Below are 72,089 nucleotides of genomic sequence, written 5' to 3'. Positions count from 1 at the left end.
ATGACATGGGGCTAGGGAAGGAGGACTGTTCTGCAGGAAAAAATGATAGAAGTTGCTGATAAAGTTAGAAGCAGAAGGCTAAGTTACCTGAGACAAAATTCATCGGAAGGACTAGCTTTTAAAAATGCAATTTCAGGAGCGTTTAAGTTCAAAATAATTCTGTGGGGCTAGATAGTAGCGATGAGATTTTAGTGTGTTCTGGAGAATTATAAAAGGCATCAGCCATTGTAAATGGCATCAGCTTGGGCAACCTCCATAGGCTTTCATTGAATTTTTCACTTGTCTTTGCCAACCTATTATTTCAAATCCAATCGACTAATGGTTGTCCCTTAAAACTTTCGTCTGTGGTCAGGAGGAGCAGAGTCTGCTAATGCCCGTGTCTGCAGCGACTACTTTGTCAGAGGTATGTTAGCTAGCTAACTTGGTTTTGTGGCTGTGTTTATATAGCATTAGGTTGTCGTTAAATGCTCATTTACTTAGTAATGATTATTAAGTTACCAGTACTCTTATATGGACTTCATTGGGACTTTTTAGGCTGCCCTAGCGCTTTGGGTAACGTTGAGTCAGTAGACTGGGCTCCAATGGTCAACCTCAGTAACTAAAAAACTAAGTCCAAATTAGAGTTATCTCTTCAACGAGAGCAAAGGATGAAGCTCATGGAAGACTAACAAAGACGGTTGCAGAGGGTATTTTGGATCTCCAACAGATATCTGAGAGCTCGAGTATGAGCCCAGATCTGAAGCAGACAGCCGACAGTTCAGAACCGAAGCAGCCAGCTGACAACCCACAATCAGAGGGCGTCAGTGGGAATGGAACATTAAATGATCAAGGTAAATTATTGTACTAAGATGTGTAACCAGCATTATTATTAAATATTACAAATGTGATTGTCAGAAAATCACCTCTGACAACCTCTAATTAGGTTTTCAAAATAGACTCTAATAGCCTTCCTCCCCCATAGGTCCATCCGGAACAGATAGGCCACATGTTAACGCTAAAGGGTTAGTATGTGGCCTATCTGTCAGGGATGCACCTATGGGTTAGATAACGTTTGTGTATAAAAATAAGAACCTCTAATACAGGGTGTCCATAAAGTCTGCAAATGAATTGACACATCTGAGCAAATTATTACAAAATGAGGAGTAGATATTGAAGTTTTTTGTCTCATTTAATACCCCTCTATGTATCATTTGGCTCGAGTTGCACTTTGTAAGTGTATCTCAACTGCTTGTAATACATTTTTTAAATTGTAAAGAGACTTTCAGAGAACTTCACAACAATTCAAATAATTCATATTCATAAATGAACTAATTATACTCCCCACTGCTATATTTCAGGCTATGTAGATTTCGGATGCCAGACTGAGCTAACGATGGATGACATCAAGAAGATGGGGAATGTTCTGAGACAGAACACAACAGAGTTGAGAGATCTTTGGACCAAGAGACTGGACAAACAGTTCAACCAGGAATCCTTTGACAAAAACGAAGACAAGACAAAGTTCTACACGGGGCTCCCCAATTTCTTCATTTTATTTCAGATTTTTGAGCTGTGCGAGCCCTACATCACTTGTGGCCCTATGTCTATGTTGTCTGAATTTGAACAGTTCATTTTAGAACTGAAAAGATTTAGCTTTCAGGTTCTCTCTGTCCACTGCATCTAGAGTTTGGCATAAAGTAATTGACATACTTCATGAAAGGTTAGAATTTTGAATTGAGTGGGCAGAGTGACATGTACTTCAAGCTACAATGCCAATGGGATTCAGAAAGGCATTTGGATGTAGAGTTGCTGTGATAGTTGGCTGTTTTGAAGTTTTTATTGAGAGGCCCTCTAATTTACTAGCCCAAGCACAAACATGGTCCAACTGTAAGGATCACCATTCTGTAAAATTTCTGATTGGTGTTGCACCCCAAGGATATTGGGGAGGGAGAGTCAGTGATAAACAGATCACAATAGAGAGTGGCCTCCTAAAAAAACTGTTACCTGGAGATATTGTCCTAGCAGACTGTGGGTTCAATATTGGCGATAGTGTGGGATTTTACTGTGCTTCACTACAGATACCTGCATTCACCAAGGGGAGAAAACAGCTGTCAGCATATGAGGTGGCAGAAACTAGAAGAATAGCTAATTTGGGTATTCATGCTGAGAGAGTCATAGGTTTAGTCAGAAGTAAATATCAGATTCTGCAAAGCAGGGATATGCCCATAGAGCATGTGGCAACAAAGCCAGGTGAAGCACTAGCATTGATTGACAAGATTGGGGTTATTTGCTGTGTCTTGTCTAATTTTTCAGAATCTGTTGTCCCATTGGAGTAAGGAGGAGGGGAAGAGGGGGAGGAGAAGAGAGGAGGGAGGTGGGTAGGGATAATCAATCAGTCACACATGTTGGTCTGCAGCACCTGCTTGGCTCACAGTAGGCGGAGTAGTGTAAAGTATCTGATCTCTGTTGCTTGGCTCTGATGATGATAAGTAGGAGGACAGGTTGTAGTAGTAGTAGTACCTAAGCCCTGACATACATCAGTCTGTAAATATGTTTTCAAATGTAATATTTTTCTCCACTAGTCCAATTGTAGTGTATATATATATATATATATGGCTAAAGAAGTTAACTGCACTCCATGAGCGCCTGGCAGCACAGATGAACCAGCTGCTAATGGATGGGACCCACCCGGAATGGCTGACCAAAGGTAGGACAGTCCTGATACCGAAGGACCCCCAGAAGGGACCGGTCCCATCCAACTACCGGCCAATAACCTGCCTCTGCACAACATGGAAGCTCCTATCAGGCATCATAGCGGCTAAGATGAATAGGCACATGGATCAATACATGAGCGGGACCCAGAAAGGAATTGGTAGAGATACCAGAGGAGCAAAACACCAGCTACTGGTAGATAGAGCAGTCACTCAAGACTGTAAGACCAGACATACCAACCTGAGCACCGCCTGGATTGATTACAAGAAAGCCTATGACTCAATGCCTCACACATGGATCCTAGAATGCTTGGAACTGTACAAGATCAACAGGACTCTAAGAGCCTTCATCAGGAATTCAATGGGGCTGTGGAAAACAACTCTAGAGGCCAACTTCAAGCCAATAGCACATGTTACCATTAAGTGCGGGATTTACCAAGGAGATGCCCTGTCCCCGCTGCTGTTCTGCATAGGCCTTAACCCTCTCAGCCAGATCATCAACAAGACTGGCTACGGATACCGACTACGGAATGGGGCGAACATCAGCCACCTCCTCTACATGGATGACATCAAGCTGTATGCCAAGAGTGAACGAGACATCGATTCACTGATCCACACCACCAGGATCTACAGCAATGACATCGGAATGTCATTCGGGCTGGATAAGTGTAGTCGAATGGTAACAAAGAGGGGGAAAGTAGTCAGAACCGAAGGGATCGTACTGCCAGAGGGCAACATAGCAGACATTGAGGATAGCTACAAGTACCTTGGAATCCCGCAGGCAAACGGGAACCATGAAGAGGCCACAAGGAAAGCAGCAACAACCAAATACCTGCAACGAGTAAGGCAAGTCCTGAGAAGTCAGCTGAATGGGAGGAACAAGATCCGGGCAATCAATACCTACGCCCTACCAGTCATCAGATACCCCGCTGGCGTTATAAGCTGGCCAAAGGAGGAGATGGAAGCCACTGACATCAAGACAAGGAAGCTCCTCACAATGCATGGCGGGTTTCACCCCAAATCCAGCACACTGAGACTGTACACTAAGCGGAAAGAAGGAGGCAGAGGACTAGTGAGCGTCAAAGCCACTATCCAGGATGAAACATCGAAGATCCATGATTACATCAGGAAGATGGCCCCGACTGATGACGTGCTCAGTGAATACCTCAGGCAACAGAAACCCAAGAAGGAAGAGGAGCAAGAACAGGAACCATCATGGAAAGATAAACCCCTGCACGGCATGTACCACCGGCAGATAGAGGAAGTGGCTGACATTGAAAAATCCTACCAGTGGCTGGACAAAGCTGGACTGAAAGACAGCACAGAGGCATTAATCATGGCAGCACAGGAACAAGCTCTAAGTACAAGATCAATAGAGGCTGGGGTCTACCACACCAGGCAGGACCCCAGGTGCAGGCTGTGCAAAGATGCCCCCGAGACGATCCAGCACATAACAGCAGGGTGCAAGATGCTAGCAGGCAAGGCGTACATGGAACGCCATAACCAAGTGGCTGGCATAGTGTACAGGAACATCTGCGGGGAGTATGGGCTGGAAGTCCCAGGGTCAAGATGGGAGACACCTCCAAAGGTGGCTGAGAATGATAAGGCTAAGATCCTGTGGGACTTCCAGATACAGACTGACAAACTGGTAATGGCTAACCAACCGGACATAGTAGTGGTGGACAAGCAGAGGAAGAAGGCCGTAGTGATAGACGTAGCAATCCCAAGCGATGGTAACATCAGGAAGAAGGAACATGAGAAGCTCGAGAAATACCAAGGACTGAGAGAAGAGCTAGAAAAGATGTGGAAGGTGAAGGTAACAGTGGTCCCAGTGGTAATTGGAACACTCGGGGCAGTAACGCCCAAACTGGGAGAGTGGCTCCAACAGATTCCAGGAATGACATCTGAGATCTCTGTCCAGAAGAGCGCAATCCTAGGAACAGCTAAGATACTGCGCAGGACCCTCAAGCTCCCAGGCCTCTGGTAGAGGACCCGAGCTTGAAGGACAAAGACCGCCCACAGGAGGGCGAGTGGGGAATTTTATATATATATACACACATATATATATACACACACATATATATATATACACATATATATATATACACACACATATATATATATATATATACACACACATATATATATATATACACACACATATATATATATATATATATACACACATATATACACACACATATATATACACATATATATATACACACATATATATATACACTCATATATATATACACATATACACATACACATATACACATACACACATATATATATACACACATATATATATATATATACATTATGAAATGGATTCCAATTTATTATTGCACACTCTATTCTTCTGCTTAAAACAATTGTTGAAAAATCTAATCTTGTAAATAAATGTGGTGGAACCAAACCACCAGAGACTCTGCCGTTGCTTCCAATCAAAGAATAATTTGCACAGTTGACACCGAAGAGAGTTGTTGACAAAAGGCTTCTTTATTCACAAATGCCAGCAAGTTAAATGCATAGACAAAGTGTAGAGCAAAAACAATTATTACTATTCAGTTGAGAGTCGCTGCGCGTTTGAGTTCTGAGCTGAAATGTCCTTGCATGTAATAATAATGTCAATTATTATACTATGCAATAATAGTATGTCAAGGCAAATTATACAACAGCCAGAACTCACAAAGACCACTCTCAGTGTCAGGGACTCGGTTGTTTGGGGCATGAGGACGAGGCATGGTGTGGGCACAAAAGGTGGACAACCCGCTTGCAGCTCACAATCCAAAAACAGGTTTTATAAAATTAGCTAAAAACACAAGAAAACACTAACAAAACAAAAGGATCACGTGGGGTCAAAAGTAAACAGGAATAAACAAAGACAACAAGGGGCGGGCAGGCAGGTAACAAAGAATACAGCATAAGACATCAAACAAACATCAATGACTCCAGGAAGAACAGAACAAGATCAGGAACTTAAATACAAAACTAAACCGGGTAACGACGCAACAGGAGTGAGAGACAATTAACCAATCCGGGAGGGATTTGGTTTTAGAAATCATGCTAGATTTGGGGATGACTTCTTTCTGGTTAGGCTCTCTAGCCATCAGTGCTGCACTCCTTGGATAGTTTTTGCTTAAGGACTCAAAAAACCTACAATATGTTTCTGACCATCTCTTCACTCTTGGAGAATTTACTCACAGCAGGTGTAAATTGCATCACACTGAGATGTCTACAGAATCAGTGGCATGTTTATACAAAAATAAAATGGTGTTCAGTCTTTTCTATTTTCTAAATCAGCCGTATCTGTTTGTCAAATATCTGTATGCCACACAAACTTGAGTCCGAGTTGAGTCACGAGTCCCAAAAATCTAATACTAGTTAGTGTTGCAGTAATCGAGTCCAGGACTCGGACTTGACTCAGATTTGAACACTAGGAACTTGAGACTCGACTTGGACCTGAGATTTAGGGACTTGAGTACAACAGAGACTGTAATATTACCTTAATCTCACAGATGCCAGTTCTGTGACAGTCACAAATGACTATCCCGTCAAGAGAGGACCCCATGTATGGCCACTTGGGCTTCATCCAGAGACCACTGTCCATACATGAGAAGCCTGCCTGCTCCCGACCCATCAGCTTCTCAAACGCTCCTCTGGCTTGTGCTTCATTTTTGCATCCATACTGTAACTGGTTCAGTGATTTATTGTATAATTTGCCATTACCCTAACCACTATACTTAGTCCTACTCCTGTATAACCCTAGCCTTTATAACTAATGTTCACCCTTCAGGGCTGTCCATACTATGAATTAACAATGAAAACAGTAAAAATCTGTTCTAACTGAAGAAGGCCTACAGTAGATGGCAGAGTATGGACTACAACTACTATAGTTGTGGTATGGACTCTCCTCCCACATCATAGAACAATTTTTTTTGTTACAGTTCTTAATGTGGACAGCCTCAATCCCTCAATACCTTGTAGTGGCTGTAGTGAGCCTATATGCTATATGGCCTTGATCAAGCTCGTGGATGGTTGCTGGGGGTTGGTCTTAAGAACTTGTTTCAGTTTAGAGGCAGTTATTCGTCCAGCTCTTTGCCTAAATCAAATCCTGCTTGCATTCTGACTTTGAGTTGCCCTCTCGACAGCCTGGACCTACGATAGGGTGCGGTCTTCAAGCTGTAAATCCTGGCATAGCTCTCCAAACTCTTTGGGGGGTAGTTGCAGAGTTTCAGGTGTGTTGTACTCAACAACGGTTTTAGAAATCATGCTAGATTTGGGGATGACTTCTTTCTGGTTAGGCTCTCTAGCCATCAGTGCTGCACTCCTTGGATAGTTTTTGCTTAAGGACTCAAAAAACCTACAATATGTTTCTGACCATCTCTTCACTCTTGGGTATGGAAGTGATTCCACTACCTTGTTTTCAGTTGTCCTACCATAAATGGAACGGTCAAGCTTTAGTTTTTTTAATTTTGCCGAGGAGAAATCGATCAGGGGGCGGCATGGTGGTGCAGTGGTTAGCACTGTTGCCTCACACCTCTGGGACCCGGGTTCGAATCTCCGCCTGGGTCACATGTGTGTGGAGTTTGCATGTTCTCCCCATGTCGTCGTGGGGTTTCCTCCGGGTACTCCGGTTTCCCCCCACAGTCTAAAAACATGCTGAGTCTAATTGGACTTGCTAAATTGCCCGTCGGAATGCATGTGAGAGTGCATGGTGTGTGAGTGTGCCCTGCGATGGGCTGGCCCCCCATCCTGGGTTGTTCCCAGCCTCGTGCCCATTGCTTCCGGGATAGGCTCCGGACCTCCCGCGACCCAGTAGGATAAGCGGTTTGGAAAATGGATGGATGGATGAAATCGATCAGAGCTACTGGAGCAGCAGGAATCTGAAAATAAGTTAACCCAAAGAAGTCCACAGTTCTGTGATCCATAACATATTTAGATACAGTATAAATCTGGTGTTTATCCGATGGCTGCGAGGAAAACAGGATTGAGATGCCAAACTGTGTTTATGTGGGTCTTTGTTATCTTAGCTCCTCTATGCCCAACAAGGAAATTGTGACTTACTGCAATGTTACAAGCTACACATATTTAGGCAGAATATAGAATAGAATAGAAATACTTCAATAATTTCAGAGAGGACATTAGGTATGATGGAATATGATGAAAATCCCCTCTAAGAAGATGAAATGTAGACGAACACAAGTAATCTATCTGTCTACTGAATATTGTGTCCTGATAAATTAACCAATGCAAAGACATAACCAAAGGGGCACAATATAAACATTCATTTATTAACATCATAATTTAGCCTACTGTTACATCGTGTTCCAAAAATAACATTCTCTGTCCCACTTTTGTTTGCTGAGAACGTGTCACCCTACCTTTTTACATGTGATGGCATCGGCCACTTGCACTGCTCTGATGTGCAGGAAGCTGTATCTCGCATCTTTATCCCTTAATGAAGAACTGCCCCTACATGAGAACATAATTCTGTGAATAAAATTCAATATGACTTTTTTTTCTAAACCTCAAATGCAGTCTACACCAGGTGCAACGTACAATATATATCAGCACATTTTGATGATGTGCAATACAGCCTACTTATACTAATATGTAGCACTTTATATTTAGTAACATGTTTATAACTTAAAACTCACTCCCGCTGATTCTGAAGTACACTGGTAGTATGCTAGCAGTACCCTACGTGTGCGTGTGTGTGTGCATGTGTGTATGATCTCATGATAAACATTCTAGCTTACATAAATTACTTACCCTGCCAAGCAATTGCAATCAGCCGCAATGATTTTTCCATCCTCCTTCGCAATAATCCAGGTCTTCAGAGGTGTTTCACTTGATCTCTAAGAGTGGTTTACCTTGAAACATAAACGACTCTCAGGCTAATGACGTCATTAAGATGTTGCATGTTTGTTGACATTATAGCCGCTACTGCTAGCTGCTAGCATCTTTACTCATAAAACAATATAAGAACAAACGAAGACCAAATGATAATCATCGCAGAGCCGTATGGTACCTAGGTTGTGGACGCACCTGCTGACAAAAAAGTTATAAAAAAGCCTCCAGACTTTTATAGGCTTTCATCTGCTGTTTGGTGTAGTAGGATGTCTGAAGGACCATATAGTTTGTTATATCAACAGCCTCGATTATCGGCAAGTCTTTGGGTTCTGTCGAAAACGCACTCATCTTCATAAGATATGGGTCACGTGCAACATATTTTTTAATTTATTGCCTGTATCGCTGTCTAGACACTGGGTCTAAATCCGCACTATACAGACTCTCTTCAATGTTTTCCTCCATAGATGTATATTCCATTTTTACTTCCTGCCCTCCATTAGAAATCACACCACCTTCGCACGTCATCATAATCATGTGACTGAAACCCAGCTATTTACAAAGACGCTGGAACGTCTCGCGGAAAACGAATGCCCATGTCCTGGGGAAGATACATTCTCTGGTAAACGGAGTTTCTACGCAGTGTCAAGCATGGTGTCAATTTTGCTGCGATTTGGGGTTGTAGGTACATTAATTATATCGGGCGATTCGCAAAATATTTCACCAGAACATATATTAATATGGGGGTGGCATGGTGGTGCAGTGGTTAGCACTGTTGCCTCACACCTCCGGGACCCTACGCCTGGGTCACATGTGTGTGGAGTTTGCATGTTCTCCCCATGTCATCGTGGGGTTTCCTCCAGGTACTCCGGTTTTCCCCCACAGTCCAAAGACATGCAGAGGCTAATTGGAATTACTAAATTGCCCTTAGGAGTGCATGTGTGAGTGACTGATGTGTGAGTGTGCCCTGCGATGGGCTGGTCCCCCATCCTGTGTTGTTCCCTGCCTCGTGCCCATAGCTTCTGGGATAGGCTCCGGACCCCCCGTGACCCAGAAGGATAAGGAGTTTGGAAAATGGATGGATGGATGGTTGGATATATAAATATTATCAGGCATAGGTGCATTCTGACACCATTAGAAAATTGGGTCATATGGAAAGATGTTACATTAATAATGATTTAGACACTATTTTATAGTTTTTTTCCAAAGATGCTAAAGAAAGGTGAAATTGCATCCCTTACAAATACTGCCCAAAATAATAAACTTCAGTCGTAGCCTTACAGCTAAGAAACATGAATTAGTTCAAGAACAATTGTGGCTTTCATATTTTTAGTGGCTGGTCCATTTCCATGTTAAAAATCTAAAAATAATACACAAAAATGTCAAATTACCTTTATTTATACGTTTGAATCACTTTTTTAAATCACTGTTATAGAGTTCTATGATGGCTTCCATTGAAAAGCCGAATTTGTGCAGATATGTATGGGCCGGCTCCACCCAAAGAGGCTTCAGCTCCAGCTCCAGTCCCCCCAGCACCCAGCTCCAGTCCCTGAGGAGGTCCCGGACTATCAGATCATCGCTCCTCCTCCCTTGATGGAGGGAGACAATGAGCTTGAGTGGGACACCGTGGGGACCTCCCTAATGGCCCCAATGGACCCCTCTGTTGAGTCACCCCAAACGCCACTCTAGCGTGGTCGACCCTGGCCAGGTCCCTACATGTGGGTGTCCCGGAAGGGGAGAGGACACCTGCGCAGGGGTCATGTCCTGCCCACCCTGCGGTTCCCCGGGCTCCTGCTCGGCTGTCACCTGCAGACCCCTCACCGTCGCCTTGTTGCCCGCCTGCGGTCCCACCTCTGACTCCTCGTTGGCTACCTGTGGCTTCCCCTCTCTCCTTGCCTTCGCCGTGGTCCCCTTCTGCTCCCTCCTCACCTCTGCTTGTGCCCCCTTCGTCTTCCTCCTCGGGCTCCCCTTTGTCCGCCAGCCTTTGTTCTTCCGCCCTCTTCCTTCGTCCCTCCTATGTCTGCTCCTCATTCCTCCTCATGTGTCTCCTGTGTTTGTTCCTCATCCCTCGTGTCTCCTTTGTTCGCTCCTGGTCCCTTTGTCCCTCCTGTTGGTGATCCCCCAGTGTCTCCTATGCTGGTCTGCCTGTCTGCGTTCCCTGTGCTCTGGTGTGTTTTGTCGTGATTTTTGCCCTTGTGCCTGTTTTGTGTTTCGGTCCTGTTCCCTGTGCCCGAGTGCTGCTTTTGTCTTGTTTTTGAGCTCTTGTTTTCCCGGTTTCGTCCTGTCCGTCGCTCCCCTTGAGGCATACCCAGAGTGCCCATCTTGGGGGGGGGGGGGGGGGGGGGGTTCTGTTACATCCCTCTGTCCAGCCCTCTCGTGGACCACGCCTACTTCGTTAACCCCATGAGGAATCCTTCTGTTTGCCGGTTGTTCTACGTTTCCTGCCATTTAGTCTTGTATATTTCAGTCCATGTTCAAGTCTGTTTCCCCAGGTCTGTCATTAACATTGCATGTCTGCCTGTTCTCCCGGAATAAACCCTGTTTTCCCATATTCACAGCTCCTTTCGTCTGCTTCCCCGTCCCGACATAACAAACACCAGATGGTTTTTGTAAATATTGTGACACCGAGGCGGCTGAGGCATCGTAATGGTAGCGAATAAGCACAAGGAAACGTGAACTGACATGAAGTTGGTCCATTTATGAACAGTTCGTAAAAGGACTGTGCAGAGAGCAACAATACACAAATGCACAGAATGAAACATGGGGAAGCTACGCTAAGGACAGAGCGCACGCACACCATGGCTAATTACACATTGGCTAAGATGCCATGATTACACATACAACACAGGTATATGGGTACACACGACAGTCGGGAGCACAAGTGTTTACGCTAATAAATACGTACAAGGGGTCTTTACGGGACAGACATAGGGCTATATGGTAAATGGACTGCATTTATATAGCGCTATTCTACTCCTACGAGTACTCAAAGCGCTTTTACATTTCATGCCTCACATTCACCCATCCACACACTCATTCACACACCGGTGGCGGAGGCTGCCATCCAAGGTGCCAACCAGCTCACCGGGAGCAATTTGGGGTTCAGTGTCTTGCTCAAGGACACTTTGATGGGGTCAGGAGGAACCAGGGCTCGAACCTGCAACCCTCCAGTTGCTGAACGAGAGCACTACCTCCTGCGCCACCATCTTCCCACCATCTTATATACAAGGCTCGTGAGTATGCAGGGATATTCCAATCGTGCCATGTTATATTTTGTGTGATATGCTTGAAAATATGTAACATGAACAAAAAAACATGCCTGTTCTTGCTTTATATTTGTTTCAATAAATTTTTACTAATTGCCTGGTCACCTGATGCCGTGCGGATGTCAGCTACTGCCCTAATGGACTGGTCGCACTCCTCTGCCCAGCAACAGTGACAACAGCTCTTTGTGGTGCAGGGCTGGTGCGAAGGGGTGTCAGCATTTTCCTAGGGGGGTGTTAGATCTCGAAATTATACTGTGGCAGCATCTCCAATCAGCAAGCCGACTGTCCCTCCGGGTTGTGGAAATTTAGAAGCCATGCCAGTGGCGTAAGGTCCATCCACAACCAGAACTGCCAGCCACAGAGGTAGGAACAGAAGCGCTTACACACCTGCACCACGGCCAGCAGGTCAGGCAATAGTGTCCAGCTGAAATACGTAACTATGCGCTCCCCTTCAGGTCCTGCCTACGACAGCACAGCACCCAGCCCCATGTTACTAGAGTCCATGTCCAGGATAAAAGGGAGACAAGGATCCGGATCTGCTAGCACGGGTCATCGACAAGTGCCGCACAGAGCACAGGTATCCATCCACGCCAAACCGCTTCCCTTCTCTGTTACACAGTGCAGCAGTTTGCTGTTGATGAAGTCTTTAACAAAGCATCTTTACGTTTCCTCTTTCAGTCCAGGCTCCAGATTGCCCCAGTGAAGTCAGCGGCGTGGACCACGAGATCTTGAAGGTAGATGATACACTCAGTTTGGGGGATGTGGGACAGGACATATTCCATCCTTTTTGGAAACAAAGACTGCTGGAGCCACCCATGTACTGTTGGACAAGAGACTCCCCCACCATGGTGTTACTGTGTTCAACGATCGGGGCAGGACTTGGGGCTGTGTCGGTGATGCCCTTTCCCTGGGTGCTGCGGGCTGCTCCCTCCCCACAGCAAGTGGTGTTCCTCAATCTCTGCTGCTGACAGCCGCTGTTGTGCTGGAGGGGCACTATGTCTGTGCCGAGGTAGAGGGCTGCCCCCGTCATGTCGATGGTTGCCCATAGTCCAGCCAGTTGAACGCTCAGCTGCCTCTTCCCCCTCATGGCTGTCCGCATGCAAGTCACCAATGTTAACTGCATGTTGGTTGTTTGCCAGTCAGTTGGATCCCGATAATGGTGGATCCTGTAACCACCAAGACTCGACAGGGTGCTTACACTACCAGGCTGTTGATGTTCAGACTCTCGCCAAGTTGACCAACTCTAGGTGCAGCTGTTGGAGTTAGACTGGTGTACGTTATGGGTGGGGCCTCCCCTACAGTGCCACCTGCTGGCATTTCCCAGTCACTGTTTGGGGTGAAAGCGTGGTGCCAGGGCAGGGCAGTCACAAGCAAAGTGCTCAAGCTCTTCGCAGCAGTAGCAGGGAGTAGCTGCTGGCAGGTGACGTCTCTGCCATGGCTCTGTGTGGGTCATATGCACATGCTGTCCCTCCTCACGATCGGGGCCTTCTGATGCACAGGAGCAGCTTCGGCACAGTGGGGCTGGTGACCAGCTTGATGCTGCCGGCAGGGACAGGATTTCCGCGGTTTTCTCTGACTGATCATCACTGAGACGTTGGAAATTGAAATTGGATGTGCTGGTGCAGCCGCTTTGATGTTAGTGCCTGTATGAAGTGTTGCCATGCCAGCTCTTTCTGCGCAGCACTGGGGAAGTCCAGGTAGCCCCTCCTTGTGAGGATGTGGAGGTCCACCGCAAATGCCACCAGGGTCTCTCCATCCCACCTTCACCGGTTTGCCAGCTCAGTTCTCTCTGCCTCCATGGACCGTCACCAGTTGAACCACTGTTCCAGCACCTCCTCCAGGGCAGCGAGACTTTAATGCTCACCGGGGCCAGGCTGAAGAGAGCCTGGAGCGTATCCCCCACCAGTGCCAATGCTAGGTGCACCACTGTTTCCTCTTTTCTCCAGCCATTGCTTCTGGGATAGGCTCCGGACCCCCCGTGACCCAGTAGGATAAGCGGTTTGGGAAATGGATGGATGGATGAATGTACTTTTAATATTTTATTATATTTTTTAAAACCTCTGGTAGAACATCCATGGATATTTTTTGGAATATTGTTATTTTACCTTGTTTTAATGACAACATCCCCTGGGGTGGCATGGTGGTGTAGTGGTTAGCCCTGTTGCCTCACACTTTTGGGACCCGGGTTCGAGTCTCCGCCTGGGTCACATGTGTGCGGAGTTTGGATGTTCTCCCCATTGTCGTTGTGGGGTTTTCTCCGGGTACTCCAGTTTCCCCCCGCAGTTCAAAAACATGCTGAGGCTAATTAGAGTTGCTAAAATTGTCCATAGGTCTACTTTTAGCACGTACGCACATTTTACAGATTTTTTGGACCCCCCCCCCCCCCCCCGTATGCAATCATACGCTGGGTAGTTGACCCCCCCCTCTGCATACGTATGCATAGGCGATCGTCAGTAGACTTATGCACTGCTTTTTGAAGCTACAAACGTTCCTGTTAACTTTAGGGATAACAAAAGAATGATGTCATGAGATTTACTGTAATAAAATCACTTTCAAATAAAACTAAATGCAACAAATAAGACTTCTTTAATTCTTATACATCTAGTATTTCAGTCAGAAATGTCAGAAATCAGTCAAAATCAAATAAAAACGTTAATTTAAAAATATATATTATTTCAGAGTTTCAAGTAATTGAGGAAGGCTGTTAGCCAGCAATTTTTTAAAATGTGAAACCGTATTGGCTTTCTTAATGGTCTTGACGTTTTCAGCCTGTTACAGTAATGAGATTTTTAAGGACTTGTTTTGGAAAATATGTTAAAAAGTGTTACATTATCCATCCATCCATCCATTTTCCAAACCGCTTATCCTACTGGGTCGCGGGGGGTCCGGAGCCTATCCCGGAAGCAATGGGCACGAGGCAGGGAACAACCCAGGATGGGGGGCCAGCCCATCGCAGGGCACACTGACACACCATTCACTCACACATGCACACCTATGGGCAATTTAGCGACTCCAGTGGTTTAAAATATGGTCTGAAATTCAACCCTCAACATCCGGGACCAGCAGGATGACTAATAGACTGCCGATAGACTTCGCCTTGGGAACGGCTGCCAAAATGGAGCAAGCAGGAAGTACAAGTACTGATTGACTTGGCAGCAGATTTTTGTTGATTGTGTTATTTATGTTTCTTGTTTACTGGTCAATACGATAACTTATTGCGCCCCCAAATAATAGGTTTTTATGTAAGTAATTCGCTAGCTGCATTAATTATCACCAAACTTATCTTGCTAACGTAAGATGCCTGCGGGCGCCTACAGGGTCCGCTAGCTTGCAAGCTGGCCAGCTAGGTAGTTTGGATGGGATAGTAGTCGACTTGGAGACTGACAGGTTCGCGAGGTCGGCGATGACACCAGAAGGGACCATAAGAGCACTTTTTTAAAGTATGATATGCCTAATTAATTAAGGAAAAGACGGTGAAGATGAAACGGCATCCGACAGGGCAGGGCTGTGAAATATCGCGTCTTGTTTATGAACATTCATATCGCCATCAGTGTATAATATCATGCTAAACATTTGTTTCCTTATGTAATTAATAGTTATAATGCACTATTTATACAAATTCGATCAAGGTATGAGTCAGTTACTGGTGCCCTTATCATTAAACTAGTCACACGCATCAGAAGCTACAAAAGTTGGGGTGTGAGGGGTGGTCATCTAAGCTCAGCAACCACTGGAGGGGCCCTGGGGAGGTCCAGGAGCGGATCGCTGAGGTGATGTACCGGGTGCAGATGTCTGAAGACTGTTGTGCTGCACCGGGACCGCTTGGGGTCGTACTGGCCCCTGGCTCACTTGGAGTACCCCAGCAACAGGACTGGGGGACCCATGATCACAGGGGACTCACTGCTGAAAGGAGCACTTCCAAGACTTTATGGGGATTCTAGATGGATGACCCCCCCCCCCCTGGGGGTCATCAAATTCTCCACCAGGAGTCGGGAAAATACTGCGTTTTAATTAAAAGTAAGGCAAGCGAACAATGACCGGACTGGGGAAACAAACTTAAACGCGGACATAAATACATTGAACTAATGACAGCAACAGGAAACAGCTGGTAAACAGGGGGAATCCGCACGAGGTTAATGAGGGGGCGTGGCAGACAAAAAGCAGACAATCGAGACAGTACAGGTAAAACCCATAAACATCTCTGCTTGTTCATTGCAAACAAAATGGCTTGGCGACCCACTTTTACAATATTATTCTAAAATCTAAAATTGGCTACATCAAAAGCAAGAAGCCTTGTGTCAGATGTGCCTAAATCACAGCCTTTGCCATTTGTTAATCTCGTTGTTTTGATTTATTTGAAATCGATAAATTGTTCAGCCATAACTGATATGCTTTTTGAAGAAGTAGCCAATCATAATTGATATGCGTTTTAGGGAAGCTTAGAAAAGGTATATACACTTGCCTTGGTATGGGGAACCTCTGCTTATTTTGCTCTTTTCTGCTTATAAAGAAACTTAACCTTACAAAGTATCAATTTGAATAGTTTCCAACAATATCAGCAATTATTCCAGTAAGGGAGATGGGTCTTTCGAGTAGTAGTTTTATCTTCCACAAAAGCCATCCAATTTTAGACTGAAACGCCCCAAAACACCTCTTCATAAAAATGTGAAATCTGCTAAATCAATGCATGAATTACGCCATTAACAAATCAGATGCTGAACTATCACCTAATGAAATTTTGATGTTCTGAAGTACCTGTGGTCTAGCTTGTTGTAAAACACCACAGTCGTCGACGTTGTCTTCTTGCTCCTCAAATATTTAAATAAAACAGAAGGAATTAATGTCAGAATGCATTAAAACTGAAGCAAAGGACAGGATGGCTAACTAAATCTACAGTGCATGACGTTTTGAACAGTGCGTATAACTCTATAGATACCTAGTTAGAAAGAAAATGAAAGTAAGGCAACCACATTAAAAGCCAATCCTAACAGTTTCTTGCATCACTTGCCTATTGTACAAGAAGAGGACGAAGGCCCTGAAATTTCAGTCGTTTAGGCGTATCGGTATTGTAATTCGACTCCCCATCTCATCCTTTAGCGTAATACAATAATTGACTACATTTCCCAAGGTTCTTTGGGGGGGAACTCGCTCTCGAAAAGGACAAACGGAAGGTCACCGGAATGTTTGTTTCGCCACGTGTTTCACGTGAGCGAATTCTCCGGATCAGTCTTTTCTGTATGTATGCGGGTACACGCGTTGGCTGGCTCGCCATCCAATGGTTTATTTCTACAGACGTCGCTGCGATGTGCTTATGTTTACGTAAAGTATCTATATGCTGACATTAATTGCTAGACGACTTGTGGCTCAGTATTACATCGAAACTGTTCCGAACTGATTATCTACAACTTACTGATTTGCCAGGTAATATACTACTACTACTACTACTACTACTACTACTAATAATAATAATACTAATAATAATAAATCTGTATTCGAGGGACTCGTGTTCGCATACTTGCCCTGTGGATGCATATCCGTGTTCAAGTACGTTTTTGTTAATACTAAGAACCGTTTCCTAACACTTGCCAAGCTTCCTGAATGGGCAGTGCAAGACTCCTTTAGGCACTCGGGCGCAGTTAGTGGTTGCTTTTGCTTATTTCTTGTTTTGTTAATTTGCTGTCGGTGGGAGCTTGGTAAGAGGGACACAATTGAGCTTTTGAAGCAATCGTGCCTTTAGAAAAAGTAAAAACTTCACAAACCTACTTAAGTTGAACCAGATAGCAGAAAGCTATGATGCATTTACTTCACGAGGATCCAAAAGATAAACAAGTAAATAGAGTGGGGATCAGTGGTGGCCTTCCACTGCTAAAATTCCAGAGGCACTTTGGCACGTTCTGGGTATGTGGTGTCTGGCCAAAGAAATCAGTGACAATGAGCATCAATATTTAAAGTTTGCATGCCTGTGCAGAAGTCGTCAGCCGGTCGATCGCGATCGACAGGTCAATGTTTAAGACATTCTTAGTGGATTGTGACACTCTCACGCCTCGGAAGCTGGTTTGTTCTTGAGAATGCGCAACAATTAGTTTTTTTTAATGTTCCTAAAAAACCTTTCTATCTTGTTGTACTGTCTGTTCTAATATATTCTGTTCTGTGTTGTGTGTTCACGATTTAAAATAATGAATTGATAGCGATTCTTGCACACCCCTTGGTCTTACAGATTAATTTATGTGCGAGTTTTAATTAACATTTGAATATTGGCGCGTGCACTAAACATTCAATACCATATAAACCACACTTTAATGCATATCAAATTAACAAGGCTATCAGTCTTACGTATTGGCCGTGAGACGCGCATTTCAACCAGTTCACACGCCACACCTTGTATTTCTCACGCTGAGAAGTTAGGGATAACGCCCTCTACGGTATCCCGTTATATAGAGTTATTGAACGAGGCGCGGGTATACGGAGTGGAGTTTTCCACCGAGTTCATAGCTGGCCTGAGTTATACAGAGTTAATAGCCACCTACCAGCCATTCAGAAAATAACATTTGTTGTTTCCTGGTAAATTCCAAAATAAATTACATGTGATCCCACTGCAAGCACGTTATTAAATGAATGCGAGCATAGATGGGGTGCAGAAAAGATGGAAGTTAGGGAGCTAAAGAGCCGATGAATGCGGTAGGCAGGGCACTCAAGTCTCACACATTGAGCATGAGAGGCACGTTTCGCCCGTAGTGTAATCTCACTCCAGACATTTGGTGAAACTTGAGAGCCTTACATTAAGTTTCATAGTTGTTAGTACATTTATTCACGTTGAATAGTATAATTATAAATGAGCATGGATATCGCTCTTCTAAAATATGATTATACCTTTGTCGTCTTCCCCAGACACGTGCACGCTGTGTATGATGGATAAAGGAATATTGAATGTATTTTGAAGGGTGACAAATGTATTCAATATTGAAGAATAAAAAGGGATTATGAATATGACTAAAAATACTAAGAATCACAACCCACAAAGAACATTTGGAGAAGTATTGACATTTTCTTATCGACAATCAAATTGTCTGAATTTATGCTGTCTGTGGTCTGCTGCAACCATGCCTTTCTAGCTTTGGCGCCAACCACGGTGTTACTGGTCACCATTATTGTAGTTTTGAATTCTTCATATTTTGCCAGACTAATTCTCTGTCCCGCTGCATTAAAAAACATGTTCCTTGCTTGTCTCCACCTGGAACTTTTGTAGCTTCTGGCAAATAAGCATAGAAGACGCAAAAGGTCGTATGTTAAACTTAACACATAATTCTATACAAAGAGGATAAACAAGTCATTTTGTAAGATATTTGTTAGTTATTGAGGGGGTCGATCGCGATCACAATGGGACATAGACTTTTATGTATACAACCTGCGACATGTTTGTAAGTTACTAATGTATCTGGACAGCAGATTGATCTTTTGTTTTCCCCAGAATGAAGAACTATGTAACGTTATTCCGCTAATAAGCATTGACAAGTTTTACCGCTGGCACCGGGGAAGTGGGATCAGTTGAGGGGATGCAGGGCAGACTTCAGTACCCAACTCCACATATACAGTACAGTTAACTCTTATTAGCATTTGAAAGGCCGAGCCATCAGCTAACGACTGCGGTCACGCACGTTCCCGAGAACCTCCATCTAACAGTTGTATTTTGACAACTGTGGGTGTTTGCAGGTCGGGATAGCAAAGATCTATCCAGTCCCCAACACCAAACAGCAGGTTTCATGGATGTTTTAGTTCGCCCAGATACTCCTGTATAGCTCACACTGCTGTAAAAAAGGTTGGAGACCACTGCTGTACATTTTTCCTGTAAAGCAAAATGCATATTGGGCTAAAATGAATTTTAAACGCTTGAATTTACATGGCATAGCAGATGTTCATTTTAGAGAGGTTTTAGGAGAGGTTAGCTGAGCCTCGCGCAAAGTAGATTAAGGGGGGACATGATTCAGGTATATAAGATTCTAACAGGTCTGGATGCTGTTCAACCAAATGGCTCCTTATTATACAATATTAGTTTAAATACTAGAACTCGTGGCCATAGGTAGAAATTAGCTGGAGAACATTTTAAGCTGAATTTCAGAAAACACTACTTTACACAGCGTGCAGTTAGACTATGGAATTGTCTTCCTGTTCATGTAGTGCAAGCTAAAACCCTGGGTTCATTTAAGTCAGCGCTAGATAAGATTCTAACAACTCTGAGGTATTAGTTAAGTTCTCCCCAAACAAGGTTGTCTGGCTGAATGACCTCCTTTCAATTGTAAATTTATGTTCTTATGACAGCCTTTATGAGGGGTGATGTATTACTTTGTATGTTTTCTTGTGTCTTTCACAGGAGGAGATCTGCACCAGCTTGTGTAAAAGTGCATGAGGCAGTGTGAGAGTAAGCGTGCTACAATGGCTTCCTGTTACACTCCCCTTTTGTTTTGATACCACTCCTAGTTTAACAGAAGCAAAATACCACCATCAGTTTAATAAGTTATAACAATGATCCGTAAGCAAAGGAGCCAAGGGAAGCAAGCCTGTTGGTGAAGCTCTCACAAATAATTGCTAGCTCTCATCTGGAAACCTAGGCAGACAAAGCACGGAACACCCCCCACTGAGAGACCCCATTGAAAGGCCGGTGCAGCGAGCATCATGGTGGAGCTGGTATCTGGCCAAGAGGGCAGCCTACTCCCCAAAACCCCAGAGTCACAGCGATGGAGGTGGCCAGTGGCTCTGCTCTGCTTCTACGGCTTCCTGGTGCAACTGAAGCCTGGGGAGCCCTTCATTACGCCCTACCTGCTCAGCCCTGAAAAGAACTTCACCCAAGAGCAGGTTATTGTTGTACATGGTCCGTCAATTTGGGGAGGTGGATTGATCCCTCAGGGAAAGACAGGAACATCCCCAAGCAGGATACAGAATATGAGGTTTAGGGGGTGTCATAAAGAAACCTAAGTCATCTGATCTGGGGTGATGTAGTACAATCTTCATGGGACACTTGCATTACACGATTTAACTGTCATTAGCACAATAAGTAAAAGTTTGTCTTGCCCATACTATGTGATTGTGTGTTTGCCATGCGATAGACCAGCATCTCGTCCAGGGTGGACCCCAGCCTCGTGCCTGGGACAGGCTCCAAGCCCTGACCAGGATAAGAAATTGGAAAATGGGTGGATAAAATAAGTATCAGCTGGTCCAAGTTTACAAGGGAATTTTTAAGAACCAGATAATTTATTATAGCAGTGTTTTCTCCCCCCTGGCTTCCATCCGAAGGGCCTGCTTTATTGGGGCACAGTTGACATTATCTCCCCTAGGAGACTAGTGATGATATTAAAGCCGGACAGAGTTGATCATGCTAGAAAAAAAGCATGTGACAGAACCAGTGAAATAGCAGTATATCTCTGCTGTACTGCAATATGCTCATAATAAAATGGAGGCCATTTTTAAAACATCCATCCATCCATCCATTTTCCAAGCTGGTTATCCTACTGGGTCGCGGGGGGTCCGGAGCCTATCCTAGAAGCACGAGGTAGGGAACAACCCAGGATGGGGGGCCAGCCCATCGCAGGGCTCACACACACCATTCACTCACATAGGCACACCTATAGGCAATTTAGCAACTCCAATTAGCCTCAGCATGTTTTTGGACCATGGGGGGAAACCGGAGTACCCGGAGGAAACCCCACAACGACACGGGGAGAACATGCAAACTCCACACACATGTGACCCAGGCGGAAACTCGAACCCGGGTAACCACTGCGCCACCATGCCGCCCCCCATTTTTAAAACATTAAAATATAATTTATACTACTTTGGCTAACATGCATCATGCCACTCATAACTAAATTATTTCCAAAGTAGAAAGCCTTCATGCCAAAACCAAACAAATCTAACCCAGAAACTGAGTTGTACCTTGAAATGGGGCCTGGGAGGTTCTTTTCAAATAGAAATGAGTAACATTGAGGCCACTTAAGAGGTACTTTTCCCACCTGCAGGTGACCAATGAGATCAACCCAGTGCTGTCGTACTCCTATATGGCAGTTCTGGTTCCAGTCTTCCTGTTGACAGACTTCCTGCGCTACAAGCCAGTTCTGGTTCTGCAGAGTCTGAGTCACATTTCCATCTGGCTGCTGCTGGTTCTGGGCACCACCCTGCTGCAGATGCAGTTGATGGAGTTCTTCTACGGCATCACCATGGCGGCGCGTGTAGCCTACTCCTCTTACATCTTCTCACTGGTGCCTTCTGAGTTGTACCAGCGCGTGGCGGGGTACTCGCGCTCTGCGGTCCTGCTTGGTGTCTTCTCCAGCTCAGTGCTGGGCCAGCTATGTGTATCCCTGGCCGGCCTGTCCTTCCAGAAACTGAGTTCCATTTCCCTGGCCTTTGTCAGCATCAGCCTGCTTCTGGCTGTCTCCCTCCCTTGGCCTCGTCGCAGCATGTACTTCAACTTGGCAAAGCATGAAGCCAGGTCAAAGCTGGCCCCTGTGAAACCTGGCAGCTCTCCTCCTGCCTCCTCCTGCTGCCCGCTGTCACGCTTCAGGAGCTCCATGCTCTTCCAGATGTTGAAGGAGCTCCGTAACGTGGTCAAGGTGCCAGGCCTGCGACTCTGGTGCCTCTGGTGGATCTTCAATTCCACTGGGTATTACCTGGTGCTTTTTTATGCGCACGTCCTGTGGAACAAGGTGTACCCAGCTACTGAGAACAAGAAAGTCTACAACGGTGCGGTGGAGGCAGCCTCTACCCTGCTTGGTGGGTACTGTGTACTGCTGGGCAACGATCTGAGTGGATTCTGAAAAAGCCATTAGCTAGTATTTTTATTCAAAGGTAGTCCAAAGAGTGACTGATTTACATAGGACCATTGATCAGGGATAGCTGTCTCTAGCACGACAGCCATACTGAGAAATGCCAGATGAAATGCACAGCCTGCAGGGAACATTCTGGTGTGTGCCAGTCTTCACCTCTCCTGTAATGGTTTGGGTCTGTAGTATTAAGGATGACAATAGCAGTAATTAACCACTGGGGGTAAATATATTTTAAAAGAAACTGGGGAATTGCATTTAATAGCCTGATCTCATCGATAGAGCAGTCTGTTCATCTCTTTTCAAACAGTTTGCTTATGTTTTTGTTAACTGTACAAAGAAGCTAAAATGCAAACTTGCTGGCCTCGCCCTGTCACCTAGGGGCCATGACATCCTTTGTGGCCAGCTTTGTGAAGATCCGATGGAGCCTGTGGTCGGAGCTGTTGATTGGCATCATCACGGCCCTACAGGCCAGCCTGCTGCTCCTTATGGGTACTACAGACAGTATTTGGGCCTGCTACATTGCATACACTCTCTTCAGGGGCCTCTACCAGTTCCTGGTGCCCATTGCTATGTGAGTGGGGGTCACGCAGGGCTCTGGTAATTGGGCTTAGTGAGCATGGGAGCCGACCTGTGACCCGGAGGCTGCTGGTTCAGACCTATTGTTTTCCCACTCATAATGATACTGTTTTTTGTCATTCATAAACATAGATGGACATGGGAAAGCTTTGGATTTTACATATCCCAGAATGCTCTCCTGTGAGACACATATACATATGGATGAGCTTGGGGTCAGAGCGCAGGGTCAGCCAATTTTATGGCACCCTGGAACAGTTTTTTTGGAAGCTTGCTCAAGGGCCCATAGTGAAATAATTACAAGCCATAGGATATGAACCAGCAACCTTCTGGCTACAGGCACAGTGGCCTACCCCATGAGCCATATGGCTCCCAGGCTTGTAAGCCTCTCACTGTCTCTGCAGCTTCCAAATCGCCTCGGCTCTCTCCAAGGAGCTGTGTGCTCTAGTGTTTGGAGTGAACACCTTTCTGGGAACCATCTTGAAGACCATCATCACCATCATCGTGGTGGACAAGCGGGGGCTTGGACTGGCTGTTCACCCCCAGGTATGGCCTCTACCCCCTCTCTCGGTAACAGTGATGAGATGCTTGTTAACTTGCTCAAAAGTGGAGAATTTAGCTGTTACGTCTTTGTTCTCCATACAGAAAGTCATGATTAATACATGAATGATACGTGCTATCTTTGATGAAAATGATCATTTTTGTCCCCCTGATATTTTGAGATTCTAATGGTCTTCTTGTTTGCAGTTCATGGTTTATTTTTTTTACTTCGCCCTGCTCACCTTGGTCTACTTGACTTGTGCTGCCTGGGTCATTGCCAAACACAAATGTGAGTGGAGAGATGGCAGGGCCACTGCTGAAGCCATGCCCACTGAGCTCACCCCCATGGAGACCACTGCCACAGACCAAGATCCACTGCCCAGTGTGCCGAGGAACCGAGACACCTGGGGATCCAGTGGATAGTGACCTCAAATGCCTTAAGAGTATTATTGCCTACAGAATATCGCTGATAGGTTTTTAAGGTTAATCTTTGAATAACCTGTAAAAAGCGCTGCTCTAGTCAACAGAAACATAATCTAAGAGTAGTACAAAGTGTTTAGCTGACAGGTTGAAATAACTATATAGTATTAAAGTGTTAAGGAGTGTGTCCCCTCCTGTTACTCAGTTATAAAAATTAAATCAGTATAGGTTTATAATGCAACATTTATGCTTTTGATGTGTGGGGACCAAAATCAGTAATGAAAGTGATATTTTGAATGAACTTTCTCAGTTTTATGGTTATAGAATGTTTCTGCACTCATATATAATGAACCACTTTGTGGTATTCTGCTGTTTTTTTAGTTATTTGGTGTGAGATGTAAAATATATTTTTTCAAGTAAATCATAACTTCAGGAGTCTGTTTCAGATTGCCAAACAACACAGAAATGTGAACAGAGAGCCTCTGCTCTTGGATTTATCGAGTGTCACTGCCATGAGATACAGTTTGTGACATGGCTGCAACATGTGAATGCTGCTTCATCCACGCACACCTCCACCTTAACTGTGAATCTGTACTTAACATGGTGGCAGTAAAAGTGCCTGATTTCTATACAGCTATGGTCGTTCTTTATTGAAAGAGGGAGAAATGCACAAGCAGTAAAGTCATCTGCTACACCTCTTTAAAATCACAACTCCAGTAACTTTAATAACAAATTTATTCAGTGCCTTGGAAACTCAGTACATGTAAAAGTATTAGCGATCCACAGGTTCTTGTCGGATCAGTAACATGTGAGTAACCCTGAATTAATCAGAATTTTAGTCAAGGAGGCCCCCACAGTCACGAACTCATTGAGTAAAACGCATTGTAAATCCAGCCAAGGCTTGATCCGCGGCCCATCCTGGTGTTAAGCTGCCATTAGCACCATGCTCAGTTAGTGATGGGTGGGCTCATACCCATTTAGTGCCGATCTCCAGATGCCATTAAACCAGTGCCCCCCCAACAGCAGATGGAGTGGGAGGTTAAAATGCCCTGGGTCTGTCAGCATCGGACATCACATTGTAAATCATGCATATACATTAAAATTAAAGACGTGTCAAGCTTCTTGTTTTTATGTAATATTTCTTAAAGTTAAGTTAAATATGTTATCCTCACCGTGTCTGATTAGAACATTGTTCTGTCATGTCTTTGAATTGCTACATTTTTATTATGTCCCAACACTTCTGTGCAGTCGGACAGGATAATCCTTCGTTTGGAAACAATGCTATAATCTTATCTCAAACTTGGAAAAAAAATTGAAAATGGAAAAATATTTGAATTGAAATAAAAATATCTGAAAGGCTGCAACAGTCAATATTCCACAGTTCATGGTGAGATTAAGTTATAAAAGATATTGGTTAAATGAATGCAGGTTGGTTAAATCTGGCAATTATGATGACTTTTTTGGCTTTACAGATGGAGAGGAAGCTATTTTGCCTGCCATGAGGCACATGCTTTCTTAAAGGGACACTCCTCTTTTTCGTGGAGTATTGTATGTAAGTTATACTGAAAGTACCAGGAGAGTGAGGCCCCTTGTCTATCTTTTAGCCTGCAGGACATAGCTGTTCTCCATGCACAGCACTAAATAAGGGCTAGAGCAACTTGTGGGAACCTGCTGGAGAAGCTTCCCCACCAACAGAGACGAAGCCATGCCCACGGCCTCCTGGGCATCCGTCCGCCAGGAGTCGCAGTAGCTGTCTTCCTGCCGCTGGCCCTGAGCGTTTGAACCGTGCCACACCATCTTGTTGGGCCTTAGTGACCAATCAGAAAATGGTGGTCATGGAAAGCTTCCTCAGTTCACAAATTCACAGTATAATGCAGCATATATGTGTAAGGGCTCAGAGTGACTTACCAAGCCGTGTCCCTGAGGACGTCCCGACCGTCAAAGGAGTAAATGGGCACACCGTCTTTCATCTTTGACTCAGAGTCACCAAAGAGAGATTCCCAGCTGTCAAACAGTACTTGGTCCTAGAAAGTATGAAGTCAATAAAATCCTGAGACTGAAAAGCACATTGAAGCTTAAAACGTCAAGGAAGTACAGGACAGTTATAACTAGGGGTGCACATAGCTAGTACGCAAGTACGCATTCACTTTTAAGAATGATCCTTTCGACAATCGATTGTTTGTAAAAGTGCAAATACATATTTTATGTGCATTTGCGCTGCTATGAAACAAAATATAGTGTATTTTAATATTTATATGCTAACTCGACTTCATTTGCGGTATATGGGTTAAAATGCAAGGTATTTTCTTGTCAAAGCAGCACAAATGCACATAAAATAGGTACGCATTTGTACTTTTACAAACAATCGATTGTGGCACGTATCGTTCTTAAATGTGAATGCGCACTTGCATACCAGTTATGTCCCTGGTTATAAGCCAAAAAGTGCCTAATTCAAAATTAAGCAGCTTCAAAAGTGCATTTGGTTTGGGGTTGAGTCTCAGGGATGGTCCTTCGGGTTTCAGTTCTTTGACCCCCAAGCTAGGTGACATGATTTCAGAATCAGCAGATACAGAGGTAGGTTCAAAACCCCATGCTTGAGCATTCTGAAAGCCTGAGGTTGCATGCACTAGTGTGGGAACAATGTAAACACACCTTGATGTTGATTATGGCCATTCTATCTCTGTCAGACTTGCGCACAATGCTGTGGATGTCCTGAAGCCTAGAGGACAAGAAGGCCCGGAAGGTTCCCCGAAGCCCTGCAGCCTGAGCTTGCTGGAAGCACAGGAGATCAATCCCCTTGATGCCATGCATGTTGCCTCTTTGTGGCGCATTGAGGGCGACCAAGTGTAGCTGGGAAACGGAGCCACCACATGTCTTTATGAAAATCTTTAAAACAACAATTAATTTAAAAACATTCCATTTTCAGTTACACTTGAGCCTGTTACTTGGCATCTGCATTTGGTGCATTTCACAGAAAGTGCTTTCACACCACAGGAACTTCTTTCTGGAACCACAACCTTTTTCCAGAACCAGGGACTTTTGTTGCGTTCACACCGAAGGAACTCGCGTTCCTTGGAAGCTGTTTCTGAACCCTTTTTATTACGTACTCCAGACTACTGTAGGTATTTTTGTTTGAACGTGAACTACTGGGGCGGCACTTACAGTGATACATTACTGATTGGTTGACCACAAGCACCACTGATAACTTGGAAGTTATGTGGAAGTGCAGAAAAAGAGACAGAAGTAGTGGAGCAGAACTTCAGCAGATAGAATTATTTTTGTACTTCAATAACATTAAATGCATCAATTAATATATTTTTTGCTCAAGTCTCAATATTTCTGCATTCTGAATATTCTGTAGAATTGGACCAATAACCATTATACACCAGTGCTGGTGGTGAAACTTGCCAGCACTTATTAGCAGGATAACGTTAAATAATTTTTTTTAATTCAGTGGAAAAAGAAAAATCAGGGGGCGGCATGGTAGTGCAGTGGTTAGCACTGTTGCCTCACACCTCTGGGACCCAGGTTCGAGTCTCCTGTGTGGAGTTTGCATGTTCTCCCCATGTCGTCGTGGGGTTTCCTCCGGGTACTCCGGTTTTGGAGTTGCTAAATTGCCCATAGGTGTGCATGTGTGAGTGAATGGTGTGTGAGTGTGCCCTGCGATGGGCTGGCTCCTATCCTGGGTTGTTCCCTGCCTCGTGCCAATTGCTTCCGGGATAGGCTCCGGACCCCCCACGACCCAGTAAGATAAGCGGTTTGGAAAATGGATGGATGGAAACAAAATCAGTGTGCTGGTCAGATTTAAAAAGAACCAAATGTGTAACAGGTTTTATAAGTAAAATATAATAAAGGCAGCGTCTCATTTTGATTGTGATCAATCCCCTCCAATAATTAACAAAACGACTTATTTATCCTGTCAGTGTTTTGGCATGCTGGTGTGGTTTTGTATGAAATTATGAGTGAAATTTAACCTATGAGCTTTTTGCATCTCCCATGCTTATTTACCATAAAGGTCTCAGTTCCTGTTGTCTGGTGTGACGGGGACACCCTGATTTTGGTCCCCACACATCAAAAGCATAGATGTTGCATTATAAACCTATACTGATTTAGAACATAAGAACATAAGAACTATACAAACGAGAGGAGGCCATTCGGCCCATCAAGCTCGCTTGGGGAGAACTAAACTAATAGCTCAGAGTCGTTAAAATCTTATCTAGCTCTGATTTAAAGGAACCCAAGGATTCAGCTTGCACTACATTATCAGGAAGGGTATTCCATACTCTGACTACACGCTGTGTAAAGAAGTGCTTCCTTAAATCCAGCTTGAAGTGTTCTCCCGCTAATTTCCACCTATGGCCACGAGTTCGTGTATTTAAACTAATGCTGAAGTAACTATTTGCTTGAACAGCATCCAAACCTGTTAGAATCTTATATACCTGGATCATGTCCCCCCTCAGTCTCCTTTGCTTGAGACTGAACAGATTTAGCTCAAGTAACCGTTCCTCGTATGACATTCCTCTAAGACCAGGAATCATTTTTGTGGCCCTACGCTGCACCTTTTCTAAGGCCACAATGTCCTTTTTAAGATATGGTGACCAAACCTGCACACAATATTCTAGGTGAGGTCTCACCAAGGAATTGTATAATCTTAGCATTACCTCCCTTGACTTAAACTCCACACACCTGGAGATATACCCCAACATCCATTTCATTTTTATAACTGAGTAACAGGAGGGGACACACTCCTTAACACTTTAATACAATCTAGTTATTCAAAAGTTTCAGGTCAAGACAGCTTTTGTAAAACAGGACCAGGTTCCGGAACTTTGGTGTGAAAGTGCCTAAAAGCATCCCAGGACATACAAAAGCACTTGATACAGACAGTTGAGCAGAAAAGACTGCTCTCCATAACTGACATCTTACTCTTACCCCCGGTCCTGATGTATGGGCATGACTAGGGACAGCCTGGGACACTGGGCGACTGGGATACCGCTGAGGTGTGCTGGGGTACCGACTGTCAGGCCAGACTGCATAGCGGGGGTCTAGTGGGGTGTGATAATGGTTGTCAGGCAGCCCCGGGTGGTATCTGGAGTCAGGCTTCCAACTGCCTGGCTGTGTGGACTCCACAGCTGTGTGGGTAGAGTGTCCTGGAGAGAACTGAACATCTGTGGTGGTCTTGGCTGCTGCCAGGTCATTGTCCTGCATAGTAGGATAGATTAATAGTGAGATTAGCACAGTGTCACGAGGACATTAGAGATGGCACCGAATATTACTCACCTGGTCCCTGTAGATTGGCCTGTACTCGCCCAGCTGGAAGTAGACAAGAGGGAGTTTTGGAGGTTAGACAGAGGTCTGGTCAAATATCCAAATCATAAAGCAATATTAAATGATATTCGGTCTGTGCACTGCAAACTGAGAGTGTCGCACTGCATGGAGTATGCACAACAGTGAGGTAGCTGTAAATCCACATTGTCAAGGAAAATGTCCTGTAATTCCCCAGTCCCCAGTGTGTAATCCATACATCTTAATTCATGGAATTATGATATCCTACCATGACTTGGCGGAAGCCGGCCCCGACTCGAACATAGAGGTCAGTCTGATCCATAAGGTACACAAGTGTTCCCTCTGGACGCTGCTGTGCAGATGACACCATTGCATCATATGACCTCATCACAGTCACCTGTGGTGTCAACAAAGGATTCCAAAGGTCATATTAATCAGATTCACACAACATAAAAATGCATTACAGTACTTCTCTAAGTTAAACCATATACAATAACTGGTAATCCCCTTCATAAAATAGTGCCAGTCAGCACTTGTCATGGACTCAGGAGGTTCTGACACGGGGGCGGGGCATCGTGCAGGCAGGGAAAGGAGGGGGCGATCCACTGGCGGCTTACAGGACGAACAGGGTTTATTAGAACTGAACTGAAGACACTGGGAACACTACTAAACAAACAAACAGACCACAAGGGGTCAAAAAGCAAAACAGGGAAAAACAAAGACTAACTACAAATGGGTCAGGGCAAAAAGGAGCAAGCAGACAGGCAGGCAAAATACGAATAATACCACACAGGGTAACTTCTAAGACTCTGAAACACCTATGGAAAAGCACATGAAATACACCTAATGAGACAACAAGACATCCAACAATGACCAACTGGGGAACTGAATTAGGACAGGAACTTAAATACAGAGGCCTAACAAGAATAACGCAGGATAGGTGAAAACAATTAACAAGAGCTGGGAAAACAGGCAACAGATGAATCTAATAAAACTAAACCATGAAACTCAAACTAGGAAATAGAATCTATCACAAGGGGAATCTTTAAGAAACACAACCACAGACACAAAGCAAAAAACCAAATACAAATCACAAAACACAGGAACTAGAAAATCTGATACAAATGAAACACTAGGAAACTTAATGTACAAAAAACATGAGGCATGACTTTAATGCACGACAGAGGAGTAATTGGCCACATACTCAGCTCACTGAGCCATGCAGCAGTCTGGGGAACAAAAGAAACACACAAAAGATTTTGACAATGGGAGGACAGGATGACCAGCGACACCTGCTGGCCAAACAGGGAGAAGACACGAAAGACTTGGCCAGACGGGTGCTGACCCTGACAGCACTCACCCCAGAGGTTACTCCAGGACGTCCAGGGGGACCGGGGGGGCCTGGGGGCCCAGGCTGCCCTAGGATGTAGAAAACACAGGAGGGACTTTCTGCCATAGCTCTTGGTTTGTGCGTTTAAATCTCATATGTAATAAACTGTTAGAAGATGTATAAATGGATGAATGGATGCTATAAATATGTATACATGTAAAATATACCGTATGTGAGCATCGCGTGTGTGTGTGTGTGTGTGTGTGTGTGTGTGTGTATGCATGCGTGTTTGCGTACATTAGGGTGGAACTTATTTTTGACCTTTTGAAATTGTCATCTCTCACCTTCCTCATTTGTTAGGTTAATTGAGAAAATGCTTCCTGCCAAATTTCAGGTAAATTGATAAACATTTAGAGGTAGCTCAAAAGCCTCAAAGTTCATCCTACAGTAAAACTGTCATGCCCTGATCATCCACTCCTTCCGTGTGCCACGCCCCCTCATTAACCTCGTGTGGATTCCCTGTGTTTCCCAGCGGTTTCTGATGTTTGTCATTAGTCCAATGTATTTAGTCCGCGTTTCCATTTGTTTCCCCAGTCCGGTCATTGTATTGTCAGTCTGCTTTTTGTTTGCTTTCCCTGAAATTAAACCCCATATTCACCCATACTCCGCCTCCCTGCTCTTGCTGCAGCAGCCCGAGGTGAAGGAGGACCCAGTTGCCAGAGCACTTGCTCTCCGTGCTAGGGAGATCCTACAAGGGATCTCCCCGCTGGATGACGCACACCAGGCGGAAGTAGTGCGGCAGAGCGTAATGCAGCTCAGAAGTGGGGCCGCGGAGAGTATGATCAGGCAAATGTACTTGGACTGTGGAGGGCTTTCTCTTTTGCCGTCTGGGCAGCCCGAAATCTCCATCGCCCCTGCGGTATCTGCCCCACGAAAGACACAGAAATATCGCAAATGGAGGGACGTGTCCGAAGCCCTTCTGGGATCTTCCACTTCGCCACTGACGCCCAAGGTCTCTGCAGATGTCACCCTCCTCATGACATCCCTCTGCCTGCAGCTTCACCACTGCCTACAGCTTTGCTTCTGCCTGCACCTGAGGCTTGTCTGTCTGCTGCAGTGCCTGCATCTGAGGCTCGTCCACCTGCTGCAGCACCTGCGCATGATGCCCGTCTACTAGCTTCTTCATCTGCACTGAAGATCCATCTGCCCGTTGTTCCACCTACGCCTGGGACCCTGGCCAAGTAATTCTTTGCCCTCCGGGGGTTATACTGCCAGATGATGGGGGATTTTGCGGTGCAAGACTCCCCAGAAGTTGCCCTGTTCCGTCAACGGTTGTAAGGGGAGTTCACCGCCTTTACCCCAACTTTGATATGAAGAGCATGGCAGAGAGCCTGAGACAACTGCTCCATTTAACGACAAAGCAGGTGCCTTTGGAAGGCACGTCCACCGTCCCCGAGACACAAGCCCCACCAGTGATTCTTGCAGCACCCTCTACGGTTACTGCTTTGCCCGAGGTCCCAGCAGCGTCGTCTTCCTCCTGTCGTCCAAGGTTCCTGCCCAGTCCCCCGTGGTTCCAGAGGTTCCTGCCCAGTCCCCCGTGGTTCCAGAGGTTCCTGCCCAGTCCCCCGTGGTCCCAGAGGTTTCTGCCCAGACCCCCGTGATCCCCGAGGTTTTCGTGCCGTTCGGCGCCTACCGTGCCCCCCGTAGATCCCGTGCTGGTGGCGCCTGCCGCGTTCCCCGTGGATCCAGTGCCGGTGGCGCCCAGCAGCAATCCCCAAGGTTCCCGTGTCTCCCGTTCCGGCTGTACCCATGGAGGTCCCTGCTCAGTCCCCCAAGGTTCTTTTTCTCGTCTCCGTGGTTCCTGTGCCTCCCGCTCAGTCCCACGTAGTTCCTGTGCCTGCCGCTCAGTCCCCCGTGGTACCTGTGCCGGTGGCTCCAGCCCTGGCCCCAGTGGTCCCCAACCCGGCGGCTCCAGCCCTGCCTCTAGTGGTCCCCGACCCGGTGGCTCCAACCCTGTCTCAAGTGGTCCCCGACCTGGTGGCTCCAGCTCTGCCCCCAGAGATTCCTGTGTGGGCTGTGGATGCTCAGCTCCCCGTGGTTCCTGTGCAACTCCCTGTGGTTCCTGTTCAGCTCTCCGTGATTCCTGCTCTGTCCTCTTTGGCTCCAGGTCCTGCTCTGTCCTCAGTGGATGTAGACCCAGCAGGTGGTCCCTGCGCCTCTGCCAGCAAAGGTTGCTGGCCCAGCGCCTCCTGCAGCACCCTCCGTGGTTTCTGGCCCAGCACCCGAGGTCCCCACGTCTGAGGTCTCTGCTCCTATGCCCGCCCACGAGGAGCCATTCCCTATCATGGCCATGCCCGACGCCCCAGTCCCGGCGGTTGATGCGCCGCCCAGGGAGGCCCACCGTCCCGCCAGCTGACGTACCCGAGGCCCCAGCCCCGGTGGCTGGCACACTGCTCTGTGAGGGCCCAGTTCCAGCAGCCAATGCGCTGTGCCCATTGACTCCAGTTCCGGCAGCCGATGCACTGCATCCTGAGGTTCCTGTCCCGGTGGCCAAAGCGCCATCCTGCGAGGGTCCATTTTCGGCGGACGATGCGCTGCCTCCTGAGGTTCCAGCTCCGGCCCCAGCGGTTCCCATGGAAGAGGTCCAGGCCCCAGCAGCTCCAGTTCGGGCAGCTGACACTGCGCCTTCCATGGACTATGACCCCCCAGCCTCAGTCCCCCCAGTCTATGACCACCCAGCTGCAGCCCCCTTGGTTCCTGATCCCTCGGCTCGATGGGTTCCCTTGGACTGTGGAGGGCTTCCTCCTTCGCCGTCTGGGCAGCCCGAAATCCCTGACCACCCCCTTCGACCCCTCCAAGGCGTTACCCCAGCCAGCGCCACTATATCACAGTGGATCTCGCGTGGGTTCCCACCTCTCGGTCTCCCAGAAAGGTAAGGGACACCAAAGTCAAGGTCGACTCCCTGGCACGCCTTCGCTCCCCCAGACTCCAGCTCGGCAGGTGCCCCGACCTTACCCATGGCACCTTGTCAGCCGGCTGTAGCCCGGTCTCTGATGCCTTGTCGGTTACTTGTGTCTGGGCCGGCTGTGGCTGCGCCCCCACCTGCTGTGGCTACAGTTTTGTCCTCCCCTCTGCCACAGTCCCCTTTGGCTTCCTCCTCGCCATCTCCACCAACCCCTTTACCTGTCCCCTCACCACCCTCGACGTCCCCTTCAGCCCCTGTTCCGGCCTCGCGGTTGCTTGCTGTTCCAGCAGTCCCTGCCTTACGCCCATGCCCCTTGACCTTATTGTTTGAGTTGTCCTCCTTGTGCCACCACTTCTGTGTGTTCATGCTGTTCCCTGTGCCCCGTTGATGTTTTTGCTTTCGTCTACCCAGGTGCTGTTTTGTCCCCGTCACTTCGCTCCCTTTAGACACATCCGGAATGCGCGTCTTTGGGGGGGGGTCCTGTCATGCCCCGATCGTCCGCTCCTTCCATGTGCCACACCCACTCATTAGCCCCGTGCGGATTCCCTGTGTTTACCAGCAGTTTCTGATTGTTGTCATTAATCCAATATATTTAGTCCGAGTTTCTGTTTGTTTCCCCAGTTCGATCTTTGTATTGTCAGTCTGCATTTTGTTTGCTTTCCCTGAAATTAAACCTTGTATTCCCCGATATTCCATCTCCCTGCTCCTGCTTCCCCAGATAATACATGACAAAAGCACTGTGAGTATTAATTCTATTTTGGAGTAGGCCTCGAAATCAAGGTAGTGTCGATCGAGTCGATCTCGAAATTAATTGCAATAATTAAAAACATCATTAACTTGTGAATGTTTCCAGCTGAAACTGTTGCAATTTGTGGATGGACTGCTTCATACTGTATGCAACTTATATTTATGACTGAAATAATTTGTCACTGTATCTAAACTATCTATGTTGTCATTAATGAACAATTGAACAGTGGCTTATTGGTAAATGCAAAAACTACAATTTGTTCTTTTAATTAGCATATGAAGTGGTTCATATACGTTTTTGTTGCATATTGGCTTATTTAGTTTTAGTGGGCAAGTTCATTTCACATCTGTGGTACCTTTCAGAAGTACTACTTTGCCTGTTGCTATTTGATGATCATTCATCTAACCAAAAGAAGGTGGCTATGATCCGTACCATGGAGCACAGCTCCCCAGGTAATGAAAAACCTTCAAAGAAGGTAACTGTTGACTTGCAGTTGTCTAGCTTTGTATCAAAAAGGTCACTGGTGTTGTTCAACCTGTTGAAAATTCCAACAGCATTTCTTATAGAAGATCCTGCCTCGTGGAGCACGCTTGAGAGCTATCAGTTAGCCAAGAGAACAGTAAATGGTCTTACAGTGGTCAATGATCATGTGGAGCGTGGAGTTGCACTGGTTCAGGACTACAGCGGACAATTAACAAAAGATGAGCAACAGCTGCAGTTTCTTCTTCAAGTTGTAGAGGAACATATTCAGCATTCTCCGGATGCATGAAAGAAGACTTTAAGTGAATGCGAAAGCATTGTAGACTGTTCACTGTTCAGCTAGTAAAAATGACAGTCCACATCTAAAGTGATATTGTTTTTTCATTGCTGTAGTCACTACAGGGAATGTAGTGTGTTATCCATTTTCTGGCAGACTAACGGTCTTACTGACATCGTCAAACTGTGAAAGTTCCTTGTATAAATTTATAATCTGAAAAAAAAGAATAATCTGCATACAACCGAGATAGGCCTAAAGGAGATTATTTAAAATATATGTATGACTGCTTGACAACCAGAAATTTCAGTACTGCATGTTACATAGTTCCCAACTTATGATCACACGAACATTGCGTTCCATGCCTTTCTGCAAATTCCAACAATAAGACAGAAAACTTCAACCTCATTGAGCTACCTGTAAATTTTTAAATAATTTGTTAAAATTTCACATATGATGTTTTTACACCAAATCCCCACAATGTGACAAGAACCTGTTATTAAGATGTTTTGAGGACCATTTTGTGAAACTGAATTTCATGGTTAAAGTTATGGTCGGGTAGGGTTTAAAGTTATCATTGCTGGGATTAGGATTTTCCAATTGTAGTAAATGGGTGACTCCCACAATGATATGAATATAAATGGTGTGTGTGTGTGGTCCAGGTATACCTTACCTTATGGGGACCAAATGTCCCCACAACATGATGAATACCTGTTTCTTGGTCTCCATATGGGAAAAAAATTTATAAAAATCCGTGACTAAAATGAAAAAACTAAAAATGCAAAAACTCTTGTATTTTGTTTGGTTACTTATGGTTATGGTTAGGGTTGGGTAGGGGTTAAGGTTTTCATAGTTAGCATTAGCATTTTTCCCATAGAAATGAATGAGCGGTCACCAAGAAGATATGATTACACGACTCTGTGTGTGTGTTTCGATAACTGGCTTCTGAAAAACAAATGGTTTATGCCAAATAAATTACTCACCATGTATAGGCCTGTAAGCTCCTGGCAATGACAGGGACCCTGGTGGTCCAGGGGGACCTGGAGGCCCAGGATATCCAGGTGGGCCATTATGGCCAATTCCAGGTGCCCCTGGTCGGCCCTCAGGACCAGGGGGCCCTCTGATAGATTCTCCTTCTGGCCCCTTTCAAACAGTAAAAATGATGGAGAACTCAGGGCTTGGAGCCGGTTGCACAAAGTACTTTAATTTTTCCCTAGAGTATAACACTTAAGGTTTAACTTATCCTTAGTAAAGTGATTTATTTAAGGGTGTTACAAAGAATCATTTAACATGTTTTCTTAGTTAAGGAAAAACCTTAAGGGATTTACTGCATTGAAAGATTTTATTTACAGCAGTAAAATTTTACATGTTCCATGGAGACTGCACCTGCTTATGTTTCTTATCGCCTCACATAGTTGGCCAATAGTAAAATCATAAAAAAGGAAGAAAAGAAGACAATAAAACCAAACAAAGAACATAAGAAAGAACATAAATTTATAAATGAAAAGAGGCCATTCTGCCTATCAAGCTTGTTTGGGGAGAACTCAGCTAATAGCTCAGAGTTGTTAAAAGCTTATCTAGCTCTGATTTAAAGGTACCCAAGGTTTTAGCTTGCAGTACACTAACAGGGAGACTATTCCATACTCTAACTACACGCTGTGTAAATATTTATTGCCTGTGCTTTTTCAAATCAATTTTAAAATGTTCTCCCGATAATTTCCACCTATGGCCACAAGTACTAGTATTTAAACTAATATTGAAGTGACTACTTGTAACAGCATCCAGACCTGCTAACCTCTCCTCAAAAGACATTCCTCTAACACTAGGAATCATTCTTGAAGCTCTATGTTGAACCCTTTCCAAGGCAGCAATGTCCTTTTTAAGGTATGGTGACCAAACCTGCACACAATATTCTAGGTGGGGTCTTACCAAGGAATTGTGTAATCTTAGCATAACCTCCTTTGACTTAAACTCCACATACCTAGAGATATAACCTAGGTATAGGAGATATAACATCCTACTGATCTTTTTAATTGCTTCCCCACACTGGCGAGAATGGAACATGAAAGTATCAGCATACACACCAAGGTCTTTCTCATAATCCCCTACCTTTATTTCAGTGGAACCCATAAAAGAGAGGTCACGTGACCCGGAGCAAGATGGACGCTTTAAGGTTTGCTCTGCTCAGGGCATTAGCCAAACTTGAACTTTTCTCCAAATTGCTTAGGCATTGTCACTTAAAACGCATTAGTAATATGTCAGAGCAACCCTGGAGCAATTTTTTTCAAGTCTGTGGCTAGTCATCTAAGCAACATGGAAGAATCTGTTGCTAGACGGCATAGACACTCCCTAATCAACATAAAAACATCGGTTTCCTCATTGGAAAACTCCTTCTCCAACCTATGAAACCGAGTGATCGATGTAGAGACACGCATAGAGGAAGCCGAGAGCAGAATTTCCTGCACCGAGGATAGCTGCGACCGCCATAATATCCAGCTAACTACCATGCAGAAAACAGTAGAACAGTTTCTGTTAAAAGTTGACGACCTGCAGAATCGGGGACGCCGCAGGAATTTGAAGATTACCAATCTTCTTGAAAAGTTGAAAGTACTACCCCTCTCGTGAAATTTCTTACATCAATGATTCCGACCTGGGTCGAACTGCTGGCAGATTTCCCCCTGCTTGAAATCGAATTAGCACATTGAATCCTGCCTACCAAACCAACTCCGAATTGACCACCATGTAGCATCATTGTGCGCTTTCTACGTTTCACTCAACGAGCGGCCGTTCTTAGAGCAGCGCTGAAAACGCGTGACATTGTTCATGGAGGATCTAAACGTTTCTTCCCAGATGTGTCTGCAGATGTTTTACGGAGGAGAAAAGATTTCGATAGTGTGATGATTCATATAAACATCTACCTAACCTGCACGTCTTCGTGATGGTTGGATCCATCTTTTTGACACTCCCCAATCTGCAGCGGCTTTTGTATTGTGCCCTCATGGCTCATTACTTACTATTTTTACGCACTATTACATTTATTGTATAGTTTATTTTTGGGACATTTTGTAGGGCTCAAAAGAAAAGAAAAGTGGCTATTTTGCTCAGAGAGTTGGATCGACCTTGGGCAACCAGATTGGAGTTGTGGGTTGTCCTATTTTGAGTTCATGGTTAAGTGTTTAGGTTACGTCATTTGGGTTTTTGCTACCCTGTTATTTGGGAACAGGGTGAGGGGGCAACAGCACTGTCAATTTGATTTTACACATTCATGTTTGATTTTATTGTGAATATTTGGATGTATTACTGTTCTTATTTTTATCACTCTTCACTATCTTTTGATGAATTTGGCCTTAATTAATTGTTTTTACTTGTTTACCTACAAAGTGTTTTTACCAAAATGTCTGAGTCTCTTAAACTTACTACCTGGAATGTTCAGGGGATTGGTCATGTAATAAAAAAGAAAATGATTTTAACTCATCTGAAAAAGTAAACTATAGCTTGAAAAGATAACTATAGTATTTCTTCAGGAAACTAGCTTATCAAAGGTTGAACATTTAAAGCTTAAAAGAGATTGGGTTGGCCAAGTTTACTTCCATCCATCCATCCATTTTCCAAACCGCTTATCCTTCTGGGTTGCAGGGGATCTGGAGCCCATCCCAGAAGCTATGGGCACGAGGTGGGAAACAACCCAAGAAGGGGGACCATCCCATTGCAGACCTAAATTTATATCAAGTATGATTTTATTATTTAACCAGCACTGTAAAGGCTTAGGTCTTCTAGCTAGCGAGATTAATTGTATAATGAATGTAAAATGGCTAACCTCAAATCCTCAAATGCACTTAAAAATATGACCATGGATCTTGGGCTGCTAGATGTCTGGCGACAGTTGAATCCAGCAATGAGAGATTATACATTTTATTCACATCCACACAACTCATACTCTAGAATTAATTACATTTTTATGCCCAACACTATTTTACATGCTGTTCAAGATTGTTTTATATACTCCATTCTTCTTTCAGACCACACTTCAGTACATTTGCATATAACCCCAACATTTCATGTACCTAAAACTCCAGTTTAGAAGTTTAATACATCACTTTTAAATTGTAATTCCTCATGTTCAAATATCCGTGAAAATCTACTTCAGTTTTGGCTTGATATTCAATATTCCCCAGTAACCATATGGGATGTAGCTAAGGCCACTCTACGTGGCCATCTTATTTCTTATACTTCGTACCAGAAAGTTTTGGAACGTAATAGGGAAGCTCTTGAGAACAAAGTAAATACCTACTACAAAAACAAATAACCTACTACAGCAAATTTCAAATTATTAATAAATGCTAGGACTAAACTAAATTTGGACCACACTAGCCATATCCAGAAATTATTACATTTTTCCAGACAAAAATATTATGAATTTGGTAACAAATCTAGCTACCTATTTGCCTACCAGCTTAGGAATCAGAGCAGTAGTAGTTCCATTACTATGATAAAGACACCTCAATATTTTATCGAAATAAAGTAGTCCAGAGAAAACCACCGTGGACTTTCTGCTTCTGCGAATTCTAAAAATGGTAAATGGACTGCATTTATATAGCGCTTTTCTACTCCTACGAGTACTCAAAGCACTTTACATCTTATGCCTCACTTTCACCCATCCACACATCACATTCATACACCCGTGGCAGAGGATGCCATGCAAGGCAGCAACCTGCACACTGGGAGCAATTTGGGGTTCAGTGTCTTGCTCAAGGATGTTTTGATGGAGTCAGGAAGAACCAGGGCTCGAACCCGGCAACCCTCAGGTTGCCGAACAATAGCACTACCTCCTACGCCACCACCTTCCCCGAATGTACCACGACCACTGGATCCTCCCCTGCTGGGGCCAAAAGCCTGTGCAATCGATCCGGAAAGTTCCCAACCTGGGCACCAAGCAGGCAAAACACAGTACAGGACCCTCTATCACGGGTGCACACATAACTGTCTACACCTCTAGTAACTGAATCCCCTACTACCACAACCTCCCTCTTCCTGGGCGGAGGGGGATTCTCGGTGCCTAAGGGCCCATCTGCCTCCGCAGTCTCTTCCAGCTCTTAAGCTGGAAGCACCTGAAAGTGGTTTGACACAGTCACTTCAGGTGATAACACCACTGTAAACTGCGTACGCCCTTTCTTACATCTATGACCAACGGTCACCCAACTCGGTTGACCTCTCTACCGTTCATTCTCCCCCCTCCCTGTTTTATGACATACACACTGTCTCCCTAAAAGGTTTATTTACTACAGTATATCCTCCAACTTTGTGTATTGTGTCGGATGAGAGCCAGTTGCTCCTCAAGGTCACGAAACTTGACCATGAGTGAGTTCATTAACTTACATTGCTCGCAGACTCTCTCCCTTACTCCCAGCCCAGTATATTTATATATCATATTTATCTTAACTGAACTTTTAAAATAACCAAAGTAACTCTTACTTACCAGAGAATAACTGCCTACTGAACCATCCATTCATCCATTTTCCAAACCGCTTACCTACTGGGTCGCGAGGGATCCGGAGCCTATCCCAGAAGCAATGGGCACAAGGCAGGGAACAACCCAGGATGGGGGTCCAGCCCATTGCAGGACACACTCACACACCATTCACGCACACATGCACACCTACGGGCAATTTAGCAACTCCAATTAGCCTCAGCATGTTTTTTGACTGTGGGGGGAAACCGGAGTACCCGGAGAAGACCCCACGACGATATGGGGAGAACACGCAAACTCCACACACATGTGACCCAGACGGAGACTCAAACCTGGGACCTAGAGGTGTGAGGCAACAGCGCTAACCACCTACAGCTGCAACCCAATCACTGTCGATTACACTCATGCTGTTTATTAACAAAGGACAGACAAGCACTCAAGAAAAACAAATAAAATATGAAAACAGCCACTCACATAACCTGTACTGGCACACAAACACTCAAATATACTCAAATACACTTCCAAACAATCCCAATCAACCACTGCAGCATGCACACAAAACTAGAGTATATTGTGTCTACACCACTCTCTCTCTCTCAGTGCAGCAATCCCAGCAGCCTCTGATTGGTCAGAGGTCATTATACTTCTGGAGGAATGCAATAAAAGAAAGCAGAAAATACAACACTTGTCTTTTCTGGCCAAAGAAACACATAACTAATTACGGGAGGGAATCCAAAAACACTGGATATGACACTTCTGTGGCTCGATATGGTGGTCTTTACCGGTGGCCCAGGGATTCCTGGAGGTCCTGGTGGCCCCTGGATCCCACCTGGCTCTCCCTTTTCCCCCTTGGAGCCCATGTCTCCTTTGTCTCCTTTAAGATGACTCTGTGCAGAAAGACATCCATGTGCCATAAGACAGAAATAATCCGAACCTCAATCACTAACAGGGACGTAACTTACCTGAATTGTGCGGTAGTCAACACCTGGGGATATGGAAGAAAAAAATCCTTTAACTCAATACAATGGTAGGGAAGTGGACAGACAGTGTAAAGATGGGGGGGGGGGGGCGGGGGGGATGTAGACACGTGGAAATAGGACAAGCTTTTCATAGCAGCCTTAATGAGGTTTTGCTACCATCATTGGGGGTTGTGCTAACTTCATTAGGATAAAGTCTGTCATGGGTGCTGCAGGTGAACATAAGCCCCATGCTATTAGGGGACAAACACACTTCCTACTGCTACACCAAAGATGACATGTGGTTTACCTGGTGTTCCAGGAACACCTGGAGGTCCACGATCTCCCTTCTCCCCTTTAAGCTCTAACAAAAGGGTATAAAACACCAAATAAGAAATGCTGCCCTGCACATGCACCACAGTCGCAGAGGTTCTAAGTTGATAATGATGAATATAGCTAATGTATGGCCAAATATAGATCAGCCTTGCTGTGACAATACAGATTCTTATTTTATCATCTACAATACCTCTAGCAGATCTGCAGCTGTCTGTCAGCCATTCCTTGGTTTAAGAGAGAAGAGTAAAGTGCAGAGAAAATGGACTGATCATACTGTACCTCGCAATACCGGATGCAGTCGTGAGGCGCCGTCATACTGGTGTGACAGAGAAGGAACAAATCAATCGATAACCAGGCTTACTAGCTACTTGCACATCATTTTATTGTCAGCCCCAAAAGGACCTCATTAACTGAGCTAATAGTATCACCAAAGTTACAAATGCATTCACAAAAAAATCAATTTTCAAAAATAATTGTACATTAACAGTACAAATGTACTATAACTGTAATATATAATTCGGGCTTTGGAGAATTATATATAATTATCATTAATTATTAATGAAAACACAATTTTAAGAGGAATCAGTAAACAAAAAGGACAAAGTAATATGTCAGGTCATGTATCAGTGCAGGTAGTTCAATGTGTTTCCTAGTATAAATCAAGTCTTGGTAGGCTTCATCCACTCCCGGTACAATAAGGCATTCCCCTACTCACATCTATTCTGCTTAGGGAGAGAAGGGATCCGGGGGGGCCGGGGGGGCCGGGAGGGCCAGGGTGCCCAGGGGGACCCTAAAATCAATAAATATTTTACAGTAAAATTAATATTTAAAACACATGATTAGCCATTGTTATGATACTGAGGCAGTTGCCATGATTAATTTTCCTCATCATCTTCATTATGAGTCAGGCAGTGGAGACTTACTAGAAATACATACTAAATTTTGCGCATTTACACAGCAGGTAACGTGCTACAGGGACCATACAAAGGGGCCACGTAGAGCACAGCCCAGAAAAGACACCCTTTCAAGTCTGTGACTCCTCTGTCATTAATGCAAGTGTCCTTTATGATCATAACACTTACAGGGTTACCATATCTGGCGCCACTGGCCGGCTCTCCTTTTTCTCCTTTTGAGCCATTCACTCCTGGGCGACCCTGCAATCCACAGGAAGGGTTACAGGAAGATTGTGTGCTCAGTGTTAGGATCACAGGAAGGCGGTGTGCTAAGGGCAAGGGTTAGAGGAAGACTGTGAACTAAGAGGGTACAAATATTCAGATACTCACTGCTCGTCCTGGCATCCCAATTTCACCCTTGGAGCCCCGCGGCCCCTAAAAAGTAATTATTAAACAATGATAAGCTAGTGAATACACACACACATCCTGTAGTCTGCAATACAATCCGACCAGCCAGGATACAATTGGATGTTTCACTGAAGCATAGACTTTGAGGTCACAACAACAACAGAGTTCAGGAGACACATTCAGTTCCATCACCACATCATGTCCTGTCTTTATTGGAGCGATTTCCAGCAGGTTGAGCACATAAATAAATAATGTAGTCTTCATTATCTGAGATTTTCTGCTGAACTGTGGACTCTTTTCAGGTCTTAAATACATTTCATGCATCAGATTTTGCTGTTCAAGGATGAAATGTTTCTTACAGGAGGTCCAGCTGGTCCCATAGGTCCAAGAGGTCCAGGGTCACCCTGCCAAAAGTAAAGATCTCAATGAGATTTTGTGTAATCATCATGTGTGATGAGTGAAAGCGATGCTGTCACCTTCTGTCCCATCAATGCCTCCAGGTTCATGGGTTTGCCATCTGGTCCAATAGTCAGGCCTGGGATTCCCTTCTCTCCCTGGATAGTGGGGGGATTGAACATCCGCTTACTGAAACTGTTAAATTCTACATGACATATTCTGCTTTGCCACAATGACTTTTTATAAGATGCTCCAGAGGACAACAGGTAAAGAAAAAAGTGCATTGTGGTAGTATGGAGCTGTGGTCCACAGAACACTGCACATCTTCACGTCCCAGTATATCCAACCTTTATAGAAATTCCTGGAAGTCCAGGTTCTCCTTGGTTCCCCTTAGGTCCCATAGGTCCCTGTCAAGGACAAACGAACTGTTACTGGACCTTCTAAATGCCATATGGGCAGATTTACAACAGGCACATGCTACTGTGATAAAAATCTATTGCTGCATTGCTATACATTTTTTTGTTTTAATGACCCTTCAGCAGACAGCAGTCAACACTTACAGGGAATCCTGCTCGACCAGGGACACCCTGAAAAATCAGACATTACAAATTAGTTTGTTAAATTTAATTAAAAAGTTAAATATGTGATAACTGATCTACTGTAGGTAGGGAGAGATAGGACATTTTATAATGCGACACATTTCTGGAGAAGAGCTTTGGGGTCACACTTACGTTGTCCGAGATTTGATATACTATTTGCCCTGGAGGGCCAGGAAAGCCAGGTGGCCCTGGGATACTTTTGCCATCTTGACCTGGCACACCCTACAGGAAGTTACAGCCAGAAAAACGGTCACAAGGCCAAGAGAAACCGGACGTATTACACACACATGTGGTGAAAATTAAGGAAATCTAAACAAACTCACTCTTTCTCCCTTGTCTCCTTTTGTACCTTTTGGTCCCTATGGATCAAGAGATTAAGTTTAAAAAATTATTACAATGTGGTACAAGACTTTTCCATTAACCTATGCTTTAAACAGAGATGGAAAACTTTAGTTCAAGATTCAAGACTTTATTGGCCAGGTGCAGCAGATGCAATGGAAGGCTTATTCAGTCAGCATCACTCAATTACGAAAGACATAAATAGAGAACTTCTATAAATGAGAATTTCCCCCTGAGATCAATAAAGTGTGTCCTATTTTAAGCAATACAAAACAGTGGAAGACTAGATATTATGCAATCGATGCATAATAAAGTGCAGGCCGTCTGTGTTATGCTGGGGAATCGTGTGGCTCAACCATCTGTATCAGTGATTAGAAGGCTACCAGTTCAAATCCCAGGTCTGCTATAGTGTTTTCACTACTGGATCCCTGAGCAAGACCCTTAACACCCAACTGCTCCAACGACCATCTAACTATGATTTCTCTCAAAAATATATGTCACCATAACTAAATAAATGTAACAATTTTTCATGGGATAACCTTACTCATGCTACATGAATGTTACCATAGAACGTTTTATTATTAGAAATAATAAAGAATAGTAAATTAAGCAGTATTACCATGGTAACGCTTGGCAGTGAAATCCACACACTGCTGTTTGAGGGCAGTGTTTCAGTCCTGAATTAAGATCAAGTGATGTTGGGGGAGGACATCTCAGCAGCCTTTAGAACTCACCGGAGGTCCGGGGAAGCCACCAAGTCCAGACTGGCCTTCCTTTCCAGGGAGACCCTCACTGCCCTTCTCCCCTGGGAGGCCAGGGCTGCCCTGTGGAAAGGTGGACCTGCCATCACACTATAGTGCTGCCTAGATATGTATTATCACAAGGAGTTTAGCACATTCACAGTGAGTGATTCCTACAGGCGGGTCTCACCGGTACACCAGGACTTCCAGGAAGACCCTGAAAGCAAACAAGTAAAGAGTAAGAACCCAACTTTCAGGAACACAGGGCTTCACAGGCCTGTGCTGAGCAGGTGACACCCACCTTCCGGCCTGGTGGGCCTCTGGGGTCTAAATCTCCCGAGGTCCCATCCATGCCGGAACCATCTACATGGTCCTAGACAAAGGGAAGCATTAGTAAGAGCATAACAGAATTTCCAGGCAGACTGCAAGCACACTCCACATTCATTGCTGGGCTTCTTCCAGTATCTCCTTCTCTTTTTTCTGCACATCTGCTTATCTCTGAAGTAAAGAAATAGAATGCTTACCTCTCTAACAACTACATGTTAGTAGTGTGGGGGGAAACCGGAGTACCCTTTTGGGGACAGTCATAAGAACATAAGAACATAAGAACTATACAAACGAGAGGAGGCCATTCGGCCCATCAAGCTCGCTTGGGGAGAACTAAACTAATAGCTCAGAGTCGTTAAAATCTTATCTAGCTCTGATTTAAAGGAACCCAAGGATTCAGCTTGCACTACATTATCAGGAAGGCTATTCCATACTCTGACTACACGCTGCGTAAAGAAGTGCTTCCTTAAATCCAGCTTGAAATGTTCTCCCGCTAATTTCCACCTATGGCCACGAGTTCGTGTATTTAAACTAATGCTGAAGTAACTATTTGGTTGAACAGCATCCAAACCTGTTAGAATCTTATATACCTGGATCATGTCCCCCCTCAATCTCCTTTGCTTGAGACTGAACAGATTTAGCTCAAGTAACCGTTCCTCGTATGGCATTCCTCTAAGACCAGGAATCATTTTTGTGGCCCTACGCTGCACCTTTTCTAAGGCCACAATGTCCTTTTTAAGATATGGTGACCAAACCTGCACACAATATTCTAGGTGAGGTCTCACCAAGGAATTGTATAATCTTAGCATTACCTCCCTTGACTTAAACTCCACACACCTGGAGATATACCCCAACATCCTATTGGCCTTTTTTATTGCTTCCCCACACTGGCGAGAATGGGACATGGAAGCATCAACATACACACCAAGGTCTTTCTCATGATCAGCTACCTTTATTTCAGTGACACCCATGAAATACCTGTACTTTATATTTCTGCTCCCTAGATGGAGTACCTTACATTTATCGACGTTAAATTTCATCTGCCAGGTATCGGCCCAGTCACTAATTAAATCAAGATCCCGCTGTAGCTGCTGAGCCACTAATTCAGTATCTGCTACACCACCCACCTTGGTGTCATCTGCAAATTTCACCAGTTTACTGTATATATTGGTATCCATATCATTTATGTAAATTAGGAACAATAGTGGTCCTAAAATCGAACCCTGCGGTACCCCACTATGAATGCAAGCCCACTGTGACATTGTGCCTCTTATAACTACTCGCTGTTTCCTATCTGTTAACCAGTTATCAATCCAGGTCGCTACGGTACCTAAAATACCTGTCGCTTTGAGTTTAAGTAGGAGCCTCTTGTGGGGGACAACATCAAAAGCCTTTTGGAAATCTAAGTAGATGACACCATAGGCCTTCTTATCATCTACTTCCTGAGTAGCTTCCTCAAAAAACTCCAACAGATTTGTTAAACAGGATCTACCTCTCCTAAATCCATGCTGGCTATCCCGCAAAATGTTATTGGAGTCCAGGTAATCTATCATTTTCTCTTTGATTATAGCCTCCATAACTTTACCAGTTATACAAGTTAGACTGATTGGCCTATAGTTAGACAAATTACTTCTATCCCCTTTTTTGAAAATAGGCGTTATGAAGGCGTGCTTCCAATCAGAAGGTACCACACCTTCAGATAAGGATTTTTGAAACAGTAAAGTTAAGGGTCGGCAAATAATATCCCTCATCTCTTTTAACACTATAGGTAAGATGCCATCAGGGCCCTGTGATTTATTTATTTTGAGCTTAGCTAGGCTTTGCAAAACATCTGCTTCAGTTATATATATATTAGCTATAGACAATGCTGGATAGGTAATAACTGGTAAATTACTAAGGTCCTCAACAGTGAATACCTGTGCAAAACTATCATTGAACTCATTTGCTATATCAATGTCGTTTACTATTATAAGACCCTTACCATCCTGCAGATTAGTAATTTCAGGTTTTAGAGCTCTTTTAGAGTTAAAATACTGGAAGAAACTTTTAACGTCATCCTTAGCTTCCAATGCAACCATCCTTTCGACATTTCTTTTAGCTCGTCTAATATCATTTTTTAACTCAGCCTGTAGACTTAGATATTCCTGCTTAATCCAGTATATTGCAAAATTATACTCACAACATTTCCCGTGTAATCTGGTCCTGGAGGGCCAGGCAGTCCTGGTGGGCCAGGAGCTCCAATTGGTCCAGGAGGTCCATCTTCTCCTGACCTACCTGGTGCACCAGGTGCACCCTGGGAACCCTGGGAGAAGATGGGAGGAATGACAGAATCCATGTGTGTCATACACAGACATTCAAACCAGTGATAGCATATTAGGTTTCAGCACATTACACCTAAATACTGCACACTCAGCCACCCAATGTGCCCTTCGGGGGACCAACTGGGAAAGCAAGGTAGCAGGTCTGAAACAGCTTTGAAGAGGAGTGACGAGGAGGCAGAATGCAAGAAGATCCACCAGGTGGTGACACTGACACCTGGGAGCTTCAGACCAGGCCTTGGACTTTAACCGTTCACATCATCCATCAGTGTAAAAGAGCTGCTATTCAAATTGACCATATGTCAATATCAAATTTTGTTTCTGAATGCTCTACTTTGGAGTGACTCACATGATCATTGTGGTATCTAGGTAAGAGTTCAGCTCAGTGTATGCTCCACATACTGGGAGGATGCTCTACACATAGCGAGGCCCCTTAGTGGATATCCCCTCTTCCCACCAAACTGTTACCTTCTGCCCATCTGCCCCAGGGAGGCCCTGGTCCCCTGCATCCCCCTGCAGAATGAGAAAGGGAGCTTTAACCGGACCGAAGAGCCTTTTACATGTCTAGATCTTCTGATGGAATACTCAAACAGCCAGTGAAAGCTAATTCAGATTGAGCTCATGAAATACATTTTCTTTTCAAGTAAAACTGGGGGATCAGCTGTCACCTTTTCTCCTCTGGGTCCTGGGGTTCCTGGATGACCATCTCTGCCAGGGGAACCCTGAAACAAAAAATGTTTAATTAGAGAAAAAAAACGATGGACCAGAACATGAGAAAGCACACAAATGCACATTCACATACATACATACAGGCATGTGCATCCACAGGCATGCACATGCATGCACATATGCAGGCATCAGTGGCAGCTGGTGGTCTTTCAAACAGGGGAAGCACATTTTAGGCCTACATAATAAATTCTGTGAACTAGCTGGCTGGCTAATCCCCCCTCCCCTGTTACAACCTAGTTTGAAATTAACTTTACTAACCTACTTATGAATGAACCTTACTAATGAAACAAGGAGCAAACTCAAGAATGCTATATTTATGTTTTGTATTTACAGTAGGACATGTACAAATGGCAATCGAAAGATTAAAAGACCTAATTTGTCCAAAATCCGCATAGCGTTGAACTTGAAATGTCCCAATGCTGAAGTATAACTTCAAAACACTGTCAATCAAAAAGAGGTCCAGCCACTTTGACAGTTCCTCTAATCATCATAGCTGACAGCCTTATTTATTCCCAGAGATGCTGAGCTTCTCAATAAATGAAGTTTTTAAGCATTTGTTCATTGGTTTTACTGGGTTGTGCTGCCACGGGAATGTAATGTCAGAGAAAAAAATATTACGTTGGACGCCCTGTGAGAAATTATTGCTGATTCTGAACAAACTAGCCATAGTTGACCATGTCCTAGCATGCCTTTTGTAATAGCATTGTAAATACAACAGTAAGTATTTTACTAAATTTTTCATTACATTTTTGAAGAGGCGGAGCATTCCTTGTAGTCTTAGAGCAGTCGCCACTGGCAGGCATGCACATACAAAGGCATGCACATATACAGGTATGGAAATTCACAGGCATGCACCGGCATACACATGTACAGGCATGCACATTCACAGACATGCACATGCACTCATGACTACTGGCCTTTCATGAACCCCTGTGGCAAGCACCTGCAATCCAAGGGCGCTGTCCTTTTCTGGGGGGGCTGTGTCTCCAAAGAAAGGTATGCCATGTGGCCCCACAGGAGTGGGGGGTCCTGGGGGGCCTGGTGGACCAGGAGGGCCTGGTGGACCCTAGAAACAGACCCAAAAAGTGGTTTTGAACTTTATAGAGGTATGATGGGACAACTGCTGACTATGAGGCAAATTATACTCCTGTTTCATTGTGTACAAATCTCTGCAAATACTGTGTTCTGTCAAATATTAGTCCAGATAAGCTGTAAAATGATGTGCTGGTTATTCTACAGAGTGCAACACAGCCTCACTTGTGACACCTATGACCCTTGTAAGGTCGTAGAAAGGGAGGCCTGGGCCACAGTCAGTTTGAGAGGCTTTTTATGCAGTTCGCAGACTTACACGCAAACTCTCCAGATCGAGAAGTCCAGAGCCCTCCATGTCTGCAAACGTCTTAAAATTGAAAACATTCATCAATAACACATACTGTCACACATGACACATCCCATGTCAATAATTTATGTCAAATAAAAGCTATTATCACATATGTTCCTCCAAGTTCACAGGTGTGATTTAACAGGGAAGCTTTGCTCATATAACTCAGCTTAGTTCCAACATCCCTATAGAGGTTATAGGGTTAGGGACTATAGAAGTTCGAGAACCACTTGGCTAGCTCACCAATTTGTCATACTGAAGCTGTCCCGGCAGACCCGGGGGCCCCGATGGTCCTCTGGGGCCAGGCCACCCCTCTCCTGGTTCTCCCTAAAGGCAGATGAGTGCATAAGACCGCGGAGCAGCTTTATGGAGGCTTTTAACCCACACCTGAGGTCTACAAGGTATTTCAATTGCATTAAGAAAGATTTTTCCACATCAAGCCTGATAAATACTAATGTTTATAAGTCTCCTTACCTTTTGACCTTTTACCCCTGGACTGCCTGGGTTTCCTGGGAAGCCCTGAGGTCCCACAGGAACCTGGAGGAAACACACATGGAAGAGAGTTTCTGTGACATCATTTTTCAGTTCAATTCAATTTTATTTGCATAGCACATTTTCACAATATTACATTGTCTCAAAAAAAAATACTCCCCAGAAGGAAAAAAATTTGGGAAAAATCTGTCTCAGTGGGGAAGCCCATCCTCCAGGAGCCAACAGAAGTCATCAAATGAACAAGATAGTCCTAATTTACACAGTCCGAATTTTAAGATTCAAGTTTAAAGGTGGAGGGCAGGTAGGTGACAGCAGGCAAGATTAACAGTAGTACAGCAGTAGGGCAGGTCGGAAGGACATCATAGGTAGTAGAGTCATCACAAGCAGCTGGGTAGGCAGAATATGATGTTTTTTGAGGGAGTCTCCAGCACACCCCATGAATGGTGGTGGCAAGGGTGGTTCTAGGGGGTGGCCAGAGAAGACCAGTGCCCCGTGATAACTTGCATGCTCCCCCATGGTCCCCCTAAATACATATGCTACTTGGGTCTGAAATAAATGTATTATTATTATTATTGCTATTATATGCATTGAGGCAGCAACAGAGTGCCGTGAAGCTAGCAAGAATAAGCAAGATTAATGAACCGGAAGTACTTCCATTATCATGGTTATAACAAAGCATTTTTCAAAGTAAGAACTTCTACACTCTGCAAAATCAATGTGACTTGCAGCTTTGTGAGATTACATCTAGATTTTGCTGCATTTCTTATAGTGAAAGCATATTCCTTTCAGCCTCATTTGTGGATAGAAGATAAAAAAAATATCATATATTTTCACATATTCCTATCAGTTATAAAATTTGCTTATTCATTTATCCATGAAAATAACTTAATAAACACTGTATATTTCATCCATGTATTGCACTTGATAGATTTTTTTAAACTAAATTCAATTGTAAGGTACATGTAATTCATTTTGTGTCAATTTGCAAAGTCTATAGTGATAAGAAGACCAGTGGACTAGTTTTGACACAAATTAGAGAAGTGGCCAGTTTTCCATAATGGGATTTTACCACAAAACGTTTATTTCTGAAATTGCTGAAGCAAGTAGGGTGAAATGTTTCCTTTACTATGCAAGCCTGCAGCAGAAATACGTGATCTTTACAACCAATGTCAATGCGAAGCATAGCATTTTTATATTACTGATTTTGAGAAAGTTAAATTGTAATTGTAATTGTAAAATTTGTAATTGATAAAACAAATATGTGAACAGTATTCCCCTTATGCAAATGAATCTTTTTCAGATACTATCTTAAAAAAATATAACAAACAGTTACACTTCCCCAAATAAGAATAATAAAAAATTCTGATAATTCAAATAAGTATATGTCATAGGTAAAATGTACTTGTAGAACATCCATCCATCCATCCATCCATTTTCCAAACCGCTTATCCTATTGGGTCGCGGGGGGTCCGGAGCCTATCCCGGAAGCAATGGGCACGAGGCAGGGAACAACCCAGGATGGGGGGCCAGCCCATCGCAGGGCACACTCACACACGCACACCTAAGGGCAATTTAGCGACTCCAATTAGCCTCAGCATGTTTTTGGACTGTGGGGGGAAACCGGAGTACCCGGAGGAAACCCCACGACGACATGGGGAGAACATGCAAACTCCACACACATGTGACCCAGGCGGAGACTCGAACCCGGGTCCCAGAGGTGTGAGGCAACAGTGCTAACCACTGCACCACCATGCCGCCCCCTTGTAGAACATAAATATAAAAAATTGTTCTAGCTTTAAACCTACTTAAATAATTCTAGTATTCTAGTAAGTGTGCTGAGTAGAAAGAACTGTAACTTACCTCTTATAAATATTACATTATAAATATAAATATTATAATTATTATAAATTATAAATAAAGTTTGCTGACTTTTAAATACTGTGCTCCCAAGGTGAAATAGGCCCTTATTTTATATCAGTGAAATGTATATGCATGAAAACAACAGATTTTGCCAGCTTCTGACCTCCTTAATTACATGCTATTAACTATGCCTTATTAATCCTTGTGCACAGTTATAGTCTGAAGCCATTATTTTAAGCTTTGCATGGGGTCCCATACTTAAAATAACCATCAGCAGAAAGTTTGTTAGAGTTTAAACATACTGCCCCAAGGCAAAATACTATGATATTTAACAAAAGTCAAATATACTTGCATAAAAAGAAATAAAGGATTGTGCCAGCCTGAAACCTACATGAAAATATTCTAGGAACTCCACTTGAATAAAAATATGTCCCAGATATATGAGTCATATATAAGATGTGCCACACCCCCTCATCTACCCTGTGTGGAATCCCTGTGTTTACCAGCTGTTTCCTGTTGCTGTTAATTAGTCCCGTGTATTTCAGTCTGCGTTCGAGTATGTTTCCCTAGTCCTGTCATTAATGTTGCATGTCTCCAGAGTCTTGTGTGGGATTGATTCCTAATAAACCCTGATTTCCTGATTCTCCGTCTGTCTGTTCCTGTGCTTCCCCAGTTTGCTGTGACAATATCGAATAAAATGTCATCAAGAGTTTGCTAGATATTTAACATAGTTCACCCCCAAGGTTAATTTATGCCTGATTTTGCATACTGTAGGTCAAATGCATAACAGAAATATAAAGGATTGTACCAGCTTCAAACCAGGTTAAGTACATTATACTAACTCTCCTTGAATAGTAACAAGTGCCACTTATATTAAATAAGTGTCAGCAAAAAGTTAGCTGTTTTTTATTTACTGAAATACATTAGAGCAGCTCTCCTGGAATAGAAACAAATGTGAGATATTTCAAATAAGTGTCATCAAAAAGTTTCCTGAGTTTGCAATATAGTCCTCCCAACTTGAAATTTGACCTGGTTTTACATATAAGTCAAACCAATCTGAAGGAATGTCCCAGCTTCATATATAAATTACAATTAAATGCATTTATCGCGTATGAAAACCTTTTCTTTCACACAATAAGCAGACATAGCAACCAGAAGTGTCCCCCTTATTCTTGTCAGGTTCACACTGCTCAGCAAGAGATTAATGGTGAGTTATTGAATTAGTACAGCATCAGCATCAAACCCCTCTTCACACACGTGTGAAAATGAATAGCAATTGCATACGAGAATAATAAATGAGAGAGAGAAATATAGGCATACAGTAAAATCCAGTTATAACGAACATCAAGGGATCTAGCATAATGTGGTGAGTGTTGTGGAGAGTATCTGTTGTGATTGTTAATGGGTTGCAGCTGGGGGGGGGGGGAATGTCTTTTTAAAGGGGGGTGGAATAGATTGAGGGGTTGTTCTGTTTTTGGGTTGGTTTGGTGGAGAAAGGACCGAGGTGGTTCGGGAGGGAGGGGAATCCCTTGGCTGTCCACGGTTAATGTTGGGGGAAATGTGGTGTATCCATCGCTGATATTAGATCGGCCGCGGGCGAAGATAAGTAGGTAAGAGTGAGGTGGGGGTATGAATGTGTAGGGAAGTTAGCGATGTGTGGGCGATAAGGAGCCGTGGAGCGAAGTGCGCTTTGGGAGTAGAGCCTCTTCCTTCTTCGGGGGAAGGATGGGGGGCTGTGTTGCCTCTCCCCTGAGAAGTAACCGTCCTTTTAAAGGTTTCTGTCTTTTCGTTTGAATGTGTGTGGTTGTGTGTCGATTTTAGCCGGGGTTGGTAGTACAGTTGTTGAGGGTGGGGAAGGAGACTGATGGGGGTGATTTGGGTGATATACGGAGTGCAGTGCTTTTTCCCTCACTAGATTTGTGTATTTATAATTATGGATTTTGTGGTGTGATCTGATGTTGTGGAGTCAACACGTGTGATGTATTGCCCCCCCTATTGTCTGGTGTTGCCCTCTGGGAAGGATTGTGATCCCCGGCTATTACATTAAATAAAGTAATTCTATTTATACCCTTGGCTTCGGTGTCTGGACCTCCCCAGATAATTCATAAAGAAAGGTGGTGGCAGTGGTTACCAGTGAACCCGTTTAAGTTGTAGCGGATATAGGAGTTTTAGTTCGCTACACGTATTACAATAACAATCTGTTATATCCAAAAGTCCGTTATATCCAGAGTTGCTGTATGCCCAGAACACAACTACAGGACACACCATTTACTCATGCCATACCCTAGCAGACACACTTCTTGTATAGATTATTATATTGTACATGTAGTAATCCAACTTTATCTGGCCTGATGCGTGACTATTAATAATCCCGACTACGTATCTGCGCTGGATATCACCGGCACGCCACGCGCCTTGTAGACGGAGCCTGCATGTCCGTTAATACCGAACAAAACTACAGCCAAAAGCGGCCCTGGGGACCAAATTGTTTGTCCGTTATAAGCGAAATTCCGTTATATGCGAGTCCGCTATATGTGATGCTTTTTTTCACGTTCTTCAAGACGCACAGCCAGGACCAGCGGACCTCGTACGTTATAGACGATATAAGCGAGTCCACTATAACTGGATTTTATTGTAGTTTGCTTTGCTTTGCAAGATACTTGGCTAGTACCACCTAAAATTAGCTATCAATCCATGTTTATCTTTCTGGCTTCCTATCCTCAGTCAAGAGGCTGACAACGCAAGAAGCAGTTATCTTAGGTGAGATGGTAAGGGAACAATGAAGTGGTTTGGTAAATGAAAGCCACAAAATCAAATTTCAGCAATTAGCATTATGTTACGAATCTATGTTCTCTAAATTAATTTGCAATGTCGATATAGTCACTTAATGTGGATTTATGCCCCTTAAAATTTCTGGGTGAAGCAGACAAGATTTAGCTCTTGCAGTGTAAAAGTTAGAGTAGAAGTGAGTGAATAAGTGAGTGTCATTTTCAATAACAGCACAAATAACTGAAAATCTCTCTCTCTCTCTCTCTCTCTCTCTCTATATATATATATATATATATATATATATATATATATATATACACATAGTATTTATTCTAATATAAAGTTTACTTAAATTACATAGAAATCGATTCAGTGAAGTTTTAAAATAATCAATAATCAATCCTTCCAAAGTCTTTGAACATATGTTAAATTACAGAAAATTGCATCATTACCTATTTTTTTGTGCCACACACAATGTAATTGGGGCCCCTCAGAATATTGACACCCCTGTATATAACTTTGAGTTTTCAGCATAACAATAAAACCACACCATGATTTATAATAATGCTGCCAAGTGGTAGCATACATGAAATGAACAAGAACCACTGTAAGAGTGAAGCTATTCTGAACATTATGCCTTCATTGCGATCATTAAAATATATACTTACAGGCCTGGCATTTCTTCCACAGCTACCCTATAAATGAGGGAAATCATTTTAAGAAAAGAAAACTATTTTTAAATTACCATCACATTAAATATTACACAACACATCTTGTCATATATAACACAATTTTCATCAAGCAATACAAATTCACTCAAGCAAACATCTTATGAACCAAGTAATTAGGGGGCGGGCAACACACCAATGACTTTGATAGGTAAGAGGTGGGGAGGGGTATTGCACTCACTGGCCGTCCGTCCATTCCTGGAAGCCCAGCTGGACCCGGGAGACCGGGTGGTCCTGGTGGGCCCCTGGGTCCTGGTTGGACCACAGAACCATTCCCATGAATCTCCACAATGGGCCCTGGTGGGCCAGAGGGCCCTGGAGGACCTGGTGGCCCGGGGAGCCCGGGGTCACCCTTCAAACCTTTAATGAAGTGATTAAAGCAAATGAGCCCAACCAGAGTAAAAATGAGGCAAAGTAATGCTTAATATCAGCTTTACTGGGCTGGAAATTTAAGTGAATATAAGTCATGCAATAAAAATAGCAATGCTAAATTTAAAAAAATGCTTCAATATTCTTGACTAAAATTTAGAAAAATAGGGGACCTATAGTAGCATAATGACATGACATTTTTCTTAAGGTCACTGGAGCCTTTGAATACTTCAACCTGCACCCATTTAATTCTGGCAGGTTTCATTAAAGTAAAAAAATGGAAAGGCTGAATCACCAAAGGGCAAATTATATTAGTGTGTTTAAAATAAAGTCCTATACATATCTCCACTAGAGGGAGCTGACTGTCAACAATTATCCTGTGCCACAAAAACGAAAGGACACTTATTAGCAGTCATCTTCATATTCTTTTTCCATAGAGCAGCTAGATGGCCTCATGGCATATTCCATCATCACAGGGACAACCTGAGCCTAACCTCTCTCTCTGAGTCTGGCCTTTTCTTCCTGACTATGTGCCAGTGTCAGTGGTGGCTGCTGAACAGGATGCAAAGGTGGAGGTGTTGTCTATATGGAGAAAAAGAGAACAAAGACAGAGTAAGCAAGGCATACTTTGGCCACACATCTGAGCTGATATTACATTGTGTCCCTACTCTTCTCAAAGCTCTCCAGGAACAGGAAGGAACAGCTCCTTCACCCAGGCTCTATAGTCAGGGGCCAAGCAGCTGGAGGATCACTCCCAGTGGAGGAAATGCTTTTGTACCTTGGAGCTGGTCATGTATCCTGTGGGGTAAACCACACATGTGCTCCTTCTACTTGTATCATCTATGGATGGATGATGTTACACTCAAATGCATCGGAGCTGCCGTTTGTCATGTGCTCCCAGCCAGGCATTAAACATGCCAGCCCTGAGTGCCCTGAACATACTGGCTCTGAGAACACTGAATATCCCAGCTCTGAGCGCCCTGAACACTCTAGCCCTGATTGCCCTAAAAATTCCGGCTTTGAGAGCACTGAACACACTGGCTCTGAGTGTGCAGAATGCATCAACGCTAAAAGCCCTGAGCATTCTAGCCTTGAGTGCACTGAGGAGTCCTAGAAAAGCTGGAAGCTTTCGAAAAAAAAATCACTAATAAAAATAATCAATGAGGCTCCACAACAGAAACGAGAATAAGGCATTTATAACATGGAGTGAAACTCTGTATCTGACCATGTCCTGTCCCTTGCTTCCAGGAGCATTAGACACCCAAAGCATCACAAGCCATGCTCAGTACTGTACAGGGCCAAACTGTGAGAAAAGCCCAGCTACACGATTCATTCTAAATGAATTAATATGGAATTAATATGGAAAATGCACCAAATGAGCAAGAGATGTGATGTCTCCATAACACTAAAGCTCTCTCTCCACTAAGGAGGCAGTACCATTTCCATCTGATCCATGTTCCCATCTCCACTTCCAGATTCACCAGAAGCCTGCAATGCAAGGGAAAACTACAGCACTTAAGAGATCATATTAAAAGCAAAGGACACCAGGGCAAAGGTAAGCCACTCACCATATCTGAATCATCCTCATCCTCACAGTATCGCTGGGCTGCCTGTGGGTTTCCTACTAGCCTCAGATCCTCGATCCAACCCTGGAAGCATATTATTTTACATACTATTAGCACGCAGAGATGCCTCGCTTTACCAACCATCAGCACACAGAGATGCCCTGCTTGATTGTCAGCATGCAGAGATCCACCACATAACTGACCATCAGCATGCAAAGATGCCCCACTTGGTTGACAGTTAGCACACAGAGATTCACCACTTAACCGACTGTGTGCATGCAGAGGTCCACCATTTCATCCACAGATTGTGATGCATTTTAAACCTTCTATAAATAAAGGTGAGATTTTCCTATGATAATAATCTAATTTCCCTATCAAAGGTCAGAGAGGCTCTTCCAGGACTAGTCAGTGTGATTAAATTTGCTGGGTGTCTGGATTTCCAGAGTTACTTCCCAATTTTCTCAAAGGCGCAAAAAAAGTGAAGAACAAAGTAATCTTTCAGCCCCTCTGATGAATTCCACCCTATATCAGACTCTGCCATGATTGTTTGCAGGAATGTCCGAGCGACAGCTCACAGTATTTTCTCTGTGTCTGTCTGGACTAAATTCACAGTCCTGCCCCCCCAGGACAGTCAATGGGCCCTTCTGTGGCGGCTTAATGTGGTCTTTGTGTCCCCTTGATGCCTACCAAGGATGGGTCCACATACCACTAAATCTGTTATTTCCCTCCAGTGCCCAACCATCTCAGTAACCGATGTAAGGCACGTACCATGAAGTTGTCAGGGTCCACCCTTCCAGCGCTTCCCACAAATATTCTGTCACTGGGCTCCAACTTGATGGGACCAGGGCCACGCTTGAAGTGTCTTGTGATTGGCTCCGGGTCACAGTTGACATAGAGTACAGCCTGGTCTCCAACTACAGCAAGTGCCAGGCGGATCCAGCTCTTTGTAGGCACAGACAGAGGGAAGCTGGCAGCAAGGTGGGAGCCCCCAGACCCTGGCTGCGTGTAGAAAAACTGCAGCTGACGCGTTTCCATTTGCACGGCTGTCAGCTTGAGCCCCACCAGCAGGAGGTGCTGGCCAGAATCTGTAACTGAGAATACCACGCCTGCCTTGGGCGATGCAGACTGAAGGTGAAGAAGCAGGGAGAAGTCGCGGTAGAAAGTGGCAGGCAGGTAAGACCGTGCCAGCTGACCCATGGGTATCTCCAAGCCAAACAAATAACCAGAACCGTACTCGTGGCTATGGGCCCAGGTGAGCGCAGACATGCCCCTTATTAGTTGCAGTAGGGACACACCAGTGTTGCCTGTGGGGGAGTAGGGAGAGCAAGACTTCAGCTGGGATGTGGAGTTTTGGGGAGTAACAGAAAACCTTAATAGATACCATTGATAAATAGGTAGATAATACACTTTAAATAAAAAGTTTCTCAGAACTAGGTGAGTAAAAGGTACACTCTTATTTCTTTTAACACATGATCAAAATATCCTCCAGAAACAAAAACATGTCCATGATTAATCATGTGCTGGCATCTGTATGAAACTGCAGATTTCATTCATCAGCCAAATATGTCCAGGAATTTATGCATTTCTGCACATCAGGCCACACGCTTCTCCAGCTGTTAGAGGCTCACAGTTCACAGTAACTGATACCCATGTGAACCAGTAATGTATATTTTGAGAAGAGCCATCCACGCTCTGATGCCATTTGGCTGAGCTGCTATTATCTCGCCCCCCTCGTACCCACTGCCAACTCTCTGCCCTTGCAGTTTCATCAGAGCACACACTCCCACCCGAATGGCCATTTTCTTGCATCGCATTGCATTGCAACATATTTGGTGTCACAAAACTTTGAAAATCCACTCCATTCTACTCAGAAATGCAGCCATGGGCCCATGAAATACCATGTAAAGCCAGTGTCGATGTTGACAGAGGCAGCAAGGTACTTTCGTTCTACACTGTCTCTACAGTGGCAGGATGTCAGACTCAGTGTAGATGCAATGCAGCGCACATGACTATGCTCCCTAGAGATCTAACAATATGGGAAAATGTATTTTTGGTCAAGATCCAGAAGTTCAATTCTAGCAATTAGATGGGAAAGTGAAAGTTGACTTGGAGATAGTATTAGTCTTCTAACACAGCTGTGCCATTATCCATGGGGAAAAAAACAACATCTGGAGAAACCCAGATGTACACTGTAGATATTAGGTCCCCAAGGCAATCCTCGCTCACTTACCAACCAAAAATGGTCTCTAAGACCATATGACGAATCACTAGTCTATACTGGAGCTTACTAAATCTCCACCGGACACTTTAAGCAGACATACCCAAGAGCTCACATTTACCCTTGTTTGTATAAACAGCAATATATTTTTGCTGTGAAAATGGCATTGAGTCCACCTTGTAGGGCAGCAAGTTTGTGAACTTGTTATGTTGGTATGCCTTTGATCACCTACTCGTGTGTCCTTTCTGTATTTGTGAAGTACTTTAGAATTTGGCTCTTTGGTCCACATTTTCACTAGTGACACTATTTTTAAGGTTCACTCAGTTCAAATTGAGTTTTTCCACTAACGGACATACAGATCACGTCCTTGGGGTGGTTATCTAAATGACACAGAGCAGCAGTTCACACGCTGCCCACTGAGACACTCAGAGGTCAATGCGACGGGAAACAGCTCCCAGACACAGACTCACTCCTACTATTGGGACAAGAATGTGAGGGTGACACAGAGAAAAAGCCCCCAGCAGTTCTGCTTGTTCTGATAGCAGTACCCGCAGCCTACACCCACGGTAGGAAAAAGCCTTTCATCCAATTTACTGTTCAACCAGTGTTTACTGAAAGCACTGAACAAGGGTCTGCAGGCAGCCAAACACTAAGTGGGGTATAAGGCATAAAGTTTAAGAGAAATGAACTGTACTGCCTATAGGACCTGGAAATGACGCCATTAACTGGAGATAACATCACCCAAGGCAAGGGGACAGCTCAAAAAAGCCCCTCAATGTAAGGAAAAGGGAGACAGCCAGCATACCACACTGTATGAGGGCCAAAGCCAGTGACTCGCACTTCCTGACAGACAAAGGCATCTTTCTTTGGAGCCCATTGCTGCTTTTCAGATTAGAGATCCTTCTATGAATAAGTAGATCATGATAACCCAAGGTCATATGGCAGCAGCTTTCTTTACAAAAGTAGGGGTTCCAAACCTTTTGATGTTTGTGGACTGTTTGTGGACACACAAACATGAGGGGTTGTAAAAAAATAAAATTGAAAAACTATTGTTCATTTTTTACAATTATCCAACTTGTCTGCAAAATCTCCAGTGTTGCAGCCTGGTGAAATGCTGGCCTCAAACTAGTATCGGTTGGAAACCCCTATTGTAAAGGACATTCCTATGATCTCCTCTGAGAGCCCCTTCTAAAAATACTGATAAAACCTGATTCACTGTCTGTATTCAGAAAACATTGGAAAATGCCACTGGAGATTGTCAAATCAATGATGAAACTATTCAACTAATATTCAGATATTATGCAGAGTACTGAACCTGAGGAATGTCAACCAGACACGCACACACACACACACGCACACACACACACACACACACACACACGTAGGGTATACCTATCCTTAGGGCATTTTCACTTCTATGGGAAAAATGCTATCCCCAACTATGACAACCTTAACCCCCACCCTGCCCTAACCATAACCATAGTTAGGGCATAACCATAACCAACCAAGCAAGATACAAGAGTTTTTGCATTTTTAGTTTTTTTCATAACAGTGACTGATTTTTATAAAATTGAGTTTTCCCTTATGGGGACCAGGTCCCCATAAGGGGAAAAAAAACGGACATTTATCACATTATGGGGACATTGTGTCCCCATAAGGATAGGTATACCCGCTCACAGACACACACACACACACACACACACACACACACACAGACAAAAGTTAGTGTACCTATCTAAATGGGGACCGTCCTTTCATTTCTATGGGAAAAACCATAATCCCAATCATGATACCCTTAACCTCTACCCATTCCTAATTAATAACCATAATTAACCAACCCAAATACAATACATTTTTACTTTTTTGATTGCATTCACAGATTTTTATAAAACCGAGGTTATCCAAATAGGGACCTCAAAAGATGCCCCCAAAAGTAGGGAAATTTCAGGTTTTACTACACTTTGGGGACAATTTGGTCCTCAAATGTGATCTATGCAAACCCACACACACATACAAACACACACACACACACACACAGACATACACACACAGACCTGTACTCAAATCTTTGTGGGGACTGCCAATTCATTTCTATGGGCAAATCCCTAATCCCAACAATGGCAACCTTAACCCCTACCCAGCCCTAACCTTAACCATAAGTAACCAAACAAAATAGAAGGCTTTTAGCATTTTTACTTTTTTTGATTGCTATCACAGATCTTTATAAAACTGAAAAACGGTCCTCACAACATCAAAATAGCAGGGTTTTTTATCACATTGTGGGGACATTTGAAAATATATACCTGGACCGCACAATCAGTGCCCTAATTCTTAAACCTTAGTAACAGGGAGAAAACAAATTCATCTTGATTTTGCATGTAACAGCACATTAAAGGCATGCAGATGATCAATGAGAGGGTTACATCAGACCAGGAACTTACTGGAATATGCAGTGCCATGGCGGCGGGATTATACAAAGGAAAAACACAAGGCTTTGGTAGGGTTTCGAGGTATTTACCGGTGTGATTCTGTGTTGCTATAGTGTCAAGCTTGCCTGTAGCAATTTGGGAGAGGTTAGTCTTCTCAAGGCTGAGCTCCTCCACCTGTTTCTCCGAAAGAATGCTGTCATTTACAAGCCTCACAGGGTCCGAAACACCACCAGGGATAGCTGTGCTGTGCTGCGTCTCTATCAGCGAGAACCCAGACTCAGATCCAAAAGCAGAACCAGGCTCAGACAATCCCCAGCTACTGGACACAGGTCCTACACCCTGCACTAATGACATATTATCAGCCAGGTGAAGTCCTTCTGCTGTGGTCCACGGTTGACTGGTAACACTGTCTTGTCTGATAGTAGAAACTGTGCCCCAGTCAGTCAGGTGTTCATGTCTCTCCCCTTTAAGTTTGATGGTTGTGCTCTGATTGTTCTCTGCTTGTGGGGTTACCACCAGGTTAGTCAGGTTTCCTTCTCCTTCCCCTTTAAGAGTGATAGTTGTGATATAATTGTTTTCTGGTTGCTGAGTTACTCCAGATGTTGTGACCAGGTCAGTCATATTTCCAAGGCCTTCCCCTTTAAGAGTCATGGTTGTGCTCTGATTGTTCTCTGGTTGTGGAGTTACCACAGACATTGTGACCAGGTCAGTCACATTTCCAAGGCCTTCCCCTTTAAGAGTCATGGTTGTGCTCTGATTGTTCTCTGGTTGTGGAGTTACCGCAGACGTTGTGGCCAGGTCAGTCAGGTTTCCATCTCCTTCCCCTCTAAGAGTGATGGTTGTGATCTGATTGTTCTCTGGTTGCTGAGTTACTGCAGACGTTGTGACCTGGTCAGTCAGGTGTACAATGCCTTCCTCTTTAAGAGTAATGGTTGTGCTATGATTGTTCTCTGGTTGTTGAGTTACCAAAGAGGCTGTAACCAGGTTAGTCAGGTTTCCAACACCTTCCTCTTTAAGAGTGATGGCTGTGCTCTGATTTTTCTCTGTTTGCCAAGTTACTGCAGCAATTGTGACCAGGTCAGTCAAGTTTCTATCTCCTTCCCCATTAAAAGTGATGGCTTTCCTCTGATTGTTCTCTGGTTGCTTCGTTACTGCAGAGGTTGTAACGAGGTGAACCAGGTGCTCCTCTTCTTCACCCTTAAGAGTGATGGTTGTGTTCTGAATCTTCTCTGGTTGCTGAATTACCAAAGTGGTTGTAACCAGGTCAGTCAGGTTTCCATCCTCTTCCCCTTTAAGACTTATGGTTGGGCTCTGATTGTTCTCTGGTTGCTGACCTACCACAGAGGTTATGACCAGGTCAGGTGGGTTTCCTTCTTCTTCACCTTTAAGAGGGATGGTTGTGCTCTGGTTATTATCTGGTTGCCGAGTTACTGCAGTGGGTGTGACAAGGTCAGTCTGGGAAACAGTGACAGTCATACCTGGGTCAATCATATGACCATCATCTGGTTGCCCAGTAACAGAAACCTGCATTCCCTGGTCCTTTAGATGCCCACCTCCTCTCACTTGACGAGTGATGGATACATGATAACCCCCTGCTTCAGAAGTGGCTCGGCCAGCATCACTCTCAGGTGTCTTCAGGTCCCATTTCCTTACAAAGTCTTGAATCCCGTTGGCCACGTTCATGATCTCCTTCCCTACACTGGACAGACTCTCCCCATCCTGCCCAGTACCAGGATGCTCCTCCGCAGTAGGACTCTTTGGAACTTCGTTGGCAGGTGGTGACCAAAAGAAGGCAGCAATAATTTGCATACAGCACATCCAGAAGGCAAGGCCCAGGCAGAACCCACATCTCAACATGGCGTGCACACATATACACATGCATTCACACAAACACAATGGCAGGTCACTTGGTGGCTTTCTTGGCCCACCAGAAACACACACGGTGCTGCTTCACCCGCCTTAGTGTCTCTCCCAGCCCTCTGCCAATACTCCACACTCCAAAGGCAGGGCTTCAGAGACAGGCATGGGGAGGAGCCTAACACCATGGCATATCCTTATTTGTCTGTGTTAGTTGTTTCTCCCATGGCTCTTCTTTGCATGTACCCTGAACAGACATTTCTACAAAGTACAGTCTTTTCAATTCTCTCTTCCTCAGTAGAAATCTTGCTTCTTTTGAGGACAATTAAAGCCTTGAAGTAGTTCCATAAACTTATGCTCCCGGATATGCTGTTTTTGTATTTACGTTCAAGAATGTACAAGAGAATTGGAACATATGCAACAGAACAAAGAACCAGGGATGCCAGGTGTACGTACACACTGTGTGTCTTTTGCTACTTTGCTATGTTAAAACCAGAATGTCATTTCTAAGCGATAACGGGCCAGCACATGCTGCCTAGCTTTCTGACTGGAAACTCCTCAGAATGCATGAACATAATCCCTCTGTGTGTTGGCCAGGATGGAAGAACCCGGATCTCAGTAAATCCAGAGGGCTAACATCTGGAGAGGAGCAGTGGAGCGGATATCACTGGCTTGTAAGGAAATGTTCCCTTTTTATGGGAGTGACATTGACAGGAGGCATTCTCCCAGCAGCACGGAAGCCACGCTCCTGCTGCCAGAGCGGGCTGGCACTCGGTGGTCCCATACACACGATCCCATATAGTGTGAGAAAAACCAGCATTGGAGATACAGGGTTTCCCACCATGCTCATCAGGGATTATCCCACATTTTGGGAATTATCCACTCATTTTGTGATGGTTATGAACTATAGTGGAAATAACAAGCAGAAATATGTTTAATCACAGGGTATCTGGGGTCAGGACCTTTGTGGTCTGATTAGAGCACTGCTGCTTTGTTGGTGCTGAGGTGGGATACAGGAGCCATGGATATTTACTCTCTCAAAAAAAGAGGCACAAAATATATAATTAAAGCTTCTAAAATAATTACCTATAATTATAAGTTCAAAAAGACCTTGTATCTAAAACACAGAAACCACAGCTTGTTTTTATTCCTTTATTATTGTTTTTATTTTATTTATCCCTCTGATTCATTCTGTTTTCCCAGTGCTGCTCAAAGAAAAAGCTGCCATTCTGTCACGATTATCAGGCGCAGACAAAAGCACAGGACGCCAGAAGTTGAGGGTTTTTAATGTCACATCCGGACTGGGGAAGTTGCAGCAGGAAGCGGAGACAGCGCCTGGGGCGGAGCAGCAGCCGCAGGAGCCTCAGGCGAATCAGCAGCCTCAGGGGGCGGCGATGCAGCAGCCATAGCAGTAGGGGCCTCAAGCGAAGCAGCAGCCTCGGTACCACATCCCCGGCTGGGGAAGCCTGCTTCATCCTTATGTGGAGCAGTTTAATCAGATTCACCTCCGCTTTTTCCAGCTGCTGAGGTGGGGACACTGGGGACAGCTCCCTCCACAGCTGTTCCAGGAGCATGGCAGCCCCTGGGGAGTCTCTCACCGCTGGCTCCTCATAAATCGCCAGAACAGACCCTGGAAGGCAAAAAAAACGATTGGTTAGGGTCTCAGGTGCGGGTGGAGCTGAAGCAAGCAGTACAGCGGCCGCCGCAGGGAGCACCAACTCAGCAGGGGGCAGCGCAGGAACCGCCAACTCAGGACCAGCCAGGGGCGCTGCAGCAACCGGAGCCTTGCTGAGTAGCTCAGGATCAGGCGGGACAGGCAGTGCAGACATGTCAGGCGGAACATGCATGGCCATTAGGGCCGCCAGGGTTGGAGCCGTAAGGGTGCACGCTGCCCCTTTAAGGAACCAATGGACCCGCGGGATGGCATCCCATACTGACCTGGCCCCTTTAAGAGCCAGGCAAGCCCATAAGAAGGGGCAAGCCACTGATCCAAGTTCCGTCTGACAAGCAGCAAGGTAGGCAGCGGACACAGAGACGGCCTCTAAGATGACCTCCACTGTCTTCCGTCTTCGGTTCTTCCATTTCTTTTTAGCAGCTTTCGGAGGAGACTGTGGCACTTCCGGTAGCTCCGACAGCTGACCATAGGGCGTTCCGTTGTCCAAGGTGACCTGCCGCATCATCGCCTCAGCTACGCCACTTCAAAGCCGCCGCAGGTTTTCGCGCACCAGCAAGGTGCGCGTCCTCTTCTAGGGATATCCTCTCCAGGGTGTCCCTTGACCTGAAGGCAAGGGCTCTGGCAGATGGGTCTCCCAATACCTTGGGATGCTGGAGCCATTAAATCACAGGTATTTCTCCTCTGATAGAGGAGGTGGTTGTTGGCGGAGTCCGGTCATTCTGTCATGATTATCAGGCGTCCTGAGCGCAGACAAAAGTGCAGGACACCAGAAGTTGAGGAAACACAGGGTTTTTAATGAAAGGGGTAAGGCAAATGAGACTGACAATACAATGACAGGACTGGGGAAGCAAACGAGAACGCGGACTAAATACATTAGACTAATGACAATGATCAGAAACAGCTGGTAAACACAGGGAATCCACACGGGGTTAATGAGGGGTCGTGGCCACATGCAGTCAATTTGATAGGATAGTTCATGTTTTGTTCCTTCCGCTGCTAATTTAGAACACACAAAAATTAGATGCATGCATACCTTCAATTTTTATTTATCCAGAATGCTAAGCTGCCAGACTCTACATGAAAACCCCTAGGGGCCTTAATGTCATTGCAGATACAACCAATGCGTGCTGTTATACCACTGACTCAGGGCAGCCCTTCATGCCCATCTCCCTCATGCCAACCATCTGCCTGGTCACAATCAGAAAGCCAATTAAACAATAAACAAATAAATAGATGAGATAGATGAAACAAATACAGTGTTACATCCGTAACAGAAAATGAACTGAATTAGTGTCCGTTCCCATTAAATCATGCAACCAATGTGAACACTGAAATCAGCTTTCCAATAGCATATGGCATGTTTCATGACAGCCATGGAGGTGAATCAGGTGCTCGACTGGGGGCTGTGAGCTGGTGACAGATTAACTTCCCCACCCGTCCCCGTACCCCTGCAGGGGCTGTGCTACAGCACTCCCTCACACAATAATCATGGGGTGAGAATGGCTGATGTTCAAATGGAAACATACAGCCATTTGTGGGCAGTGAGGAGGAGGACACGTCTTAATGGTTGCGACATGACATCACTTGTATCAAATTGAAGACTTTTGAACAGATGTGAGCATCTGTCTCTTGTGAAAGAGAACCATTTTCCATGCCCCCACCCACAGCTCCGGGGGCTAGCTACCCCTGTACCAGCAACTCCTAACAGCTGTATGTGGTACTGATGCCATACTTTCCACTGCCTGGCACTGGCCCATTACATTAATAGGCCATATAACAGCTCTGAAAGAAGCTCTCAGGAAACAAAAGAGGGGATACTCTTAATGAAGATGAATGCGACTGATGATAGACAGCGAAATAACCATCCACCCTTTTTCCAGTCTCAATTGTCCTATAAAGGGTCATGGGGGTCCAGGACCTAAGCTACAAGCACAAGACAAGGAATAACACACACACACATGCACAAAATTCACACCGGCCATATACAGACAATTTGGTAAGTCCAATTCACCTTAGCCTGTTTTAGACTGTGGGCTGGACACCAGAGTATCCAGAGGAAGCCCCATAGGGACGCAGGGTAACATGCAAACTCCACACACGCAGAGCTGGGGTTGAGACTGAAGCAACAGTATAAAATAAAAATAAAAATAAAAATAAATTATTCATCATTGACATTACATAACCAGAAAGTTGCAGACATTTATGCCTCTTTCAGTTTGGAAACAGCTTTATAAGGTTACTGCTCCATTTATGTTGAAGGCTCCGAAAGTCTCTTGCACAGCCAGTAAGTATCTGGGTTTCAACTCTTAAATTTGGTTGAATAAAATAGGGAAAATGGCACCCTCACCTGGCAACACTGTTGTACTTCAGCAGGCAGAAGAAATAAGAACATACTGCTCAATCACCTCTGGCAATTTCTGTTCAAATTCAAGTCCAGCTTCCATCTCTGTTCTGAGTGTAGGGTGCACATCGGAGGCAAAGTCATTCAGCGATGGTAAAATCAATGGAAGCTACACGGCGAGTTTAACCCTAGCGGATTGGCAATGAAATGACCACTCCCCAGTTACTCCCACACTGAGAGGGACCTGTCCAATATCACAGTCACCCTAAGAAGCCACACAAGAGGGGCAAACCAGCAGCTTGAGCCCCCACAAAGCAGCACCTGCCCAAACACACACAGCACACTGGGTGCTAACAAGGCCAGAGGCAGCACGTGATGCTGCAGGACGCAGTGACTGTGACATGACAGCCCTTTGTCCTCTGCACACAGAACATGACCCACTGGGTGGAAATTAGCAGCACATACAAAGTTATGACTGGGTTCATTGATCTTCATAGGAGACCAACTGGATATCACATTCCTGAAAGATGAGGGCAAACAGTTACCAGACAACTATTTACAGCAGCATATGCACAGTGCACCACTTGGAGAACATGAGTAAAAGAGGCAGCAAAAATATTGTTGGAGACATAAATCAGCACCATTATCAGTGTAGGATCACACATGCACATATCACAAAGCTTAAATTCCAGGTGGCCTGAGACAAGGCCTACTCTGGTACGAGAAGGCACACATCGACCTAGGCCCCAAAGGGGGGTTTGTGACCCCACACACACAGATAACAAGGGAGGCCAGCACTCCAACTTTTATTGCTCAAAGTTTTAACGACCTACAGATAGCAGAGTGGATCCCCAGGGACAGGGGTCCCTCGACTTGGCACACAACCCCCTCCCCAGACATCCTGCCTTACATACCACTCACCGAACAGACCAACACCCCAAAGAAAGTTTCTTTTAAGTTTGGCTTTTGTATATCTGTATATGTATTTACTCTTGACTACTAGTCTTAATATACAGATATGTACAGGTTATGTTCGAATGTGTCTTAACTTTTGGAGATTCTTTTTCTTTGTTTGACAAACCTTCTCCCCCCCCCTTTTCTTTGCCACATTCCTCGGCAACCCTTATCTGATCTTTGTATTCTACCATGCCTATCTAAGATGTGCTTATGACATGAGAATATGCCATATAATGTCTGTATAAAGGGTAATATCTGTTGAGGTACAACCTAAACCACCTGTACCATATACTGGTGTGAGTAATAGAACATAACATAATAGCATAATATAAGTAATCATTAATTAATCATCACAGATGGTATTTGGTGTGAACTGCTAGGCTGGTACGGCATGTTTGGTATCAAACCGAAGGAAAATCACTCCAGTTTCCAAATCTGGTCAATGGTTACCACAAAAGTGGACATATCAAAAGTTACACCAGCCTAATGAAAATCACCATTACCAGAGAAGTCAGTCTGGTCATAAATCCCAAAAGGACTGATACCGACCCCCTTCCGAAGCCCGCCAAATGGATGGTCAGCCATTGGCCCAGGACTCGAATTCCTGGTCACTCCTAATCACGAACCTTATGCTATAAAACCTGGCACCTCAGAACAAAGCAGCGGAGAAAAAGGGAGAAAAAGAGAAGAAAACGGAGAAACAAGCAGCGTTCTTAAAGCCCGTCGGTGAAGACCCAAAGAACTGCAACTCAGCCCAAGCTTCACCAGAAGAAAGAACCGGAGGAACTCCACTCCAACAACCGCTGCAAACACTCCCTGAGAGCCATCACCCATCAGCTCATCAGCCACTGCAACCAACTGCAAAGACCTCCCTCTTTCCTGCATCCAAGTAAACCAACTTCCTTTCCTTTCTAACAACCTAAACTGTCCTATTCACCTGCTATATTCCTTTAGGTTTATATTCCTACAAACTGCTTGCTTTGCAGAACAATTTTCCCTTTTCAGGTTAATCATTTTAAATCTGGTCACTGCATTTTCATGATTACATTGTTCGTGTCTTTTCCGTTACTTCATGTTTATTGTTTGTTAGGTATAATGTCTGTTTAGGAATAAAGGCATGTCTTTTTACACAACTTCAGCCTCCGTCATTGAGTGCTCACAATAGTCCCTGCCTCTGTGCGATCTGGCTACTATGCTCTGAAACCTCTAAACCCGCCTGAAATATCGCGAGACTCTCTCTCATCGGCCGTGAGGGGAGGTTCGCTACCGATCGTTTACATTACCTGGTGACGCAGCTCGCTGGACGAGCCTACTAACCCAGGTTATTAAGCGATACTGGTTATTAATGAATCCCATTTAAGTCTCACATTAACAGATATCGGGGATTCGCAATTGAGTTTGGAGGAGCCGACCATTCGGCATAACAATTGGTTACTAATCAGCATCAAATAATAATTAATTAAAAGTTAATTAATTTCAAAACATATTGGTGGAGATATTAAAATATACCTGAGCTAATAATTCCTACATCAGAGACACCAAATGCAGAGAAGCTAGTCAAGCTATATCCACCATTACCACACTCAACAGAAGATGCACAGCAAGCTGAAATGGGAGAAGTGAGCAGATGTTGTTTAGTGGGGCTGCGTGTAGCTCAGAAGATTAGGGCTCTGTGTCTGATAGGTTGTGGGTTTAAATCTAGTGACAGATTAATAATATCATTGTTAGGCCCTTCAGAAAGGGTCTTATGCTCAACTGCTGCAGGGATGATGGCTGACCCTGCTTTCCTCACTTATATGTCATTTTATACAGAAATAATGCAAATTATTATAGCTGACCTGAACAAATACCTTAACAGTGTTAAGGATGCATTTCCGGAGAGACAGGTTGGTCTGTCACCTAGGCAGGTTGCCAGTGCTGACAACGTGTTTGAATCTACTTTCTATGGTGAAACAAATAGACGTATTATAAATATCCAATACTACTAATTACATTAGCACTGGACTACAGACCTGCAATTTTATGAGACAAGATAAGTCATCACTACACTGCCCATGAGAAGTGTCGTCTCACAGAAAGGCCCATGTGTGTGTGTGGAAAAGCACAAAAACACCCACAGTCAGGTTCACTAACCATGCAAAACTAAGGACACGCCAGCCCTGGCATCAAGCAGGTCATTTTGGGAAGGCTGTGCTGCATGCATGGCTGGCTTGCTACGCTGTCTTTTAGGAGAAATGACTGGTGGTTCCATTTTTTCATGCTGTTTTTCTTTATGACAGGTATTAAAACCTGGTATTAAAAAAGACCCGGAGAAAGTCACAAAAACAAATATATAATGTGCACTGGTAAGTTAAGGCATATATTTATTGGGCATAAAAATATACAGTATGTTAATGCACATCTCAAAAGCTATTACTTTGCACTAACTTTGTTTTGCTATGCATAAGAACTTATACTACTAACCCATCTTTCCTTTTCAAATTCACATAATGTTATTCTTGATAGTCTATCACTTTTAAAATACAAATGTCATGTGTCAAAGCGTTTTCCCTCACCTGAATGTGGATCACTGGGGTCCCCCCCTGGTCCCAGGCCTGGGGGTAGGGCTCGATGGCGAGCGCCTGGTGGCCAGGCCTGCACTCTTGGGGCCTGGCCGGGCACAGCCCGAAGAAGGTACATGGGTTCCTCCTCCAAT

General features: G+C 44.4%; 2 protein-coding genes across 3 annotated transcripts; one reads left to right on the top strand and one right to left on the bottom strand.

Annotated features, from left to right (window-relative positions):
* Positions 1-16,984: 16,984 nt before the first annotated feature.
* LOC125746384 (reduced folate transporter-like) lies at positions 16,985-24,793 on the top strand. The gene is made up of 6 exons (XM_049020351.1): positions 16,985-17,236; positions 20,184-20,665; positions 21,826-22,576; positions 23,008-23,200; positions 23,607-23,748; positions 23,950-24,793. Exons 2-6 carry the CDS (start codon positions 20,486-20,488, stop codon positions 24,163-24,165), a joined length of 1,482 nt encoding a protein of 493 aa, XP_048876308.1. The 5' UTR covers positions 16,985-17,236; positions 20,184-20,485; the 3' UTR covers positions 24,166-24,793.
* Positions 24,794-24,879: 86 nt separating this feature from the next.
* Positions 24,880-64,675, bottom strand: LOC125745965 (collagen alpha-1(XVIII) chain-like). 2 transcript variants are annotated; one of them, XM_049019377.1, is made up of 38 exons: positions 62,654-64,673; positions 58,686-59,221; positions 57,921-58,001; positions 57,790-57,840; positions 56,847-56,934; positions 56,165-56,343; positions 55,924-55,950; positions 50,609-50,671; positions 50,378-50,461; positions 50,102-50,152; positions 49,697-49,819; positions 48,693-48,746; positions 48,493-48,537; positions 47,886-48,008; positions 45,681-45,752; positions 45,570-45,596; positions 45,374-45,463; positions 44,624-44,659; positions 44,433-44,522; positions 44,262-44,288; positions 44,049-44,108; positions 43,782-43,859; positions 43,665-43,709; positions 43,288-43,332; positions 43,087-43,158; positions 42,720-42,794; positions 42,284-42,320; positions 41,979-42,032; positions 41,675-41,697; positions 41,495-41,599; positions 36,229-36,388; positions 30,809-30,867; positions 29,717-29,845; positions 29,443-29,475; positions 29,095-29,364; positions 26,815-27,012; positions 26,071-26,186; positions 24,880-25,969 (listed from the first exon to the last, which is right to left on the bottom strand). In XM_049019377.1, exons 1-38 carry the CDS (start codon positions 64,440-64,442, stop codon positions 25,756-25,758), a joined length of 5,409 nt encoding a protein of 1,802 aa, XP_048875334.1. In that variant the 5' UTR covers positions 64,443-64,673; the 3' UTR covers positions 24,880-25,755. The 2 variants fall into 2 exon arrangements, with proteins under 2 accessions (XP_048875334.1, XP_048875431.1); XM_049019474.1 differs by lacking the exon at positions 57,790-57,840 and having other exon boundaries at positions 62,654-64,675.
* Positions 64,676-72,089: the final 7,414 nt, after the last annotated feature.

Source organism: Brienomyrus brachyistius, chromosome 1, assembly GCF_023856365.1.
Source record: "Brienomyrus brachyistius isolate T26 chromosome 1, BBRACH_0.4, whole genome shotgun sequence".
NCBI lineage: Eukaryota > Metazoa > Chordata > Actinopteri > Osteoglossiformes > Mormyridae > Brienomyrus > Brienomyrus brachyistius.
The sequence above is the reverse complement of the archived record's forward strand: the minus strand, read 5'-3'. Positions and strand labels throughout refer to the sequence as shown.

Excerpts from the sequence above, each read along its gene's own strand:
- LOC125746384 (XM_049020351.1), top strand. The coding sequence starts at position 20,486 with ATGGTGGAGCTGGTATCTGGCCAAGAGGGCAGCCTACTCCCCAAAACC. Across the intron at positions 22,577-23,007 it reads GGCAGCCTCTACCCTGCTTG|GGGCCATGACATCCTTTGTG; the intron begins GTGGGTACTGTG and ends CCTGTCACCTAG. Across the intron at positions 23,749-23,949 it reads GACTGGCTGTTCACCCCCAG|TTCATGGTTTATTTTTTTTA; the intron begins GTATGGCCTCTA and ends TCTTGTTTGCAG.
- LOC125745965 (XM_049019377.1), bottom strand. The coding sequence starts at position 64,442 with ATGTGTATATGTGTGCACGCCATGTTGAGATGTGGGTTCTGCCTGGGC. Across the intron at positions 59,222-62,653 it reads AGCAACACAGAATCACACCG|GCAACACTGGTGTGTCCCTA; the intron begins GTAAATACCTCG and ends ACTCCCCCACAG. Across the intron at positions 45,597-45,680 it reads GAGGCCCACCAGGCCGGAAG|GGTCTTCCTGGAAGTCCTGG; the intron begins GTGGGTGTCACC and ends GTTTGCTTTCAG.